This window comes from Stegostoma tigrinum, chromosome 3 (genome assembly GCF_030684315.1).
Source record: "Stegostoma tigrinum isolate sSteTig4 chromosome 3, sSteTig4.hap1, whole genome shotgun sequence".
NCBI classification, from domain to species: domain Eukaryota; kingdom Metazoa; phylum Chordata; class Chondrichthyes; order Orectolobiformes; family Stegostomatidae; genus Stegostoma; species Stegostoma tigrinum.
The window spans coordinates 77,176,918-77,227,753 of record NC_081356.1 but is presented as its reverse complement, the minus strand read 5'-3'; the positions used below and the strand labels follow the sequence as shown (position 1 = coordinate 77,227,753).

The 50,836-nt window shown below is 41.2% G+C and overlaps 1 protein-coding gene across 1 annotated transcript; it reads left to right on the top strand.

Moving 5' to 3' along the window:
* The first annotated feature begins 18,220 nt into the window (after positions 1–18,220).
* On the top strand, positions 18,221–44,429 carry LOC125449347 (cysteine dioxygenase type 1-like). Its single transcript, XM_048525074.2, has 5 exons — positions 18,221–18,451; positions 26,700–26,777; positions 27,499–27,653; positions 32,267–32,436; positions 43,770–44,429. Exons 1-5 carry the CDS (start codon positions 18,297–18,299, stop codon positions 43,797–43,799), a joined length of 588 nt encoding a protein of 195 aa, XP_048381031.1. The 5' UTR covers positions 18,221–18,296; the 3' UTR covers positions 43,800–44,429.
* Positions 44,430–50,836: the final 6,407 nt, after the last annotated feature.

Below are 50,836 nucleotides of genomic sequence, written 5' to 3'. Positions count from 1 at the left end.
TCCAGCAACTAATATCACCACTAAGTTTCATTTTCTGTCAATGGGTACAATATCTGATCTTGGCTCTGGGACATGTCACAGGGTAAAACATCTTCCTTGTGTGTTACATCCATTCCTGATATAACAATGAGCGACACAATCAGTTCTGTCCGATCTTTACATAGGAAACAGGGCTAGCCTGTTATTGCTTATCTTTGCATCTCCTTGTGAACAAGCCCTTGCCATCCATGAACATATTGTGAATGAACAAATCAACATTATAGCCTTGACAGAGACATGGCTGAGGTTCATGACATCTTTCTCCCCCCGGAAGGGTCCCTACCTGGCTATGTGTTTCATCAACCACCCCATTTCAATTGCCATAACAATGGTGCAGCTCCTATCTCTATCTAGCTATATGCACTCTTCTGGTAACATCTCATTTAAACATTTCACATTGTTACATTCTTTACACTTCTAATTTGAAATCTTTTTCTGTACAACTCACTTAATTATTAAACTAAGATTCTTACAAAGACTGTTTCCTACTTTTATCCCTCAACCTGCGCACTGAGTGATTTATCATTCTCAAGGATTTCAACTACCTTCTCAACTCTTCTCGGTTTCTGTCCTTAAAGTTCATTGCTTTCCTTTCTTCTCCATATCACTTTCTCTGTATAAACTCCCAAATATATGCATGGCTACTCCCTTGACCTTACCTTGCATTACGCCTTGTTATTCCCGTTGTAGCTATTGTAACAATTTGAGATTTATAAGATTCTTATACTTTGGGATAGTTGTCATTGTCATTGACAATCACTTACTAACAAGAATGAATTCTACCTTGGCATTTCCATGTCACTGGGCACTGTGGTCCCTTGTGTGGCTGGTAAGCCTGATCCTAGAGCTGCATCACTAACCACACATTTGGCAGATTTTCCTGGGAGGTGGAATTGAGTCTTGACCTCAAGGTTGTTGGCATCCTTTTCTCCATTTTTTCCATATTTCCTTATGCCAACAAGTATGCTCAAAGTATTGTGCCCCTTCACATGTGAGTTTCCTTTAAGTTGGTTTCTTCTGAATGATGAAGGTAAATGAATGGCTACATATGACCTGTGTGTCAGTCTGGCCGTCCAGTAAACCTGGGCGATTTGGTTGTTAGAGATCTAATGAGGGCTTCAATTGTTTTAGTAAGAAGATGATGAAAGGCATTAATGCTTGCAGAAAATAGTCACAGTCTCTGAATTTATCATGTGTAGGCATTAAGTGGGTAAAGTCTCAGAAGGGTATCGTTGGTAATAGGTTATAACAGTTATGCTCTAAGCTGTAAATTTGTTTCTATGATGAGAGAGCTAATTGGCGTTTATTAGCACTTAGCATTTAGATCCAAGAAAGGTGACAGCCTATTGGTATTGTCACTGGGTTAGTAGTCCAGAAACCCAGTCTATCCGCCTCGGCAACATAGGTTCCAATTCCACCATGGCAGATTGTTAAATTTGAATACAAACAAACTGATCACGTAACTGCTATCGATTGTTGTAGAGAACCATTTAGTTCAATCATGCCCTTTAGGGAAAGATACATCCCATCTTTACCCATGTGACTTCAGGCTCACAGCCAAATGGCTGTCTCCTAACTACCATCTGGGCATTTAGAGATAGGCAATAAATGTCGCCCTAGCCAGTGATGACAACATCCCATGAAGACATTTTTTCAAAAATAAACATGGTTTATGTGTTTCACATTATCACAGAAGAGAAGCAGAAGGAAGCTTTGTTGAGATCAAGTTATATATAGATTTCTCTGTAAAACAATGAGTATCATTGACAGCCAGCAGTGAGTAAAGGCTGTTTGACATTGTAGCTACCAGAGCTGAATGCAGGAAGGGGAGGCAATGGGGTGGTGGTAATATCTGGACTGTTAATCCAGAGACTCAGATAATGTTCTGGGAACCTGGGTTCGAATCCCGACAAGGCAGATGATGGAATTTGAATTCAATAAATATCAGGAATTGTGAGTCTAATGATGATTGCGAATCCATTGTGAATCATTAGGAAAAACCCATCTGGTTCACTAATGTCCTTTAGGGAAGGAAACTACGATCCTTTCCTAGACTGGCCTACATGTGACTCCAGACCCACAGCAATGTGGCTGACTCTTAACTGCCCTCTGGCAATTAGGGATGGGCAATAAATGCTGCCTGGTTAGCGACAGCTCATCCCGTGAATGAATGAAAAAGACTGGAGAGACATATCCTGCAGCCTTGCAGGGATTCTAGTAGATTTCTTCTGTCCGGAGCAGGACAAGACAAGTCATCAAAACAGGCTTTACTGCTGGTGATGGATTTAAGCAAATATTTGATAACTGAAGATGGTCATTCTTAGTTAGTACTTGGCAGGGATATGAGAACCCACTGAAGCTCAAAGGCATTCTGACTGTTTCCTAAAGGATTGCAAATCTGTGGGGACTGTGATGAGTGATAATTATAAAAAGGGAATGCTGTAATCTGTAGTTTAAAGTATAGGCTGCCTTCAACAAGAAATAGTACTTAGTCTTTTTTTGTCATTTGTTGCAGTAAAACTTTTAGAAATGAAATATGACTAATTCTGCCAGCTCTTAAATGGAAGGCAAAATCCAATCGTATCCTTGTAATATTTTCCACCAACATTCTCCTTCACTCCAAGCTTTTTTTTCCATGTCTGCCCTGGAAAATCCTTTGCCTCAAGTCATTTGCTATCATTCTTTCAAACATAGTCTCATCTTTGACCACATTTTTCATTACATTTCTGCAGCTGCCAATTCATGAAATCAGATCCTCTCCACCACTTTTGATGCCTTTGTCCTTGTTAGAATTTCTATCAATTGGCAATCCACTAGTTTCCCTTTCACCTACACTTTTTTAAGTGTAAGAGGACACAGATTTGAGCATTTATGGCAGACAGCTGGCTTAGTTATCTCTTGCCAGATTCTTTCTGGGAGCCTGAAAGCATTTGAATGACATGCTCATCACTGCTAAAGCTAAGCATTATTGAAAGTTCATGCTGAAGTGCAACGGTGCCTCCCAAGTTCCTTGGGATTCCAAAGAGCCATATCAGACTTGAAATGTCATGTCAAAGAGACAGCCTAGACCCTAACTTTTGTCTTATTTGAAGGCACATGTAAACTGCTGCATTCCAGACGTGACTTGATTGACCAAGCTACTTGGCTTTAAGCAAAACAGACTTTATTCTTCCACCTCAGTTAGCATACAAACCAAAACAAAAAGGCATAACTTTAAAATTACAAAATGCTTAAGGAAGTAATACATTATTTAACTACTACTTATCAACTGTTCCAATATAGCAATGTCCCATAAACACACCCTTGACAAAGGCAAATTCAGCCAAACAGATTTACCTCACTCTGTTATCTCCTTCAGTCCAGGGGTAGGAAGACTGACAGAATGAATCTAGTAACAGAGAGAGAGCTAAAGCTTTTTGCAGAAGCAGAGACCTCAATCAGGTCCTCCCCCCAACCTGCATCTTTCTAATGTAAATAATCCTAATCTGTTCAACCTGTCTTCATAGCTAGCACCCTCCATACCAGGCAACATCCTGGTGAATCTCCTCTGCACCTTCTCCAAAGCATCCACAGCCTGTTTATAATGTGGCGAGGATAACATCACCTGCCAACCCTTGTACTCAATACCCCGTCTGTTGAATGAAAGCATGCCATATGCCTTCTTGACCACTCTATCGACCTGTGTTGCCGCCTTCAGAGTATAATGGACCTGAACACCCAGATCTCTCTGTGCGTCAATTTTCCCCAGGGCTTTTCCATTCACCATATAGTTCGGTCTTGAATTGGATCTACCAACGTGCTGCTCCTAAGACGCTGCTTGGCCTGTTGTGTTCATCTAGCTGTACGCTTTGTTATCTCACCTCACATTTGCCTGGATTAAACTCCATCTGCCATTTCTCCGCCCAACTCTCCAATCTATCTATATTCTACTGCATTCTCCAATAGACCCTTTCACTATCTGCTACTCCAACCACTCCTATTGTCATCTGCAAACTTGCTAATCAGACGATCTACACCTTCCTCCAGATCATTTATGTATATTACAAACACAATGGTCCCAACACGGATCCCTATGGAACACCACTGGTCACAATTCTCCATTTCGAGGAACTCCCTTCCACTACAGCTGTCTGTCTCCTGTTGCCCAGCCAGTTCTCTATCCATCTAGCTAGTACACCCTGGACCTCATGTGATTTCACTTTCTCCTTGTGGGTCTGCTCCTGAGCGATCAAACATCTATCCTTAACCTCAACATCCGTCATGTCCCTATCCTCAGTGAATACCGACGCAAAGTACTCGTTAAGAATCTCACTCATTTTCTCTGACTCCTCACATAACTTCTCTCCTTTGTCCTTAAGTGGGTCAACCCTTTCTCTAATTACCCTCTTGCTCCTTACATTCAAATAAAAGGCTTTCAGATTTTCCTTAACCCTGTTTGCTAAAGATACTTCAGGACCCCTTTTAGCCCTCTTAATTTCTCATTTCAGATTGGTCCTACTTTCCAATAATCTTCCAAAGCTTCATCTATTTTCAGTCGCCAAGACCTTATGTACGCTTCCTTTTTCCTCTTTGCTAGTCTCACAATTTCACCTGTCATCCATGGTGCCCTAATCTTGCCCTTTTTATCCCACATTTTCACAGGGATATGTCTGTCCTGCACGCTAATCAACCTCTCTTTAAATGCCTCCCACATATCAAAAGTGGATTTACCCTCAAACAGCTGCTCTCAATCCACATTCCCCAGCTCCTGTCGAATTTTGCTATCATTGGCCTTCCCCCAATTTAGCACTATTCCTTTAGGACCACTCTCATCTTTGTCCATCAGTATTCTAAAACTTATGTAATTGTGATCACTATTCCCAAAGTAACCCCCTACGGTAACTTCAACCACCTGGCCAGGCTCATTCCCCAACACCAGGTTCAGTATGATCCCTTCCCGAATTGGACGATTTACATACTGCTCTAGAGACCCCTCCTGGATACTCCTTACCAATTCTGCTCCATCTAACCCCTTAATACTAAGTATTAAGGGGTTAAGCAGTATTAAGGGGTTAGATGGAGCACGGTGACTTAGTGGTGAGCACTGCAGCCTCACAGTGCCAGGACCTGGGTTCGATTCCAGCCTCGGGCAAATGTGTGGACTTTGCACATTTTCCCTGTGTCTGCGTAGGTTTCCTCCGGGTGCTCTGGTTTCCTCCCACAGTCCAAAGATGTGCAGGCTAGGTGGATCGGCCATGCTAAATTGCCGGTAGTGTTCAGGGGTGTGTGGGTTATGGGGGACGGGTCTGAGTGGGATGCTCCAAGGGGCAGTGTGGGCTTGTTGGGCTGAAGGGCCTATTTTCACAGTTTAGGGAATCTAATCTAATCTAATCTAATCTAATCTAATCTAAGTGAATCCCAGTCAATGTTGGGAAAATTGAAATCTCCCATCAACACCACCCTGTTGCTCCTACATTTTTCCATAATCTGTCTTGGGAGTGCCTGTAGTACAGCCTCATCATTGTTACTGCACCCTTCCTATTTCTGAGCCCTGCCCATATTGCCTCACTGTTCAAGTCATCCATGGTGCCCTCCTTCAGCGCAGCTGTGATACCCTCTTTGACCAGTAATGCAACTCCTCCACCCCTTTTACCTCCCTCTCTATCCCGCCTGAAGCATCTATATCCTGGGATGTTTAGTTATCAATCTTGCCTTTCCCTCAACCAAGTCTCAGTAATAGCAATAACATCATACTCCCAGGTACTAATTCAAGCCCTAAGTTCATTTGCCTTGCCTACTACGCTTCTCACATTAAAACAAATGAACCTCAGACCACCTGTCCCTTTGCATTCATCATCTGTCTCTACCTACTCTTCTCCTTAAGTCACACTGACTTCCTTATCTAGTTCCTTACAGATTTTAGTTACTACCTCCTTACTGTCCACTAACCTCCTCATTTGGTTCCCATCCCCCTGCCCCTTGCACATCTAAAACTAAGCTCATCTATAACTCTGCTGCATTTTCTCAACCTGTATGATTTCTTTTTTATCAATCACCTTTGCACTTATTGATTCATAGTCTAACAATGTCCCAATTTTAAAAATTTCATCTGGGTTTAAAACCCCTTCATGGCATTGCCGTCCCCTGTAGCGTAGTCTAGCCTTACAGCCCCTTAACATCAAATGCTCCTCCAATTCTAATCTCTTGCACATTCCCAATTTTATTTGCTCTGCAATTGGAGCCATACTTTTAGCTGCTTGGCTTCAAGGACTGGAAATTCCTCCTTAAATCTCTCAACCTCTATCTCTCTTCTTTGTTAAGAAATTCTTTAAAGGTTACTCAGCCTCCAGCCATTCCATCACTAGTTGAGGTATTGCCTTCTGTGGTACAATACCAACTTTGGTTTCAAACAAAGCAGTGATTATAATGATTCATACAACAGCTCCTAATGGCCACATGTGCCACAATCCAGAAACCTACCTCTTTTGGCATGCAGATAACTAAATCAGATGAATAATAGCTTTGATGAATTTCATTCCTTCAAAACTAAATTTGACCCTGTCAATAGTACAAGCTGACAGACAGAAAGTTGTGGGAACTAAATTGTAGATAATGCACAGCATCAACAACATCAGTATCAGGGACTGTATTTGTCAGTGCACAAATGAACCGGCATCATCAAATAACATCAATTGTACAATTTCCTGGTGCTCTAGATATGTTGCTCATGACAAACCAGGAGTTTACATTATCAGGCACCAACAACTAGTCAAGAATACTGGCTGTCCATTGTGCAGCAGCCAATTGTCTGATACGAAGGGAAATAAACAATATATGGGATGCTCTGTACAAGTGGAGGCACATAGATTCACCTACAAGAGAAAATTTCAGTAAATTTGTATCCATTGTCAAGGTCCCACGTGAGAGACTAATAAATAACTTAAAAGCACATGGGATCCAGGATAACGTGCTATGGTGGATCCTAAATTGACCTTGTGGCAGGTAAACCTTAGGTGCTGGCAGAAAGCTGTGACTGGATGCTGGTGTTCAGTGGCACACCACAGGGATCAGTGCTAGGTCCCTTATTGTTTGCGATATAAGAAAAAATGATACAGAATAAAATGTAGGGGGATGATAAGTCAGTTTGTGGATAACACAAAGATTGACCGGGTGATTGACAGTGAGGAAGAAGGTCTTAGACTACGGGAATGACTGAATAATTTTATATTGCCACGTATATCTAAGATACAGTGAAAAGTGTTTTGTCACCACAATCTGACACAATTTTGAGTTACAAAAAGAATAAAAAGAAATTACTTAAATGGAGTTCATCTTTTGTTCAAATTGGGTCTGAAGCATGGCTCAGGCGTAGATACAAAAGATTGGTCAGATGGGTAGATCTGATTAACCCTGATAAATGATACAGTTTGGAAGAAGTAACAAGGCAAGGGAGCACTCAGTGAATAGTAGCACACAAGGAAGCTCAGACGAACAGAGCAATCTTGGGGTTCTTGTCCACAGATTCCTGAAGGTGGCAGGATGGATTAATGAGGTGGTTAAGAAGGCGTATGGGATACTCACCTTTATTAGTTGAAGCATAGTTTAGAAGAGCAGAAAAAGGTATGCTGAAGCTCTGGAGAACTTTGGTGAGGCCACAACTGGAGTATGATGTGCAACATTGGCCTCCGCACTTTAGGAAGGACCTGATCATGTTGGAGTGACTGCAGATGAGATTCACCAGGAGGTTGGCTGGGATGGAGCAGTTTAGCCATGAAGAGGGGCTTGAATAAGCTTGGCTTGTTTTCTTTAGGGCAGAGAAGGCTGAAAGGGTGCCTGATAGAGATGTATAAGATTGTGAAGGGCATGGACTACTGGCTGTCCATTGTGGGTGGCTAGAGTGCAACTGTTCTCATTAGTTGAAGGGTCAATAACAAGGGAGCATAATTTTAAGGTGAAGGCAGGAGGTTTTGAGGGAAGTTGAGGAAATTATTTTTCACCCAGATGGTGTTGGGCCTTTAGAATGCACTGCTGGGAGGCTGGAAACATCCCTATCTTTAAGAGGTACTTGGATGGGCACTTGACGTGTCACAACATTCAAGGCTTTAAGCCACATGTTGGAAAGTGAGACTAGTGTAAATTTAAAATAGGTTTTTGTTGATGCAAACTCATTGGACAGATGGGCTTTTTCTGTGTTGTAAATTCTATGAACTAGTTCAACTTTCAGTAATGCTTTTGGGAATCTACTACCTGAGCCAATCTGGCTGTCAGTGCTTCCAGGCACTGTTGAAGATTCAACAGACATTAATAGGGTCAGGAGGTAAAGCCATCAATGGGCTGGAATTCTTCCCATTTGGTGACCCAACAAGACAGTGTTTTAAAGTATAGGATAGTCCTTGTCAAACACGCAGTGACAGCTTGTCAGCACTGTGCTAGGTGTGCTTTTGCTGCCCTGTAACTAAGCTGCCAGGATTTGCGGGTGACGTGTCCCTGACATGAGAATGTGATAAACAATAACTGGGTTTTTCAATAGCTTGGCTTGGATTCTCTTAAAGCTGTTAAGTCTTTTCAGGCAAGTCAAATATCCCAGACAATCAAAGGAAATCACTGTAAATGATTGTTAACATGTAAGACAATGTAACCACTTCTTCATAATTGCTTTTCAAAATCAATAAAAGTGTAACTTATAATATTATTTGTCTTTCAATGATCAGTTTTAAGGTTTTGCTAGATTACCATTTGGTTCCCAATAAGTTACCAGTTTAGATCCAGCGATAGGGTTAGAATTAGAGTTAGGATATGTCTGTATTCTGCTGATGGAAAAGATAAAACTTTCCTCGGTAGTACAAAGCTAAGTGTGAATGTACTATGAAGAAGGCACAAAGAGGCTGAAATAAGAGATAGATAGGTTAAGTGGTTGTGCAATGAAATGGCAGTTGAACTATAATGTGGGAAAGTGTCAAGTGATTCACTTCAGCAACAAAAGTAGACAAACTGTAAATTTTTTAAAAGGTGCGAAACTTCTAAGTGTTAATGATAAGGGAGGTTTTGATACACTCATACAAGGAACACAGTTAGAATCCAAAAGCAGAAAGCGATTAAGAAAGTTAATGATGGGCTGTCCTTTATTACAAGGGAATTGCAGGCCAAGAATATGGAAGTGTTGCTACAATTACACAAGGTTTTGGTGAAACCACGCCTTGAGGAGTGGTTACAAATTTGGTCTCTGTGCTTACACTACAGGTGATGTAACACAGGTTCAGGAGACGGGTTCTTATGGTAAGACTCTTGTTCGATGAATTAAGGCTCAGTAAATTGAGCCTATACCCTCTGGAGTTCGAAAGAAAGAAAGTTAATATCATTGAAAAATACAAGATTCTAAAGGCACTTTATAGGATAGATTTTAAGAAGTTGTTTCAGGCAAATGGAATTGAGGCAGATCATTCATGATCAAATTGAATTGCAGTGCAGGTTCAAACGGTCTTACGGTCAATGCATCTTTTAATTCTTTATAATTTATAGTTGCTGATCATCCTCCTCTACTAATTGTCCAATTACTCCTAAAGGTGCAGAACACCATTAAATGTGTAATGTTTCTCTGCAGAGCTTAAATATGGCTCAGAAAACATCATGAATCAAATAAGGGAAAAATTAAATGTTCACATTCGAGTGTTAATAAGGCTGAGATTCAATTTGAAAGCAACAAGATATTCAGTTAAATAAACACTTAGCAATTATGACTAAAGTTTGCATTTTCTACTATTTTGCATTTGGTAATGTTTTCTACATGGGCTTCACTTTCATAGGGAGTGCACAATGTTTGCACTAATTCTTACCATAGTATTCTTTAGTTTCATAACTTGTGAAAGATTGAAAGTGTTTAAACTTAAAATTGCTCCAAAATTTTAATGTTATTCTGTAAATAGAGGTGTATTTGCTCAAACTTGATAGATTAGGAACAATCATTCCAACTCTTCTCTCTGGTTGTCTCCTCAGGCTTAATGTTCAGAAATTTTACTTCTGACCCGACTCTCGAATGAACCCTGACCCTTTCCATCAAGGGACTATTATTATATGACTCCACCGCTGCTTCAGGCTATTTGTTGCTGAAATGCATATCTATACTTTTGTTAACTCCAGATGTGTGAGTTGTAATTCTTTCCTGGTTAATGTCCTATCTATTATCCTTCATAATTATGAACTTAATCAAAATTCAGCTTTATGTATCCCAACCCACACCACTTGTTGTCATCCATTTCTCCTGTCCTTGCTAAATACCTTCTGGCCCAGCAATGCTGTAATTTAATCATTTCCCATGCTATGTTCAACCTCCTCTATGACATCATTCCCCAATTTTCAATTCCCTTGAAGCCTGCTACCCTTTGAGATCTCTGCATTCATCCAACTTCCACAATCTTCCTTGTGCTACTCCAGCTGTTTTCCTCAGTGACAAACAAACCTGCAGCTATTCGGCCTTAAGGTCTGGAATCTCTACACTGATTTCTACAGCTAATTTAAGACATTTCTTAAAATCTAAATATTTGGTCAAGCTTTTGGCCATTTGCATTTTTTTTAAAATTCTGTTCATATTTTTGCCTTATGTGAAGCAACTTGAGAAGTTGCACTATATTAATAATCCTATATAAATGAAAAATATTGTTAGATAAAAGAAGGACTGCTTACAGGAACCAGCTAAACCTTTTGAATTGTAAATTTGCTAGCACAGAAAATGGTCATGGTGCTAATAGGGGAGATAAACAGTTGGTCACAGCTCTAAATGTCATTTGTCTTTATAAACCCTGATCATCCAAAAGGAATAGTCCTGCAATTCTTCCAATTTTAATAGTGCCACACTACTTCCTCACTGTCGTTCACAGTATTATCTCCAGTGTTAAACATCAGAGGTTGTAGGCTGGACAAAGCTCTAACATCACTGATTACTTGCTTCCCTTATTTATATATACACCCACTTCTTACCAGATTATCCCCTAATTAATTTTGACCATTACCAGTTCTGAGAAAGGGTCACCGAACCTGAAACATTAGCTCTGATTTCTCTCCACAGAGGCTGTCAGAACTGCTAAGCTTTTCCAGCAATTTCAGTTTTGGTTCTGATTTCCAATATCCGCAATTCTTTCAGGTTTTGATCATCACCTGTTTCTTAGTTCTATTTGACCCCAGGCATCCTTAGAGTACTAATGAAAATGCACTTCATACCCCACATCCTTTTAAAATTGAACACAATTTTTTAATCCTCAAATTCAAAACACAACTACCAAATTTTTGAAAAGAATAACCCTTAAGGTATGTTGGAAATCCCCGCTTCTGAAAGACTAAGTAGGCTGTATTTGATGCAAAACATTATGAGCTGTAGCTTATACCACCAAAATCAAATATCAATTATTTCATGATATGTTGAGATTACATTGATATCATTATTTCCTTGAAGTATAAATCACTTCTGGTCATAATATAAAAAGCTATAGTGAAGACAACTCTGCAAATCACTCTATACATACTTGATCTGAATCACGTATTTATTTTCTTTGACTGTTATATTTCAACAGAACATGGTCATCATCTATAATTTCTCTTTATTGGACATAGCTTTTTTCAATAAGTATGCAACAGATTTTTGCATAAGATTACAATGACACACCACAATATTACCATTCTGTTTCAAAGTGATTGAAGTTGGTTTTGGTTGGTAATGCAAAATGGACAATAGCACTTTGGAAGCCTATTCAATGTGGAATACTGACTGTTTCTGGTTTAGATTTAGGATCTGTAGCCATGTTGTCAATTTACAATCATCCATTTTGTTCTAATTTCAGGCTCTGTGATTAAATTTGTAATGAAACAACATGGTGCAGTGAGGCAATGCCTAATGGTTATGCACAAATGCTCAAAGTTGTTGCCAAGATAAATATTCAAATGATGTATTCTGGGCACGCTTTAATGCTTTTCATGAGTCTTCGGGCTGGCTATTTGTGTATGATCATTGTGGTGTGATTTAATGATGATAAAATCCAATGTTTTCTGCCAATTTTGAATTCTAATAGATGTCTGTTGTCTTAGTTTAATACCCCTGGAATCCTGTGTATTGGAAATATCTTAATAAAAGTTGAATAGTGACTCTTTTCACTCTAGATGTGGTTATTACGTCTACTAAAATCACATGACATTCTGAACTACTGAGATTGCATCTCTGGATGGAAAACTTTTCTAAAGATGAACACTAATTTTTTACTGGGAATAATGGAATACTTCTGGTGTGCTAAATAGTACTGTCTTGATTTTAACAGTTGTCAACTGACAGCTGAGACATATATTTTAGTGCTAGGGAACCCTATTTTAGAGGATAGCTAAAATGTTGGCTACACATTCACCAATGTGGATGCCAGTAGTATTCAATTCTAGAGCTCCATTTGGATGGCAAAATAAATATGTGGAATACAGCTGGGTGGAACAACAGACATCCTAGTTCCATTCTGATCTATCTAATCATATACAGACAATCACCATCAATGTCTTCTCTTCCCATTCTTCCAAAGTTAGGTTTGGTGTCCCGAAAGGATTTATCCTTGTCACCCTCGTACTTCTTCCTATTGCTGATTCTCAGCAACACCATCTGAAGACACCTCTTCTCTACTCAACAGCGTTCCTCTCAACATCAACTCTACCTCCAAATTATTAGATTGTCCAATATTTAGGACTGAACAAGCAGAAATTTCCTTCAACTGAATATTTAGAAGACTGAAGCCATTATCTCCAGAATCCACCATAAAATTTCAGGGAATACAAGTCATAGAGTCATAAGGTTAGCAATAGAAAGTACGAGGAGCAATCCACAATAAAAATGCTTAATTGGAGCTCAGCTAATTTCAGTGGAATGAGAAAAGATTATGTAACATAAATTGTGATCAAAGATTGGTAGGCAATCTGTGACACTGTAATGTGTTGTCTTTGAAGAGGTGAGTGGAGTTGATGTACATTCTCATAAGAAGGAAAGGTAGGATCATCAAAGCCAGAAAGCCTAGCTGACAAAAGACGTGAAAAGCATGATGAAGCAGAGAAAAGGCATATTGGGCTAATAACATTGATGAGAATAAGCTGAATGTAGAAAGTTCAGAGAGGAATTAAAAAAGTAAACAAGACCAACAAAGAGATAGTATGAGGAGAAACTGTCAACTAACAAGAAGATTTTCTATGAACATGTGAGTAGCAAAAGGACTGGAAGAGAAGGAATGGGCAGTATAGGCAGAAGTCATGGCTGAAGTATGGTATGAATGCATCGCATCTGTCTTTAGCTAGAACATAGATGCCAAGACTCTTGCAGTGCGGTCATAGTGTCCCTATCTCTGGGCCAGATGGTCCAGGTTCAAATACCAGCCTGCTTCAGAGATATGGAATAACATCTCTGAAAAAATTGATTAGACAATATCCAGAGGGAAGGTGCTATTCATGTCATAGTGAAAGAGGAAGTCACAAAGATAATATATGTTCTAGAAATCAATAAGGAGAGGATACTAGAATGACTGGCTTTATTTAAAGTTGATAAATTATAAGGAACATGTGTGAAGGCATCTAAGGATACAATGGAATGTAGGATGTTAATTGCAGAAACACTGCCCTAAATATTCCAATCCTCTTTCAATATAGAGTTGGCCAAGATACTGATGCAGCCTGAATTTCTTCTAGACCCCTGTGTTACCATGTAGTGCCCCTACCTCTGGGCCAGGAGGCCTGGATTCAAGTCCCACCTGTTCCATGGGTGTGCAATAATACATTTCAACAGGTTGGTTAGAAAATATCTAGACACAGGAGCAGTGCCAGAAGAGACTTCAAATACTAAAAAATGTTTGTCGTGATAAATATATCACAAAAGACCACTCAGTTTGCCCTCAGTTGTAGGTTTACAGAAACAATAGTCTTGCGACACAATTAAAAGTAACTTACAGAAGTGAGGATTAATTAATGAAAACCAGCATAGATTTGTTGAAGGTACATCATTTTTTAACTGACCTGATGTACTTTTTGATGTGGTAACACAGGTGGTTACTGAAGTTAGCGCAAGTGATGCTGTGTACATTGACTTCCAGAGGCATTTGAACAGTAGCATATAAGAGTATTGTCAGCAAATTTAAATCTTAGGGAATAAAATGGTCAGTGGCTGCATATATTCGAAGCTGGCTAAGAGACCAGAAGTTGTGGTGAGCAGTTGATTGTTGGGCTGGAGGAATTCATTGGAATTCTGGACTGGGAGAATTTGAGTGCCAAAGCATAGCAGTTACAGTGAACCTTCATAAAAAATTGACTCATCTTCAACAAAGGTATTGCCTCCAATTCTGGATATCATGTTTAGGAACAGTGTGAAAGCTTTGGAGAGAGTGCAGAAACAAACTATGAGAATGGTTCTGCAAATGAGTAAGTTCAACAATGTAGATCAATTGGAGAAGTTACTATTATTCTCCTTTGTTAGTAAGGGAGTAAGTAGAATAATGTCCATTTCAATAGCATATTGATTTTACAAAGTACTTAACTAGGAATTTGGTGACTGAGGGTTTTCTAAGGACAGAATTTTACACCCTGCTGGGAAAGGAGGAACTGAGGAAGGGGATTGGGTGACGCAAGGGTCATTCTTCTGTCAAAAAGGTTGTTTATTGACTACCTGCTTATGATGGCACTGAATCAGAGACAGGACATGTGTTAGGTCAGACTAATTGAGTCCCATAGGTGATTAATTATGGCCAGTTAAGGGCTGTTAGCACTGCCGTTGGCATTTTACCAGCCCATACCATGTGATAGAGTTCACTGAAATCCAAATCCCGGCAGGTCGTCCCTGTGGGTATTCTTTCCTTTGTGGACAGCTTGCACTGCATGCAGAGCCTAACCAGTAGAAAAGTGTCCCTATTTGGTACAGCCCAGCACCCCCAACCAATTCCATGCACCTCACAGGACTTGACTGTCTGGCCCAGCATGGGAATACCACATACCTTAAGGTACAGCTTCCTCTACAACCCTTTTTTGGGATTTCCTGCAAGTAGCTACTGTTCCTGATGTGCTGCTGAAACTGGATAGTTGTAGCTACAGCATGTTCTATCTCTATTTCAGATTTCCAGTACCCGCAGTATTCTGCTTTTTCAGGAACGTAGCTATAGTAGGCGGATAGATAATGAGCTGAATCTTCTGAATGATGTAGACCAAAGCAAGGATGTTAGGAAAATCATGTGAAATGGCTAGTGAGGAGTTTCTTGATGTTGAGGGCAAAGATTCCCATTTTCCAACCAAGTGTTGATCAGCAAGATGGGATTCTCACTATTGAGAGGTGACAGGCCTGATAGCATTTATTAACATATGTTAATATTTAATTGTTAAGGAAGGCAGTGGCACAGTGGTAATGTTGCTAAACTAGAAATCCAGAACCCCAGGTTAATGGTCTGGGGCCATGAGATCAAGTCCCACCATAGCAGAAGGGGAAATTTTTTATTGAAAGAAATATGAAATTAAAAAGGCTAGTTAAATAGCAACCACTGTGAATAATCATTACCGTAAAAAACATTTGTTACACTAATGTTTTGGGATTGAGATGACTGACCTCCAACAACAAGAACCGTATTCCTTCAATCCAGATATGATCCCATTGGAGAATTCTCCCTTGAGTCCCATTGACTGAAGTTTTGTAAGGGCCCTTTGATGTCACAGCCAGTTAAATACAGCCTTGATATCCAGGGCAATGATTCTCACTCCTGGAGTTCAGCTCTTTTATCAGTGTTTAGACCAAGGATGAGGCCAGGATTTAAGTGGATCTAGCAGAATCCAAACTAGGCATCAGCGAGCAAGCATTTGCTGAGGATCTGTCACTTTATTGCACTGCCAATGGCCACTTCCAACACATTTCTAATGATTGATCATTTAATGATTTGGCAGTAATTGCCAAGTTGGATTTGTCTTGCTTTTTGTGGACATATGGAGACAGTTTTCTATATTGTCAGCTAAAACTATTATTGTAGCTGCATTGAAATAGCTTGCAAGGGACATGACTAGCTATAGACTTGCGGGAATGTTGTCAGTGCCTATAATGTTTACCTTTGTCCAGTTTTTGAAATGGAGTGTGAATTCACTTGGCTGAAGTCAGACATCTGTGATGCTTGGGATCTCAGGAGGAGGCTGAAATGAATCATGCACTTGGCATTTTAGTTTAAAGGCAGATGCAAATACGTCAGCCTTGTCTTTTTTATTGATGTGCTGAGCATCCAACATTTTAACTGACCACCACCATTCATAACTGGATGTAGCAGGACAGTAGAGATTAGATCTGATCCAATGGGAAGGGATCACTTAGCCCTGTGTATTGTGTGCTACATGCCCTGTTTGGTATGGAGATTGTGATAATGGCATCCTTTACTGTGCTTGGTACTGCTCCTGGCATGCTCTCCTGCGCTCAATGAACCAGGCTTGAACCAATGGCTTGAAGTAATTGACAATTGGCTTGATGGTACGGGAATTCTGCACATGAGGTTGTAGATTGTGCTTGAATACAAATCTGCATTCATTGATGTCCCACCAGACCTCATGGATGCCCAGTTTTGATTTGCTAGGTCTGTTCAAAACATTTAGCATTGTGGTAATGCCACATAACACAATGGAGGTTATCTTCAGTATGAAGATGAGACCTCATTATGACAGGCAGATTGGTGAGAATGAGGATAATTAGGTGTTTTTTCCTTCTTGTTAGTCCTATCTGCTGCAGATGTTTAGAACTTTTCCAGCTCGGTAAGTGGTAGTGCCACCAAACCAATCTTGGTAATAGATACTGAAGTCCTTCATCATGACTACATTCTGTGCTCTTGCCATGCTCAGTGCTTCTTTCAATTGCTGTTCAACACAAAAACGAAACAATTCGTCAGCTTTGTAAGAGAATGGTAAAGGGTAACTAGCAGGAGATTTCCTTGCCCATTTCCATGTTTGACATGACGCCTGACACAGGACCCAGTGACAATACTGTGGACTCCCAGGTCTACTCCCTCGTGACTGTTTACCACTGCGCCACCACCTTCTGGTGGGTCTGTTTTGCTATTGAGAGAGAGAGATGGTTATCCACTCCTTTGTGTTCTGCTCTCTCTTTGGGCTCTAGCCCCACCTATCATTTACCCCCTGCACCCCACACCCATCTTCTGCATATAAACTGACAGTTTCCTAGCTACTATCCATTCTGAAGGTCACTTGACCCGAAAACGTTAGCTCTGATTTCTCTTCACAGATGCTGCCAGACCTGCTGAACTTTTCCAGCAATTTCTGTTTTTGCTTCTGGATTAATCGTGATCACTATGCCACCACTTCCTCTAATTTAATTGCACAGAGTGAAGTTCATAAATTGCATTGTTTATATTTCCTAAATTGTACTATTCAGCAAAATAAACAAAGTATCTGATCTTCATTCTGAGATAATTTGAAAATCTAGTGACTACAAAACTTATATTTGTTGCGTGGTGCTTGTGTAGAAATATCAAACAGTTGAATTTGACAATTGGTCAAAATATTATTGTAGGACCATGGAATGATACAATATTTGCAAATTGTGATTCCCATTTAATCGTTTCATGGGTAACTGGCATCATATTTTGTTTTCTATTGCTTCTGTGAAGGGACGTGGAATATTATGTTGATTAGAGAATCCCGTATAAGTTTGTGTTTCAATCTACCCAACACTGATGGCTACGTGTTCATCTGCCTTGGCTCCAAACGCTACAATTCGATTTTTTTTCCCTCATTCAAGTTGCTCTTTTGCCTATCTGACCGAGCTTTTGGTCATCTGCCCTAATATTTCCTGAAATGTCTCAATGTCAAATCTAGCAACACTTTCATGAATGTGCCATAGACCGTTACACTCTGTTAAGGATACTTTTGAAATTCAAATTGCTGCTCAAGTATGAGAGCCGCGTAACGCATATCCACATCATCTCGTAACACTGCGAACTCTAGCCATTCTCAGTCACATCTTTTATCGTAAAGGGGGTGATTGTTTACAGATTAGTTATTAACGTAACTAGGAGAGATGATGGTTTCATTATATATGGCAATGTGCCACCACATTGCTTAAAGATCTTACATGACTTCCACGCATTGATTTGAAAGATTGGGAAACATAAATTATTCAGCGAACGAAATTAGACCCGCCCCTTGAATGGTGGTTGGTCCTGCAGCAGTTGGATTGATAAATAGCAGGAAGCGGGTTGCTGGCTTGGACGGTCGCGGGGGGTATTCGTGCTCGTGTAGGAATGCCGAAAGTGGCGAATTTGCAGGATTTAATTCGAGCTTTGCATCAAATTTTTGAGAATGACAAGATTGATGTGGATGAGGTGTGGGACATGCTGGAATCCTACAAAAGTGACCGTTCCGAATGGTTGAAATACGCGAAGTTTGACAAGTACAGGTGAGTGTGAGCTAGCTGCATTGTACTCGGTGAAGGGGCTGGTAAGATCGCTCACGATATGGGTTGGAAATGGTAACTAGTCAGCCCCATTGTATGAGTTGGTTAAAGAACAGCCGTGTGGGTAGGCCTGTGGCTAAACAGTGACCACGGCACCTTTGTTTGGGAACCTTCCTTTGTCTATGTAAACTTTGGGGGGGGGGGGGTCCGCACACTTTTTTTCCTCAGAACGGTAAAAGAATAGCATTGATTTTGTTTTGCGTGGGTTTAGGAAATCGACTCTTATTCCGAGGGGCTAGTTTGTAACTCGTGCCCCTGCACTTTTTTTTAATTCTTCTGCATTTTGTTTGATTACGACACTGTTTCTTCGCTTTGCCATGGTGGCTTACTGTCGATGGGTACGACAATTTTGTTAAATGCTGCAATTCTTTTTGTTGCCCCATCCCACATCCATTCTTGCATTTATTTGTGCAACGTGTTGCAAAATTGCAATCTCCTTGACTCCTGCAGTACAAACTCTATAAAAGTTATCACAAAAAGGAATTTTCCATTAGGCTACTAATACAACCTAGGAACAGTACAAACCTAATTTGCTACCTCCTAACAAAAAGACTAAAGTAAATGAACACTACACTGCTAGCAAAAATAAAGTTGCTGGGAAAGCTCCGCAGGTCTGGCAACATTGGTGGAGGAGAAAACAGTTAACGTTTCGGGTTGGTGACCCTTCCTCAGAACTACGCTGCCAAGTTGTACAGTATTTTCAATCTGCCTGTTATAATGAAAGCTGAGATTCGAACCGTTCATTCGTTTCTTGGTAAGCGTTTGTAACACTCTTTTTAATTCACTGTCATATGTGACTGAAGAGGAGTTTATTTAAAGTCTTGCCTTGTGACCTTTTTGACCTGTAATGTGTTTGGCTAGAAGGACAAGTGTCGCAAAAGAACATCTGGAAGTGCCTGAAGTAACTGTTGTAAGTGTTATGGAATGTTGTTTTGTTTCTTGTGCGCGATTGATCCCTTCTGGAGAGAACGGGTACTTTTGGTGTACTATGCCTGGGGGAGAAAATGTACAAAGTTACTAGTTTTTTCTTTTATAGTTATTTGTACTGATTTCTTGTGTAGTTTTTATTGCCCCAACATTTCCCCTCTTCGCAACTTATTGTGATTACAAATTCTGGCATGACTGCATCTGAAAGAAAAGTATGAATACACAGTAGGTTCCTCCAAATGGAAAAATTCCAGCTGCATTTGGAATCAATGAAACACTGCACTGTAGATGCAGTACAAGCAGAAAAGGTTACTTCCACTCTTTGCGCTTTGCAGAACACCTCCGCTCAGTTCGCAACAAACAACTGCACCTCCCAGTCGCAAACCATTTCCACTCCCCCTCCCATTCTCTTGATGACATGTCCATCATGGGCCTCCTGCACTGCCACAATGATGCCACCCGAAGGTTGCAGGAACAGCAACTCATATTCCGCCTGGGAACCCTGCAGCCATATGGTATCAATGTGGACTTCACCAGTTTCAAAATCTCCCCTTCCCCCACTGCATCCCTAAACCAGCCCAGTTCATCCCCTCCCCCCACTGCACCACACAACCAGCCCAGCTCTTCCCCCCCACCCACTGCATCCCAAAACCAGTCCAACCTGTCTCTGCCTCCCTAACCGGTTCTTCCTCTCACCCATCCCTTCCTCCCACCCCCAGCCGCACCCCCAGCTACCTACTAACCTCATCCCACCTCCTTGACCTGTCCGTCTTCCCTGGACTGACCTATCCCCTCCCTACCTCCCCACCTACACCCTCTCCACCTATCTTCTTTGCTCTCCATCTTCGGTCCGCCTCCCCCTCTCTCCCTATTTATTCCAGTTCCCTCCCCCCATCCCCCTCTCTGATGAAGGGTCTAGGCCCGAAACGTCAGCTTTTGTGCTCCTGAGATGCTGCTTGGCCTGCTGTGTTCATCCAGCCTCACATTTTATCATCTTGGAATCTCCAGCATCTGCAGTTCCCATTATCTCTGATACTTCCACTCTGAGTTTGCTTTGCACTGCTGTGTTACTAAAATGATGCAAATCTGTGCAGGGGGGTGAGCCTTGACTCTAGAATCTCAATGCAGCTTTTGGCATAATTTCTTGCAAAGTGAAGACTGTGTCAGAGTTGTGTTCCAAACTAAAATGTGATCTGTTAAGTAGCAGTGAACGCATTGAATTTCAACACTGCCAAGTTGAGATTCACCAAACTTGGTCTGGAGATCTAATGCTGTGGAAAGTTTTTTGGTTGGCTTTTTTTTTGGCCATTGCTTTTAGTGGCAGAAAATTGACTGTATTCATGAATAATCACACCTCACCATTCAAAATAAAAAAAACTTAAGTTTTGCTGATCATTGGATAATGTGACTGGGTAAAAGATGGGCCAAAAGTAGAAAATTTTTAAATTTCTGGTGGCTGGCATCAATGTTTTTGAGGCTTAATGTTGAGCTTGCCAAATAAGGGAGTCACTTTCTTCCCAGTAACTCTGTCATAGCTGTGTATATATCTTTTAGGTTTTTGAATAAACAGGTTCATCAGTTGTCTGGATTTCTGATTAGTGCTGCAGAGTGAGGCCAACAGCACTAGTTACACTTCCACACTGGGTGAGGTTACAATGAGGGATTCTCCTTCTCGATCTCTCCTCACCTGGGGTATGTTGACCCTCTTGTTTAAACCATCATCTGTCATAGTTGTCTAACGACAGAACAACCCTATAGTCTGGTAGGACTATGGTGACTTTACCTTTTCACCACCTTTGTTTGGTCATGAGGTCAAACAAATAAAATGTAAGTGGACTGTGCGTGAACCAGCTTCTAATTTAAGTTGAATTGGAGATAATGGGAACTGTTGATGCTGGAGAATCCAAGTTAACAGTGTGGAGCTGGATGAACCCTAAGGGTCTAGGCCTGAAACGTCAGCTTTTGTGCTCCTAAGATGTTGCTCAGCCTGCTGTGTTCATCCAGCTCCACACTTTGTTACCTACAATTTACATTGATCTGTGTCTCGAGCACAAATCCAAATGGATCCAATTTAAAGATCTGTAATCCTGAGGAATTTAGGGGGAGGTGGTGTCAAAGCATGCTGGCATTAAAAACTTTACAGGCATTTTTTTCAGATGTTGCGCCATTTTTCTTAAAGTTGTTCTGGGTTAGCTGAAGCCTTGCCAGCTACTTTGTCTAGGTAAGATTTTTCCCACAAAGCAGAAACTCTACAGCCTCATCTGTCTGTTTGAAGTCATGAGGTGATGGCAGGTGTAACTGACAGTGTCACTTACCACAACAAGCCCATTAACCTGTTCAGCTCCTCCAGTGGCATGGCACTTGTGGTAATTAGATCCTTTTTTGAAATGAGGACAAAAGAATGGGATTTTGGAAAGGACTAATTAGTGGCAAGGAGCTCTGGGAAATTCCCTTCAAAAGGGGGAACTCGACACTAGCTGGAGTCTGAGCCAGCACCAGGGAAGATGATTGTATTTGTTCAATCATTTATTCTAGAGCATCATGGCAAGAGCCAGGAATTGTATTGCATTCCTATCACTGAATCTGTTGTGTAAATATCCTGAGGGAGTCACTGTAGACCAACATAACTGAACAATTCAGCAGCAACTAACTGTCCATTTGGCTTCTCAAAGCTTGTATGGTAGACTGGCTGGCAACAGTCAGCTTTTTCAAGTTGGAAGTCTCAAATCTAACTGTATAAATGTTTCATTCATAATATAAGTTAGAGGTGGGGATAAGCCACTCAGTCTTTGAGTCTGCTCTTCCATTTAATAATATGGCTGATCTGGTTTGTACTGAACACATTCCTGCTTGCGCACGACAACACTTCAAACTTGTTTAGCAAATGGTGCAGCAGGCTTGTTGGGCTGTTTGGCCCACTCCTATCCTTTCTGAAGGCCCCTGATCCTGTGTTGCCTGGCCTGCTATGCTACTCCAGCTCCATACTGTCTCTGACTCCAAAATCATCAGTTCTTGCTATGTCCTAATCTAAGGTTGTTGCTGTAGCCCTACCAGACAATAGGGCTACATTGTCCAATGACTGGCTTAAACTGCAGACTTCCATATTTTAGGTGATCTGAGGTTGGTTGGTTATTTGTGTTTACTTGGACCAGTGTATGAATTGAACCTGTGCTGTTGGTATCACTTTTATTTGGATTATAGTCCAGCAAACTGAGCTAATGGACTACCCTGCCAATCTGTATGACCATATTAAGAAAACACTTCTGCAGTGACTTCAACTTCATGTCTCTTTTAGTGATGTTATACTTTAAAATGAGTGTGTTTCTCAATGCTCCGGCATAAGCTATTTGACTTTTGTGTGGGACCCAGTATACTTTGTTTGTCACGTTAATTACATTTTTATAGTAACTAAAACTCAAACCATCACCTTGCAGAAACTGACAAGAATAGTATTTTTGGGCATAATGAGATGGGAAAACCATTTAAAAATAAAAATCTCATATGAATAAGGAGCAGTGAATTGTTACATCTCTAGTAAAATAACAGAATCATCAAGGTGTACATGTATCTAATGAAACAAGATTTGATGTTCAGTGAGAAAATGGCCCATTAATACACTCCTTCTCCATATGCTGCCAGACTTGCAGAGTTTCTCCAGAACTTGGTTTTTAGTGATCTGAGGATCCCTGCATGATTAATGTGTGATTATTGTGATGCAGACAGGAAGCCAACTTTGTGCTTTGTGAGCCACTCTGATGCATCACAGACCTATATCAACCCTATGCCAACTGCTATCTCAAACCAAAGACCCCTTGTCTCCTATGGACAGGACCAACCTGATATACAAGATCCCATGCAAAGACTGTGACCAAACATTACAGTGGACAGACAGGAAGGAAACTGACTGCAAGAATACATGAACACCAACTCGCGACAAGAAGACATGACCAGCACTCACTCGTTGCTATTCACACAGATAAGTAGAACCATTAGTTCTATTGGGACAACATGCAGATCTGAGGTCAAGCCAAACAGAAGCATGGGGAATTTCTAGAGGCTTGGTTTGCCACGGAGAAGGCCAGTAATAAACACATAGAATTGGACCTTGTGTATATACACCACTGTGAAGAAGAACCAGCAATAAGGTAACCAATTCCAATGGACCCCAGAGTTGAGATACCAGGCAGGAAAACATAATAACGCTTCATCAGAGGCTGCACTGATGATCTTACCTAATAGGGTAATGAAACCTCTACAAACTAACAAACTAGCTCAGTGAGCAAACCAATCACAGCATTCACAACAAATCTACTCAGAACATTAGCAGTGTTAATTCTCCTCATAATGAGGTCCAGTAACTTTTTTCCTGCAAAAAGTGCAGCAATTCTTTTCAGTGTTCTCGCTTTTTTTCTTTTAGCCACAATCAAACTGAAAATAAAAATGCAGGACTGTCACTTATTCTTGGCATTGAGTGACTGATGCATATCTACCCTCTAGCAAGCCCAGGGATATGTTGCAGCACAATTTCAAAAAGTTCCATTATGGAACTGGTGAGCTCCCAAGCTTTCATTGACTGAACTGTAGGCATTTTGTGCAGGCATTTAACAGAGCAGTTCTCTCTATCCGCAGAGGCCAGGAGATGCATGAAACCAAGCAGGTGACCAGTATCAAGAAGTTAATTAAAGATGATCAGTTGGTTGGCTAAAGTGAACGCACCTTCAGCTCTGCCACCAGCTCTTAGTCACTTGATCATCTCTGACCTCCCAGTTAATTATGATTCATTCAATAGCATCACTTTGCCCTGTTGTGCATTGCTGCAAGCTTGACATCTATACAACTCAATTTGTACAATTGTTGGTTATCTGATACAGCAAATAGATTCATCAAACATTAAACTCTCTCTCATTGCTTCAGTCTCCCTAATGGGGCAAATTCCTCCAAAGGCAAGGAAACTAACAGTGATTGTCTATTCTAACATCTGGAGATGCAGGCCTGGCTATTACTGGGATGCATATTATTAATGTTGTGACTAAGCTGAAACAGTATTGAAGATGACCAAATCATGGAACATAGACCATATCCTTCAACTTTACCCTTCCCTCAACTTTTTTAGGTTGGCCAGAAGCTGGTCTCACAGACAATAGCTATGAACATAAGTTGCCCAAACCCAGCTGGTTTGACCTGGTTTAAGTCTGAGGGATGACATCAAGGGAAATCCTTAGTTGGTGAAAGAACAATGAAATAACCTACAGGTGTTCTTGGAGTGAGCCTATAGTGGAAAGACCTTCCTCGGCTGAGGAACCAACAAGGACAAGACAACAGTTTGGGAACATGAGAGGAAAAGATAAAATGAAGGATTTCTGTGTGCTAGCAGCAAAAACTCCTGGAGAGCACCCTTTGAAGTGTGGGACCAACACTTGTATCAGTGTGGCAAAGACCCCAAGACTTGGAAGAAACACTTGGCCAGTGTGAGGTTCTGTTCTTGGGTATTTAGCTTTGCTTTGTGACTTCTGGGAATGTCAAGCTGAGTGGGTTGTTTGAATTGCATGCCTGAACTCCTACACTCAATGTACTTACCAGTAAAGGCAAGTGTACCAAACACCACAAACTATTCTGTCTACCTGGGTGTCCACTTTCAAGGAACTATGAAACTGCACTCCAAGAACTAGTTGTTCAACAACACCTCTCCAAAACTTTGCCATTAACTGTACACGTCCTGCCCTGATTTGCCTGCATCTGGAGAGTAGCAGTTCAAGTCTAGCATACCTCATTTGGTACTAATGGAGAAAATGCTGGCTCTTGTGTTGGAGAGGAGTTGCTGGAACTTCAAGTACCCCAGAGCAAAAGGCAATGATAATAGCAGCAAGGGAGAAAATGGATCTGCCCCAAGTGAAGTCTGCAAGACCCAGCTGGGGGTGTTGGAACAGGCTGTTTTGGAAGTCATTTGTCACCACCTTTTTCGAAAAGTGGACTTGCAGCTGAAAGATCCTGACATGTCCTACCTATCCTGCTGAAACAGCTCACTTCCTATAGCAATAGTCTGGGCCACTGTTTATAAAACCTGAGTGCTGATTTACTAAACATCCTAGCTCACTAATAGGACTTGGCGACAAAGCTACCATAAGCAGTAGCCCTCTGATTTATTATTCTTTATCCCATTGGCAATGAATACTTTGCTTGGTGTGCTGTGTGCATGAAAGAAAAGACTGTACAATCTAAAGATAATCCCCATCTGCTTTTGAGTTGGACTTCTGGGAGAATGGCATAACCATGCAAGGTAGAGTATTTTAGGCTTTTTTTTTGAAAAACATGTACTATCCAAATAGTGAAATTGTTAGATGCCAAAATGAGTGCTGCCAATTAAGGTGTAGAGCTGGATGAACACAGCAGGCCAAGCAGCATCAGAGGATCAGGAAGGCTGACGTTTCGGGCCTAGACTGCTCAGGGTGTGTGGTTGTTTTTTGTTTGTTTGAAGAAGGGTTTAGGCCCAAAACGTCAACCTTCCTGCTCCTCACAGCATCTGCAGTTCTCTTCTGACAAAAACAGGAGATTTTTGGAAAAGTTCAACATGTTTGGCAGCATCTGAAGAGAAATCTGAATTAATGTTTTGAGTCTGGCGACCCTTACTCAGAACGCCTGGGAAAGTTGTTGAGATGGGGACAACATTTTTTTCTTAAAAGCACTGAATGTCATAAATTGAAGACTGAGCCTAATGCAGGAAAGCAGGACTACTGGGTAGTGGGGTGTGTTTTTTTGTGGCACAGATTCCACTGGGCCAAAGGCTGCTGTAATAGTGATTTCTATAATCACAATGGGTGAATGCTCTTTCAACTAAATTTCAATTCTGTTCATTTTAGAATTAGTCAAACATTGATGTTGTTGAATGTCTGTCAGCTTTTGATGGCGGGGGATAAAATCAAACTTGTATCAGGCTTGGCTGCTTTTTGTTTTTGAAATTTTCCCTCAATGTGCTTTTTTCAGTTGATGGAATATTTCAAATATCAACATCATAAGCGTATGGAGGATGGGATAGTGTAGGGGGAGGGGCTTAAATTAGTTCACAGGTCGGCACCACATTGCAGGCTGAAGGGCCTGTTCTGCGAACTCTGTCATTTTCCAGGTTAATGTCCAACTCAGTATAGTTGAGCACAACATTGAAAATCATCTTGTTTGCATTTGTGCTTCTGGTTTATAAACCATCTTTCATGTCTTGGATCTTTTGATTCTTAACATTAACTTCAATATAATTGGTCCTTCTTTACAGATACACGAGGAATCTAGTTGATGAAGGAAATGGCAAGTTTAATCTGATGATACTATGCTGGGGTGAAGGCCATGGGAGGTAAGTTTGTTTTGTACTTCAATAAATATTAAATTAATTTAATGTTATTCTACACCTAATAGGTTTACTTCTGTGGTCTTTGTTATGGCTGGATTGTCATAGGTAGCCTATAGATGGCTGGTTAGTTTTTTACACTCCCAATTCTCTTATAGTGAACAATGTTATTGAATGTCAGCTTTTTGATTTATAAATCCAGCTTGTAATGCATTATTTCTAAAATTACTTTGATTTTAAGCCTATGTCTTTGTTTTCCCCAAATGTTTGTCTTTGTGGCTGTAACCTGTGTAAGCAATTGTGGGCTGACCTTCTCTGGTAAAGCTACAAAAAATGTGACTAATCTTGTTTTTTCTTTTCTGCTTTGCTTTTCTTTTCCCTTTCTCTTCAATGGAAAGTTCCTGGCCTCCAATGTACCTCCTAATGCCATAACTGGTGGGAATGGTTTTGAAGCAACATCATACTACTGCATCTAACTCTTTCAGTCCACTGCTTTTTGATTCCTGTTCACTCTCTCTCTATTATTAATAATTGCAATGGCTAAAATGTGAGAATTTTGAAAACTGATGATCCTAATAGAATCCAACTCCTTTAAAGGAGGGGGAAGTTAACCTTGCAGTTAACTTGAGTTCACATTTCATCTTTTGTCAAGGATCTATTTTATTCAGATTTGTTGAATCACTAGTTTGAAGATACTGGAGTCTGTCTTTAATTTTCCACATTATAGCAGTATCCATGATCATGCTGATTCCCACTGCTTCTTAAAGCTGCTTCAGGGACAGTTGAAGGAAACACTGTTTCACTGGCCTGATGGTGAACGAAAAGAACTAAACAAGAAGTTTGAGACCATTCTACAAGAAAATCAGTGTACCTACATTAATGGTAAGGCTTTCACATTTCATTCTCAAGTATATAGTTCTAGCTGAGATTACATTTTGTTTTCATCTTTGTAGGTTTTGCCTTCGTGGGATGAGGATGTTGCTGGCTGGGCCAGAATGTATTGCCCAGAGGGCAGTTAAGAATCAACCACTTTGCTTTGCTTTTAGTCTGGTGTCACATGTATGTCAGACCAGGTAAAGATGGCAATTCTCCTCCCTAAATAAATCAGTGAATCAGATGGGTTTTTTCTAACAAACAATGGATTTACAGTCATCATTAGACTCCTAGTTCCAGGTATTTTATTTTCTTTAAGTTGAATTCAGATTCCATGTTCTGGGACAGAATCTGGGCCCAGGATCTCCCAGAACATTACCTGGGTCTCTGGATTAACAAATTGTTTGTTTTTAAACTAGTGGGTAGAAAATATTATGCTAGTGAAAAACAAAACTATTTTAAAAAATGTGCTGACCAATGCTAGTGAGGTTGGATTTTCATGTTGAACCTCCAGTGAAATGACACTTAAGAGATTAGAAATTTGTCCACTTTATGTTGTTATTTGAACTTGCTACTCTTTCCTATGATCACCACATTGATTCCTCACCTCAAGGAAGGCAGTGTTCATTTTTATGAAGGTACCAGTACCATGATTATGGTACCAAGATTGTGGTACCAAGATTGGCTGACTCCAATGTGAGCCACATGACTCAACAGCTCCTTCAATACCTATTTATCACTTCTTTGCCACTTGCCCCATAATCAAGATCTACAGCCCTCAGACTTTGTAACTGCAATGGAGGAGGGGCTATTATTGTATCTCCACCTCTGGACCAAGAGACCCAGGTTCAACTCCTGCATGGCTCAGAGGGGTGTAACATGTTGTATGATCAGTTAGAACATGTACTTGGAATGGACATCTTAAAGTGTATCTATTTTTACAAGAGATGAAAAGACACAGCATGAGCAGAAATAAGCCCTTCAGCCCATTGACTTTGCTCCACCATTGAATGAGACCACAGCTGATCTGAATACTCTACTTCACACCCCTGCCTCTACCCATAACCCTGATTCCTGTGCCAATATAAATCTGTCTGTCTTAAATACAAATAATGATTCCCAGCCGCAACAGCGTTCAGCAGAAATTCAATAAATTTGCTATCCTGAAATTCTCGCTGTCTTTTAACTGTGTAAACAATGTTTTTATTTGAGACTGTGCTGTCTAGTGCTAGTCTCCCCTACCAGGGGGAACTCCCTTCCCATACTTACCCTGTTAAGTCCAGTAAGAATTTTGTACACTTTAATATGTTCACCTCTCCATCTTCTAACTGCCAACAAATATAAGCCAAACCTACTCAAACGCTCAGTACACCTTTTAAATCTATAAGAACTATGATATTAATGACTTTTTAGAAAGTCCTGATTTTGTTTCTGTCCATTTCCTCCCCCCCTCCCTCCCCCCCCGCCCTGCCAAAAGTCACCTTGCTTGTGAAAGCAAGCCTTTTTATCCAATGACCAGTCAAAGGCAGGTCTTTAAACCCTCCATAAAACTGCCAATCAAACTGAACAGAGCTTGTTACTAGGATAAATTGTTTTGTATTGTTTGAAATCTTGACAAACCATTCATAATGACCTTAATTGTCAAAACAAATCTCTTGGAAATACAAATGATGACTGTGGAACAAGTTTCTTCCTGAACTGAAAATTGCAGACTCATTTGGTTCCTGACTTAAAGGTGTGGACATAGTCTCTTCAGATCATGACTGTTCCAAAACTCTTGAGCACATACTACACTTTTTTGCCAATCGGCATGTACTCTAATGTGTCACTTTAAATTTGAAGAACATGGCTGTGTAATCTCTACTGAAAAACCTCTCTCACTTAATGCTGTTATCTTGTAATATTTGAAGCTACCAAACTCTTCTGACTGGAGGCTCCCCAGAAAGTTCCTGCCATCAGGCCTCCCCTGGGTTTCATGCACTGTCAAACAGAATGAGCTTTTAAAGAGCTTTCACTCTTACCTGACCAACAAAAGGTAGAGGTCAAAACAAATTTTCTTTAGGGCTTTAAAAGCATCCAAGGCCTTTCCTGACTGTGGGATGCTTGTTTAAGCCAATTCCAAATGAAGAAATTCAAAATCATGGTCAACAGAATTTTTGTTCTTTAACCAAACCTAGTCCTTTTTCAGGACCTGCATCTGACCAAGGTTTCTGTTAGAACACTTGTACCCACCATTTTAGTGCCATGAAGGGGGAATTCTGCCTACATTTCTATCTTGTGCAATATTTTTATATTAACTAGCTTGGAATTACAGGGGGTTGGGGGGTACATAGGATAAAGTCTGAATTTCTGTTAAATATACTATAGAATAAGCTAACTTTCAATTAAACTTCAAGAACTGAGGAAAGCATTATGTAAATACCAGCCTGACTTTGCCATGCTGCACAGAATTATTCTAAAATAACTGCAAAGCCTGACATCCTGTCACCTCTCTTGTTATCGTGCACAGTACATGGGCTTTGACCAACCAGTTCAGCCAATCCCTAGAATGAGAAGAGTCTGAATCTCTCTTTTTACCTGTCAGTCAGGGCTCCCTAGTTTACCCAGGTTAACAACTCCACCCAAGGATCTGTTAATGAGATACAGCTGGACCTCATTCCAATCACTCCATGTCCTTCTAGACAATCTCTCCTAGTTGACACTATCTCCATCCATGGAGATCTTCTGCCCCTTCAAAAGGGGCAGCTACTCCAGAGGTGGCATCCTAATAGCATTTAGTCAGGAAGTCACCCTGAGTCCGGCATTTTGATTTGAGACCTTTATGATATCGGTCATGGATGGATGGTCAAGAAAATTTTCCTGCTGATCAATGTGCTGTTCCCACCCCCTCAGTTGGAGAATTTGTGCTCCAATTTAAACACCAATTGGAAGAAGCATTTGAGAATGGCATGGCCATAAAATGCACTCTGGGTGAGAAATTCATGTCCGTGTCCAAAATAAAAGCTACTGATCTACTGTTTCCTGAGCTGGCCAAGTCCTAAAAGACAGATGTGGAATTGGTCTGCAGCAAGTTGTGATAGAACTAATTGGGGGCGAAAAGATGTTAGTTCATCTTGTCCTCTCCAGTTTGTCAAAAGTGCACCTGTCTGATTTGAGGCGGTTTCTGTATTCAAATGATTAATCCAACTGAAACTTTTTAAATGAAACTTGAAATAAGGGAAATGTGCTTTTTTAAGCCTGGGATACAAAAGGTACTTGAAGCCAAAGTAATAAAATGTGAGGCTGGATGAACACAGCAGGCCAAGCAGCATCTCAGGAGCACAAAAGCTGACGTTTCGGGCCCAGACCCTTCATCAGAGAGGGGGATGGGGGGAGGGAACTGGAATAAATAGGGAGAGAGGGGGAGGCGGACCGAAGATGGAGAGTAAAGAAGATAGGTGGAGAGGGTGTAGGTGGGGAGGTAGGGAGGGGATAGGTCAGTCCAGGGAAGACGGACAGGTCAAGGAGGTGGGATGAGGTTAGTAGGTAGCTGGGGGTGCGGCTTGGGGTGGGAGGAAGGGATGGGTGAGAGGAAGAACCGGTTAGGGAGGCAGAGACAGGTTGGACTGGTTTTGGGATGCAGTGGGTGGGGGGGAAGAGCTGGGCTGGTTGTGTGGTGCAGTGGGGGGAGGGGATGAACTGGACTGGTTTAGGGATGCAGTGGGGGAAGGGGAGATTCCCTAAACCAGCCCAGTTCATCCCCTCCCCCCACTGCACCACACAACCAGCCCAGCTCTTCCCCCCCACCCACTGCATCCCAAAACCAGTCCAACCTGTCTCTGCCTCCCTAACCGGTTCTTCCTCTCACCCATCCCTTCCTCCCACCCCAAGCCGCACCCCCAGCTACCTACTAACCTCATCCCACCTCCTTGACCTGTCCGTCTTCCCTGGACTGACCTATCCCCTCCCTACCTCCCCACCTACACCCTCTCCACCTATCTTCTTTACTCTCCATCTTCGGTCCGCCTCCCCCTCTCTCCCTATTTATTCCAGTTCCCTCCCCCCATCCCCCTCTCTGATGAAGGGTCTGGGCCCGAAACGTCAGCTTTTGTGCTCCTGAGATGCTGCTTGGCCTGCTGTGTTCATCCAGCCTCACATTTTATTATCTTGGAATCTCCAGCATCTGCAGTTCCCATTATCTTTGAAGCCAAAGTACTTTTTTTGACTCCTCAGGGCTGAAAACCAGATATTGACTTTTGTGGAAAGCAAATTTGATGTGACAGACCCTATTAGTAAGAATTTCAAAATTGTTTTCTATCTCCAATTTGTTTAATTGTGGGTTCTTGATTATCCGTCCTTTTTAAGCTTTATTTGTGGCATGGCAGGGAATAAAACCCAGTCACCTGTTGGTTGCTACTCAGTTTTAAAAATTAATTCATGGCTGCTTTTAAAGGAGAAATATTTAAATGAAAGTGTACTTGCATTAGCATAGAATTAACCTCCAGTTAATTCTTAATGTAAATTACAACTGAAATTCTAGTATCATTGGCCTGAAATGGTAGTTTCTTCCACATGCAACCAAACCGGAGTGTCTCTCAATATTTTCAACTTTTAATCTAAACTGTTCACTATTTCATGTTTAGATTCACTTGGGGTGCACAGAGTTGAAAATGTGAGTCACACAGAGATGGCAGTCAGCCTTCACTTGTACAGTCCACCCTTTGACTCCTGCAACTGCTTCGATCAAAGAACTGGGCACAAAAAGAAAGTGAGCGTTACTTTTACCAGCAAACATGGGAAGATCGTTCCTCCTGTAAGTATCATGTGGCTTGGAATGTCAGGGGGTGTGTTGAAGAAATGTCTAGTAATAAATAAAATTTGTGGAAATTTCTCAATTTGTGATGCCTATTGGTTTTTCATCCTTCAAGGGGCTAGCACTGTAACCTGTTGAAAAGTTGGTGCATCACTTTAAGTTTTATGGTGTAACTTTGCCATTTATGCCCTGACAGGAAATTTTACCCATATTGCTGTGACTTTTGGAATTGATGCTACCATGTGCAAATTTGTGTACTAATGATTTTTGTTAACTAAACTGTAACTCTCATTCTGATAAATGGTGAGTTCTGATTTGTTTTCTTGGGCTCAGAATTGTTCATGCTGATATAAACTGGGTAGCTATTCATTCCTCAGACATTAGTAAAACTGCCAAATGAATTGGATCAGTGATAATGGGAACTGCAGATGCTGGAGAATCCAAGATAACAAAGTGTAGAGCTGGATGAACACAGCAAGCCATGCAGCATCTCAGGAGCACAAAAGCTTTTGTGCTCCTGAGATGCTGCTTGGCCTGCTGTGTTCATCCAGCTCCACACTTTATCTATGCCAAATGAATTGGTGCAGTTCTTGCCTCATGATAAAGCAAGAAATGCTCCAAGTGTGGTTTCCCTAGAACCTGTTATGTGACTTGGACCTTGTTCCAATTTAAAATAGTGAGACCATTCTTGGAAACCAAGACCACCTAAACAAACAGTACTCTACCTATTCAGGTATCTGTCAAGATGCATCTTAAACATTGTTATTGTATTTTATTCTACCTCATCTGGCAGTGCATTCCAGGCACTTATCACCCTTCTTTTAAATACAAACTTCCCCCTCTCATCACCTTAACTCTTAAACCTTTGCTTTCTAGTAATTGACATTTCTGCCCTAGGGAAAGACTCATTCATTCTTTCTGTGCCTGTCAGCTTCCAATATTCAAGTGAAAACAGTTTGGTTTTTTGTCCAATCTCTCCTAGCTAATGCACTCAAAACATTTGGGCATCCAGGCAACATCTTGTAAACATCTTCTGTACCCTCTCCAAAGCCTCCATAGTCTTGTGTGACAACCAGAACCATACACCATATTCTAAAATGTGCCCGAACTAAAGTTCTATATACCTGCAGCATGATTGTCAATTTTTATACTCCATATTCTGAAGTCCATGAAACCTTGACTACCTTACCACTTGTCAGTCACACAGCACAGAAATGGACCTTTCAATCCAAGCAGTCAGTGCTGAATATAATCCCAAATGAAGCACTCATGCTTGTGCACTTCCATCCCATTAACCATGTCTATACCCCTCATGATTTCATACGCCTAATATATGGCTGCCTCTCAAATTTATAGACTCAAATGAAAAAAGGCACACTCACCTTCTTTAACTTGAACTGTCCATACCTGCCAACATCCTGGTAAATCTCTTCTGAACCCTGTCCAGCTTAATATCCTTCCTATAACTGGGTAGCCAGAACTGGACATGGTGCCTGGAAAATGGCAACGATACTGTGGACCAGTGTGTCTCAATGTCTGAAGACAGAACCCTTAGTAGCACTTATTGTAGTGCCCTCTTCAGATTCTTACAAAAAGTCAACTCCATTGTCTAGATTAAATTCTATTTGCCATTTCTCTGCTCAAGTCTTTAGTGTATCTATATTCTGCTGTAGCCTCGAGCAATCCTTCCTATCCTCAACTCGGTGCTAGTCACTAGTTACAGACACCACTGGTGACAGGTCTCCAGTCAGAAAAACACTCCCATGACTGTCTTCTATGACCAAACCAGTTCTAGATCCATCTTGTCAGCTGATCTCAGCTCCCATGTGACTTTCACCTTCACCATCAGCCTGCTATAAGAGGCTTTATCGAAGGCCTGGCTAAAGTCCATGTAGTCCACCATATTGCCCTCAATCACTTGCATCACTTGCATCACTTGGCTCAATTGATTGAATTTGGAGTATGACCATCCCCACCCTAAGTCATGCTTGTTGCTAATAAGTCCGTTTTGCCAAATGTGAAATCCTGTTCCTAAGAATATTCTATTACCCTCCCACTGTCATAAGGCTCACCAGCCCGCAACTTATCTAGTTAAGTATAATTTGATATTCACTACATTTGCAGTAGTTTCATCCTGTTTCAATGTAGAAAAGGATGTCTCATCAAATTCACAATAGCAGGACTTTGGGGACCAACCCTTTAAATAGACCCCCCCCGTGTATGGTCAAGGCTGTAATAGGATCAGTAAATCATGTTAACTCTCCACCCTCATGACATGATTTTGTTCAATGTCTATTTTGACCCTTGTCACTAATTCCGATTTAATATGGGCACTTTCACAATCATTCCAACCAAGTCAGGTTGATAAATGCTTAGGTTCTGTATCCCAAAGGCAGTATGATACTATTGTACATTCTTCCATTTATTCCAAAATGTTCTGGTCTGGCTACTTGGATCGTGTTATAGAGGATGTGTGCACTGATTTTTAAACTGGAGAATCCTTTCAAATACCATAGAATCAAATGGTATGGGGGCTAATAAATAGCAGTCTGATTTTTTTGTCCTGTATTGTGAATAGCTGTCATTATATGGAGCTAACTGCCACATCTGTGTTCCAGCAGAATGTTAAAGGGAGCACCGTTTAAATACTGGGATGTAGAACAGATTTACCAGACCAAATGGCCACACCTGACAATCAATACCACTGGTGTTTATTTGCCTCATGAATCCACTTCCCTGTCATCTCTGGCAGCCACAATTGTTGCCCACACAAATGGGGGAGATCAATAAAATTATGCTAATTGTGTACATAAGTCACATCAATAATGCTCAAGGTAAAATTTCCTACCTGTTTGTTACAGGTATTATGTTGAAGAATTGGTTTGATCAGAAATTTTCATCTGGCAAATGTGAATAAATTCACCCAACTATCACTGTCCTGAATTCTGCTCTGAACAGCTTTAATTTCATGGAACATACAAACAGTATAATTATTTGAACTTCCTTTTGTAGAGACATGTGAAATTGTTCCGTTGCATTACATTAGATGACAATATTTATAGTTAGCTTTCTGTCCCAAGCATTTATGGCTTAATAGCATCCCCAGTCAGGCTACCCACTTTTTTGCATCTTGTTTTGCAAAGTCTCCACATCCGTGACATTTAATGCTCCAATGTTTTTCCTAGCCCTCCTAATATTGTACCAAGCCTCAGTTTTAGTCTGGTCTTCTGTTATCATGTAAGTTTGCTTTTTGTATCCTGGGGGTTTTGACTCTGTATTCTTGTATTAGGAGCTATAGCTATTTTGAATGTTGAGTTGAGATGTTGGGCTGTCCTAAGTGTCAGTTTTATCGACTGATCGTATGGCCACCATCAATATTCTAATCACTATTTGAGATGCACTGGAACAGCCATACCATTTGATATGACTTTAATTACCCTTTTCCAATGTATTTGTATTGTTTTTACCCAGTGCAATAACCAGGTTCTGTTCATTATCTGTGTGGTTGTATAGTACTTCTTTAGTAGCCACTTTCTGTTGTCATGCAGTTTGCAATTGTGCTGCATGTCCTTTAGATACAGTGAACATACCCTATCCCCATGTTACCCCTAACGCACATAACTATACATGTAGTGGTATAGTGTCCAATGATCCATCAATGTCTTGGTTGACTAAGTTGCTCTGCACCCTGTTGGTCTCATTCTGTCCACACCATGTCTGTGTGCACCAACCACGTAAATCTGCTGCCTATGTCAACTGAGTCATCCACAGCTGCATCCATCTGTAATAAATTTGCATGGTCTGAAGAAATCCTATCCTATCCGTGTACAATCTTGAAGTCTCTCTCTCTCTTTTTCTTTCTTTTTTCTTTCTTTTTAACTTCCACCTGTCTATATACTCGCTGGTACTTCCTACCCCATTATCAATACATAGTAAGTATCACCTTGTCCATGGACAAATATCACACCAGGCTTAGGTGGGTGGTGTACCCACGCTTCCCTTTGTTCAAAGGTCATTAGGTGTTGTAGAGTTGGGAGATGTAACTGGCCACAACCTTTAGAACATTCTGCTCATGGGTGATCCTCCTTTCACTGGTTGATTTCTATTCAGATTATACCATGTTTGTGACAGCCCTGTAATGTAACTATAAAAACAAGTAGCTGGAAAAGCTCAGCAGGTCTGGCAACATCTGAAGGAAAAAATCAGCTAACATTTTGGGGTCCAGTGACCCTTCCTCAGCCCTGTACTAGATGATTAGGGGGGGGGTCAATAACTTAACACGCTTAATAATCTAGCCATTCCTTTGACAAGGCTAGCTGCTTGAGGTTACATACAGTGCAGCCCACTTTCATGCCTGTTGGCCTTTGAAATGTAAACCATTGCCCGATGGTTCACCATGGTAGGTGATCAACTGCTGCAGGCCTTAAGTTGTGAGATAACAAGGTGTAGAGCAGGATGAACACAGCAGGCCAAGCAGCATCAGAGGAACAGGAAAGCTGATGTTTCAGGCCTAGACTCCCCTACTCCCCGGAAAGCAGACAGGGGAGGGGATGGAAAATGTCTTGGGTGGTGGGGTCGGATTGTAAATGGCGGAAGTGTCGGAGGATAATGCGTTGTATCCGGAGGTTGGTAGGATGGTGTGTGAGAACGAGGGGGATCCTCTTGGGGCGGTTGTGGCGGGGGCGGGGGTGTGAGGGATGTGTCGCGGGAGATTGCTTTCCGGAGAGACCACTCTCTCCGTGACTCCCTTGTTCGCTCCACACTGCCCTCCAACCCCACCACACCCGGCACCTTCCCCTGCAACCGCAGGAAATGCTACACTTGTCCCCACACCTCCTCCCTCACCCCCATCCCAGGCCCCAAGATGACATTCCACATTAAGCAGAGGTTCACCTGCACATCTGCCAATGTGGTATACTGCATCCACTGTACCCGGTGCGGCTTCCTCTATATTGGGGAAACCAAGCGGAGGCTTGGGGACCGCTTTGCAGAACACCTCCGCTCAGTTCGCAACAAACAACTGCACCTCCCAGTCGCAAACCATTTCCACTCCCCCTCCCATTCTCTTGATGACATGTCCATCATGGGCCTCCTGCACTGCCACAATGATGCCACCCGAAGGTTGCAGGAACAGCAACTCCTATTCCGCCTGGGAACCCTGCAGCCATATGGTATCAATGTGGACTTCACCAGTTTCAAAATCTCCCCTTCCCCTACTGCATCCCTAAACCAGCCCAGTTCATCCCCTCCCCCCACTGCACCACACAACCAGCCCAGCTCTTCCCCCCCCCCCCCCCCCCCACCCACTGCATCCCAAAACCAGTCCAACCTGTCTCTGCCTCCCTAACCGGTTCTTCCTCTCACCCATCCCTTCCTCCCACCCCAAGCCGCACCCCCAGCTACCTACTAACCTCATCCCACCTCCTTGACCTGTCTGTCTCCCCTGGACTGACCTATCCCCTCCCTACCTCCCCACCTACACTCTCTCCACCTATCTTCTTTACTCTCCATCTTCGGTCCGCCTCCCCCTCTCTCCCTATTTATTCCAGTTCCCTCTCCCCATCCCCCTCTCTGATGAAGGGTCTAGGCCCGAAACGTCAGCTTTTGTGCTCCTGAGATGCTGCTTGGCCTGCTGTGTTCATCCAGCCTCACATTTTATTATCTTGGAATCTCCAGCATCTGCAGTTCCCATTATCTCTGTTACTCTTGACTTGGTTTGGTTGTCAGAAAAGCTAACACTTAGCCCAGAGTACGTGTCCAGTGTGGTTAACAGATACTGATTATTGTGTGGTGATAATGGGCCAACATAGCTTCCTCAAGTTTGGCAGATTGACTGATTCTTCTACTCACCCCCACCCCCATTCGATGTGTGCCATTAGCTTTTTGGCAGTAATAAGTGTTTTTACCTCTGATATAATTCACACTTTACCTGCTGATCAGGTGAAAGAAATCGTTGGCAAGTGCAAACCTCTATCTCTTGGCTACTGTGCTGTGTTACCCTAAATGTTCTGATTTTTTTAATGAGCCTGTTTTCTAGAATGATTCTCTTCAGATACACCTTCAATTGTTTGGCCTGCAGCATTGTGATCAGATTGGAAACCATCCTTCATATGGGCCTCAACATGGCGCACTAATTTTCATGTGCTGTGCCTTCGTCCATGTTTTTTCCTATAGTCCTGTTCTGCACAGGGGCTTTTTAGCAATCTTGCAGTCATGTGACTGCCACATTGGCATCCATGCAGCCATTCCATTGGCCACCACCCATGAATCATTATAAATGTGCAGGCACTGACTCTTCCAGCACTAGGGCCACAACTGCTTGGATTTTTTCTCCCCATCTCCTTCACAATGGATAATTTTGTGTGGAGGAACTAAACACAGCTGCCCACCACTGCCCTCAGCCATTCTTCCAGGTGGCTGATCCATAAGTGAACCAAACATAGCAAGTATCTTTTGGTCAATTGTTTGAAATGGGAGTTTGTTCACTTGCTGGGTATTAAGCTAGTTGTTCATACTTTGGTAATCATTCCTTTTCCTTGGCCTGATCAGCTAGCTACCATTTACATTTTGCAGTGGAACTTGGTGCTCTACCAACTTTTAGTCACAACATCAGAAAACACTCACTCACATTAGGATTAGTAATTAAAGTCTGAAGAGCACTTTCTGCTTGTCTGTCTGCCCTTCAATCTCTACCGAGGCCTAGCAGCTGTCCAGAAGTTGCTTTTCAAATGGCATATAACATGTAGCTGTCAGTCAGTTTTCTGGACCAGAAGCCCAAAAGTTGCTTTCCCCTTTGTCTCTGCCGTAACCTCCACATGACTACTACTGATCCTTGTAATTCAAAAGGTAAGCTCGGGGAAGTGCTAATGCATGACTTTTAGCGGCAATAAATGCTTTCTGTTGTTCATTGCCCTATTCAAACTGAGCTTTCATGTAATGGCATGTAGAGGTCTTGGTAACATGATCAAATGAGGAATATTTCTGCACCAAGGAATTCGTGCACTCTCCCCACTAATTTTTATGCTGGTCCCTGTATCATCTATGGGTTCACTTCCCAGCCTCTGTCTCTCTCCAATATATTGCACCAGTGTGGCTACAGCTTCCACCACCATTATTTCAGTCACCTGTGAATCAAGATGTCAATATCATGTGGTCACATGACTGTCTGGTGGCAGTGGACACATATCCAAGTCCCTTGCTGCTAGCTTCTTCAGCTTGGGCTGTGTGGATATCCATGTGGTAGCTGTCGAAGTATACTGGCAACCTCCCTATGTTTAAAAACAAACCCAGCTTGTGATTCCAGTGATGTCTGTATTGAGAGACATTTACTATGTCAATAATGGCATACCAGGTATCTGGCCCAAGTGACCTACATTCTATAGCAGTGATCACGTAAGGCATGGCCACTGTCAGTAGAGGAGAATACTTAAGTTGGTAGTAATCGACTGTCATTTGCCAACTTTCAAATAGGCTTCTTTACAGGCCATACAGGGCTATTGTAAGCAAAGCTGCAGCGAGCATGACATACGCAGCATACAAGCCCTGTAAAGTATTCACAATTACTTTTTGTGCCCTCTTGGAATACAACACTATTTCATTGAAACCGCCTTTGTGGGCAGATGAATAATGAGGGGTTTACATTTTGTCTTGCCAGCTGTAATTGTCATAGCTCGTATACCAAGAGAATTTTCCCAGTGGGGTTTTCAAGGTGTACCTCAAAACGTACTTGATATTGATATCCAACATACCAAAAAAATCCAGGACTATTCATGGGGGTCCATTCCCTACGGCTATTCTAACACTTGTTTGAATTGCTGGTGTTACCACCTCACCAAATCCATTAAGTTATTTTGAGTGATAATGGGAACTGCCGATGCTGTAGAATCCAAGATAACACTGGAGCTGGATGAACACAGCAGGCCAAGCAGCATCTTAGGAGCACAAAAGCTGACGTTTCAGGCCTAGACCCTTCAGAGAGGGGAATGGGGAGATGAAACTGGAATAAATAGGGAGAGAGGGGGAGGCGGATTGAAGATGAAGTTATTTTGAGCCCTGGATGTGGATGTACAATAGTAACTTCTGCCCCAGCATCTGGTACAACGAGATATCACATTACACTTGAAGAAAGGCAATATTCTGTGATAGGGACGTGAGGCCTTGAGTCTCCACCTTGTCCCATCAAGTGCCCTTACAAACTCCCCTGGAGGCCCAGCCCCACTCCACTCCAATCAATTGGCTGAGTGGCTCACCACAACTGCCTGGCATGTGGCATGTGGTGCTCCCAACCCTGCCCTGCCATCAGAGGGTAGCACACTGTCCAGTGTACATGGCATTGGCACATACAGATGAATACAATAGATGAAGTATTCCTGCTGGTCATGCTGCAAAGATTTATCTTCTGCTTCACCAACCCACCCCATTTCAACCTTTTGTTTGTCACTTGCTTGGCCCACTTTGCATCAACCAGCTCCTCATTCTGGTAGTGAAAGCTTCCTGGTCTGGATCCTGAAATTAAGGAGAATAAATACTTACGTAGCCAAATTTCTCAAACATTTTATACCTTTCAGTATGCCATCTCACTTCAACACCACCTTCCAAATCTAAAAGGGAAGGGTACTTTGTTTCCTACTGTTAGTATCCATGTGTTCCATAATGATCCGGTTTGCCTTATGTTTCTTAAAAACACTTCATGTGGATCAACACTTGATGCTCTAAGATTCCCTCACTCTGGCACTGACCATGATATCAGTGGTGCCCTGATCCCATGACTGATGGCCAAGGGTTTCCCCAACTTCTGCTTGAAGCACAGCCCCAAACCCTGTAAGTCTGACAAAGTAATCTCTCTCTATTCTTGAATTTTTGTGTTTTGTCCTTTTTGTTTTGCCTTATTCATTATTAGAGGTCATGATATTAGCCCCTTTCCTGAGGATGGCTTTGGAGGTGGACCATTCCCTGCCCTGTATGTCCATTCAGACTCTGAATCAGATGAGTACCAAATGGGACCCTGACCATTGACATAGGGACCATTTGTGAGGCTAATGTGTGCTGTTTAGGTCAACTTTGCACTGCACCATCTTGCTCTCTTCCTTCTGCTGGCTAATGACTGTATATACTATTTGGTACTGTTTCTCCTGTGCTGACTTAACTACCCCTCTTGGGCTGATGTTACATTGTTCTATTAATGTAGCCTCCAGTGCCTGGCATGCTAATTCTTTTACATGCAGAAAGCAAGACTGTGTTAACAGTATCCATATCACTTGCGGTACACTGCCCTTCTGGAGAAGTCTGTTTTCTGCAAACACTTGTATGGCCACCTATATGATGAACACTTCTTTCCTTTTTTCCTTTTCCAGTTATAACTTACACAACCCCCGCGCCCCACAAAATTCTTGTGGGGGTCCTAATTGTGTTTTTTTTTTAAAAAAAGTTCTAGACCTGAATCTAGAGTCCGCTATGTTCCATCCTAGAATAGAGGGTCTCCAGAGCAGCAGAGATAGTGGGAACAGCTGACATTAGAGAATCAGATAACAATGCGTAGAGCTGGATGAACACAGCGGGCCAGGCAGCAGCACAGGAGCAGGAAGGCTGATGTTTTGGGCCTAGACCCTTCAGAAAATTTTCTGAAGGGTCTAGCCCCAAAATGTCAGCTTTCCTGTTCCTCTGCTGCTTGGCCTGCTGTGTTCATCCAGCTTTATGTGCAGCGCAGCAGGTTGCCTTTCCCTTAAACATTTTTCCCAAATCCCATCCTTATCACCAAGAGTGTCTTGCTACTGTGTAGCTAAGTGGTTCTTAAGATTTGGTTAAATGTAATTAAGAGCAGACTTGACAACAAATCATGTAAATATGACCAATTTTTATTAAACAATAAAAATGGGAAAGGAGGGGAACTATATGCCTAGTGCTCTTCAGCCCACTGGGGGCTCCTCAATCAAAGGTTGGTCTGGAGGCTCAAGTGCAATCCTGGCATAGTTCATGATCCTGGTCTGAGGTGAAGTCTGACAACTCAAAGGTAAACTTTTACAGTATAAACTAACAGCAAGTACAGGAAAAACAAACTTTTGTGCTGCCTTTTGGTACAAACAGGAATATTCACTGGACTCATTAAAGGTCATGCAGCTGTCAAATGTCGTCAATTTTTTTAGCCCATCCTGTTCACATAGTAATTTGATTCTGACCTTTTTTCTAGCTGCTTTGTTTTTAATATTTAAATTTTTAAAAATTTTCCCAAGTAGGCAATCTGTGCCTCAGTAGTATTCTGAAAATTTGAGCCCAAATTGGAAACCCATGCCCCTGACTCCCCTCCCCCCACTGCATCCCAAAACCAGCCCAGCCTGTCTCCGCTTCCCTAACCTGTTCTTCCTCTCACCCATCCCATCCTCCCACCTCAAGCCACACCTCCATTTCCTACCTACCACCTCATCTTGCCTTCTTGACCTGTCCATCTTCCCTGGACTGACCTGACCTATCCCCTCCCTACCTCCCCACCTATAACTCTCCTCTCTACCTATCTTCTTTTTCCATCTTTGGTCGGCCTCCCCCTCTCTCCCTATTTATTCCAGTTCCCCCTCCCCATCCCCCTCTCTGATGGGTCTAGGCCCGAAACGTCAGCTTTTGTGCTCCTGAGATGCTGCTTGGCCTGCTGTGTTCATCCAGCTCCACACTTTGTTACCCCCTGACTTTATTCCAACTTTCACTGGCCCAAGTAAAATTCCCCGTTCTTGAACTTACTTTGGGAGGAAATTGATTGATTGCCTCTCAGTATGTTAACTAATGTATTTCTCCACTATTTTCCATGATCACTGTTCAGTTTATAGCTTTGCAGTAAAATTTGGAAACTGCCTGTGTTTAAGTTGAACTTTTTTATTAAAAAACTTAAATGAATAGTTGACCACTGAGTTTCCTGGAAATTAGGTGAAAATCTATGCTGTTTTATACTCGTTTTGATTTTGTTAACTTAAAATTTTAAACAAATCCAAAACCAGAGTTGGCCAAGGCATTTGTGACACTCCCTCCATCCAGAAGTGCTGAGATGGATGACTTCTTCCTGCCTGGCCTATCCCAAAGCTGCTCTCCATAAATTAGTCTTCAGCCAATTAGATTTGTCACATTAAATGGCAGAAGGCACTGGATATATTTTGTTCTTGGTCACAAAGCATGAAAATAATCAAAACATGTATCATGGATTTTCCTCCATTTTCAGCCAATAGTTTAGGATAAATTTGGATTTCAAAAACAAAACCAATTATTGGTTTTAGCAATAAATTGTAAATCACTAACAATTTGCAATTGACAGTGGGTTTCCATAGTCTTTTTCTTGCTTCTATGATTTGCAGACAGAGACTCTTACTCAAGAAAACAACTGATCAGTTTGTTAGACCAGCAGGCCTGCTCAGTGGATTTCATGAAAATGCACATGTACTGCAACATTACGTGTGAACCTGTCGGTGACTTTTTTTGCTTCTACACTTATAAACAAGAGGAAGAAAATTATTATAGCCTTTTCTGTGCTGCAATGTTGAATAGTTGATCTTTACACTATTCTGATTTAAGCAAACTCTGTTTTTTACAAAGTCTTTTGTAATCACTTTTGGCTTGGGATAGTAGAAAATGTTAACCAAACTGTCTTTAGCAATCATCTTGCATGCTTGTAACAACAATGTTTGCCAATGCATCATGAAGTTAATTTTTCTATTTTTTAATACTAATGGAATTTCCTGACAGTCAGAACACCTTCTAAAATAAAATGACAGTTTTTGTTCTTTCTGTTGGCATTTGGAGAATGTTGGCTAACACTCTGTAATGTGGTAGAATTATGCAATAGCATCCTGCAAGGAAACTGCTGTAAATGTATTGATTTAATTTCAGATCTGTTGGCTCGAAGCTTTCATCATTTCACGTAATATTGTCTGAAGTAACTTGTGTATATTTTGAAAAAGCACACATTTTATTGTTTCAATTGTTTAATAAATAAGCTTTTGAAATTCTTGAATAAAGTCTTTATTCCTTTTTGTGGAAGGTAGCAATCATTTATGATCGAATTACAGCACTGCTAGTTAATTCTACCATAAATCATGGCACACTGGACAAGGCTGCTCCCAGAATACAACCTGGCTTGGCTTGGTTTTTTCTGGCTGGCCAACATTGTCAGACATTTGGAGAGGCTGCAGATTTTCTTAACAGCAGGACAAAAGAATTCTTTCATGCACTGAGAATTCAGAATATTTCAACAGGTTTTTTTTTCAATCTGGTGTCTGATATTTCTCCAGCCTTTGTTCTCTGCAACAGACATTGCTAGAACTTTCTTTTTTGGGGGTTATGTTTCCTTGTCATTCACAGAAGATGGTTTGAATCACTTCCAAATCTGTCAGTGAACTAGTCACAAATCTGAGTCTATTTTTCTTTTCTCCATTTCTAATAACTGGAGATTTCTAACTGTACTGGCCAAAGTTCCACAGGCTAAACCTTCTGCTGAAGTAACTGGTCATTATCTGTCCGTTTCCTGGGAGGGGAAATAACCTGGTTGTAAACTGAATCCTGGTGCTTTCTGAAGTTAAATTTGTTCAATTCTGGATTCTTCTAACCTTGCTTGCTCCTATCTAAATTTCCATTTAATCCCACTGGATTCAACATTAACTTGTTTGTGACATATGATGACTTTTTAAGTGAAGCCTTTTTGGAATAAAGGAGGGGTTTGGGGGGGAGGGGGAAAGCCATTCACATAGTTAATTAAATGCTTTCATCTGTTTTGAACTTCAAAAACCAAAAATGCTTGTACATAAAGAAAATCATCTTCATAGAGTGTAGTCCTGCATCTGCATTAAATAAATCCTGCAAAGTGAAAACCGCCTCAGACATTCCTCTTGTGCTTCAATAAATGTTTCTAGCTAACCACTGTAAACAGGTTTTGAAGTAGATTTATTTATTTCAAGGGACCAGAAGAATGAGAAATCAGGGGCTAGGTTATGTAATCTCCAGGGCTTGAGCAAAATGTGCTGTTGCAGAGGTATGTAATCAGAAGTATAATTTCCGCGGCGGCGGGTGGGGGGGTGGGTTGTATAAGCAGCCAGTGGAGAAAGTACCAGAGATAATGGGAACTGCAGATGCTGGAGAATCCAAGATAACAAAGTGTGAAGCTGGATGAACACAGCTAGCCAAGCAGCATCTTAGGGGTGCAAAAGCTGATGTATGGGCCTAGACCCTTCTACCAGGAGTAAAACGTCCCGAAAGCCCGCTGTGATTTCTGACCATGTGGACAGCTACATGGGTTGGCAACAGGTTCCTTGGTTTCTGAGGGGAATTGCCTCCTGAAAGTTGCTGGAGCATGAAGATCCTGCTGTAGATCATTAACCTGTTTTTTTTTTTGACGGTGGCCATGTTTATAATGAATTGTTAGTGAACATTATTTTGAAAAATTGTAACATGCCTGAACAAGTTTTGACAGCAGAAGCAAATGAATAATCTGAGGCCAATATTTTATTACTAGTGCTACCACTGCCTCCAGCAGCACAGGCCACTGACAGTCCTGCAGTGCCATTTATATCCTGGGTTGTCTAGAAATGTGACAAGGTCCTTTTTCAGGGACCAAGGAGGTGGAGGCAATCATAACGCCATGGAAGTGTGCAGCAATGGGTAAGCAACGAAAAATGTTTTAAGATAATTAGCTAAATAGCCAGAGTGAGTGAATACATTTTGTGATCTGAAAAGGTGGTGTAAGTGAAGTCAGTAGCCAAAGAGAATTGATTAGTCCTTCAAAGGGCGGGGGGGGAGAACAGCAATATGGGGTAAATCTCAGCAAAAAAAAGGAATGAGGAGCTAAAAAAGGTAATGAAATGTTGACTCAACAAGATCCTTAGCAGATGATCATTCTTCCCCTTCCTACACTGGGTGCCAATTCTTTGATGCCTGCTTAAGGTACTGACTATCTATGTGAATTTGAAACAGGCCATTTGCTTTTATGAGAGGACATCTTTTTTGCTCATCACTGAGAATAAAGTCCTTTTAGCTTGGGTGTTCAGGTGGCCTTTAAATGTGGTGTCAGAACATTTAGCTCTGAGAGGTGTGGGAGAGGGCAACCAAATCCACCTGTCAGTCACCTGTTTCACCATTTAACTTCTTGTAAAACTCACATTGCATCCAAAATGAGCAGAGAAATTGTTGATTATGTGATTAAATTCTTCACAGACTATGGCAGAAGGAACAGCATCTAAAATGCTGCACGCCATACCCAAAATGCAAGGTGCAAAATCCTGACCCCATCCAGAATGGAAACATCCCTGAAGGCTTTAAAGTAGGTACAAAAAAAACCTAGAAATATTACAAAGATGTTTAGAAGAAAAAGACATGGCAAGGTGAAATTTCAGGACACTTTTGCCCTAGAGATTGATAGAAGTCAATTGTCAGGAAAGAACAGGAGTGTCTAATAACTGTTCTTCAGTTGTGACCCTCACACCACAATCTAGCCTTCTAGAACCAGAACCTGAAGGGGTACACTGTGAGCCAGTTTGCATCACCTTGTGTATTCCTAAAAGGGGAAAACACCAAACAAGTCTTTCACCTAAGACTGCTTTCTTTCACCTTATATCCTATCCACAGAGTGGGATATAACTGACAGAATATGGATTCTACCGAGATGGTAATCAGCCTCTGTTTATCTACAAACATTGGAGAGTATAATGCAGTTTTTGGATTTCATCTCTTCCTTCGAAGTATCTCTGTCTGACATTCCTGAGATACTGCAAGTGCAACATGCCTTCATCTTTCGCAGGACTAAGTACAATACACACAGGAACTTTCAAGACAGTCACTAAATTACTTCTTCAGAATTTACACTCCTATCCAAATTTGGCTGATGTGTCCTTCTTTAAAAAAAAGTTTGTTACAAACCTACCTTATTCAAAAGTCCAAAATGTTGTGAGAAATCAAAGCTGTTATCCTGAAGTAAAGCTCCTGTTGGTGTCAATGTTCTCTTGTCAAGAATAAGATTTGACAAATTGTATAAAGAAGAATCAGAAATTGTTCGATATGACTGAACTGAAACTTCCTTTATATTGGAGAAATTTGCTGATGCTATCTGTGGAAGGCTACCAGACGTGTGAATATGAATATGAACTTATCCATTAAAAAAGTGATGGAATTAGTGGGCACAGCTACTGCAAATAGGAGAGAAAGAGAGAGATTAGCAGTAGGCCCTCAAAAATCCATATCATGCATATTTGTCATACCTGTGTTGCTTACATGGAAATTTTAGTTGAGTGGAATGGGAAATGTAGACATTGCCTTTTTCTTCTTTGCAGAAATATCAGGTTGTAAGTTATGCAGGACATGTATCAAAGTGTGGAATCGATCAACAGCTTGATACCAGTACAGTTCACAGATTGGAGATCAGAGAAGGCTATTGTAAAGAAAAACATTAGAAACCATGACTATCAAATCACATTCAATATATCATCACTGACTTTCATGTTAGTTTTCTGGTGTTGGAGGTATTGGCCAATATTATCATGTGATCTTACAACTTTAGTTTTGTTTCATCTGTGTGCACTCTTTTGAAGAATGATATAATGAAGGATATACATCCACAAAATCAGAACTTGCCGACAGGAAATTAGAGATGGACAGAAACACTGACCATGTTAACAACACCCAGATCCCATGATAAATTCAAAATTTCTCATTTCTATTCCCTTGTCTCAAATCACCTATTATATATTCCCACCACTTCCTGCTTTTGTTTCAGATTATTAGATTTTAGGTTTTTTTCTAATTTATGCAGCTGTGTTAACAATATTAATCAGGGTCAGTCCATACCTGGCCAACTGTGATAATACTATGGCTTTAAGAGATGTATTTTGTCCTTTTAGTTTTGTGGAGAAATGTTGAGATAGAGGTAGGGAGCAGTCTGCTCAAAAGCCAATAATGTATACAGTTTGTGAGGCCTTGGGGATTTTTTAAGAAACATTGAAACGACGAAGCAGACTAAATAGTCAAGCTCCCACAGAACCAGGATTTTTTGTTTAGTTTTAGCCTTCTGTAGCAGTTGCTGTGGTCTTGAAACTGGATGTGGAAGCCCTTTTCCTCTTGCTGTTACAGCTAAAAGTTGGAGTTCCCTTTCTGCTGTTGGAATTGCACATGAGACAATCCTTTTTACTGAATTTACTTTTTCCAAGGGTGTGATTATGGGATTGTACTATATTGGAATAGTTAATTAGTAATAGTTAATATATATTATTTTGTTAAGCATTTTTGAGAGAGTAACAATTAAGCCAATTTTTAAATTTTTATTTTGTCTGCATTTCAATTATAGTGTATGAATGAAGAGTGTTCTGTTTCAAGCCTGGTAGTTTGACCAATCGAATTGCATCTGGAACACAATGCCCTACACTTACCTTTAAAATCAGAAAAAGTTAGGATGTGGATTATCTTCTTAATATATTTTGAGGGGTTTGGTCTGGTCCATAACACCAACTAGACATTTCCTCTGCCATAAGGTCAGAAACAGGATGTTCATTGAAGATGGCACAATGTTCAGCGCCATTCGTGACCCCTTAGATACTGAAGCAACTCAAGTCCAAATGGAATAAGTCCTGGATGAAACTAGGTTTGGTCTGACAAGTGGGAAGTAAAATTGTGGATACACAAATGCCAAGAGATAATCTTACCTTCATCCTTAAAGTTCCAAGAAGTCAATTACCTAGAATGAATATACTATGGCTCCAATAAACATTACTGAATAAGAAGTTAGAATGACTGCCTGAGCTCTAGGATGCTTCAGCAAACTTCCATTTGTTGTACCATTGAACATGGAATTAATAGCTTCTGTTGATAATTATTCAGAACTCTGAAATTCATCAGTCATCTGTAATCATTTAATGCTGCCTTTTGAAACATTGTGTCAATGTTATGACAGGTCCCTTACAGGGGTGCACATCCTTGTTTATGTTCCCCTTCCTATATTTAAATACAACCAATGAATAGAAAAGAATGAGAAATTTTTATAAATAATTGAACCTCAACCACCTTTTTACTGGAACAGTGTTGTAAATGGTATTTGTAGTAGGCCACTAGGCCTATGTGTATTCATATACGAGATACAAATGTGATGGAGATAACTGGCACAGTCAGTGGGAGCAATAAGAGAGAGCATGAAAAGCAGGAAGTCCTGAACAAATTCAGGAATGCAGACAACAAAGTGTGGAGCTGGATGAACACAGCAGGCCAAACAGCATCTCAGGAGCACGTCAGCTTTTCTGATCCTGAGATGCTGCTTGGCCTGCTGTGTTCATCCAGCTCCACACTTTGTTATTTTGGATTCTCCAGCATCTGCAATTCCCATTATCAGGAATGCAGACAGATGTGTTTCCTCATGTTTTAATAACTAACAAACACATTCATTTCTTAAGACAAGAAAGCCTGTTTAAATGGGTCTTTTTAAATGTAGATGTATTGGAACTGGCCAAGGAAGAGGCTCCTTCTGTCAAATTTGTCATGTTGTGAAAATGTCAGAAAATCCCTATCACTCGTATTTACTATACCTGCGTCTTTTATGTGGAGAGTTCTGGGTGAGTGTAGAGGGAAATGTAAACAGTCTGCCTTTTTTTTTATCCTTCACAGAAACATTAGGTTGTAAATTATGCTGGATTTGTACCAAAGTGGGTGACTGGTCAACAGCTTGGTACCAGTATAATTCACAGCATGGATGTCGGGAAGGCTATTTGTGCGAAAGAATATTAGAAACTACTGCAATCATTCATATTCAACGTATTGTACCTGGCCAACATAACCTTCCCTTCATTCTAAGATCTCGAAGTGGGATGTTCACTGATAACTGCACAACACTCAGCACCAGTCACACCTCCTCAGATATTCAAGGAATTCATGCCCAAATGCAGTAAGACTTGGACAATATTCAGGTTTGAGCCGTCAACTGGTGAGTAACATTCATAATCACATCAATTCCAGGTAATGGACATCTCCAATAAGAGACAATCTCACCATTGGCCCCTGAGCTTCAATGTTATGTCGCTGAATGCCCCATTATCAACACATGATCAACATAAAATGGACTGGTCAAATTAGTACTGTGGCTATAACAGTCAGCCAGAGGCTAGGAATATTGCAGAGAGGGCCTCACCTCTGACTCCCCAGTGCCTGTTCACCATCTAAAAGGCTCAAATCAGGAGTCCAATGGAATACTCCCCACTATTCTGAATGAGTGCAGCTCCAGAGACATTCAGGAAGGTAGACACTATTCAGAACAAAGCAGCCCATTTGGTTGGCACCATGCCAAACAAGTATTCAGCCCTCACTACCAATGCTCAATAGCAGCAGTGTATACTACCTACAAGATGTAGTGCAGAAATTCATCAAGGTTCCTCAAACAGCATTTTCCAAATTGAAACTA

Excerpts from the sequence above, each read along its gene's own strand:
- LOC125449347 (XM_048525074.2), top strand. The coding sequence starts at position 18,297 with ATGCCGAAAGTGGCGAATTTGCAGGATTTAATTCGAGCTTTGCATCAA. Across the intron at positions 26,778-27,498 it reads TGGGGTGAAGGCCATGGGAG|CAGTATCCATGATCATGCTG; the intron begins GTAAGTTTGTTT and ends TCCACATTATAG. Across the intron at positions 32,437-43,769 it reads ATGGGAAGATCGTTCCTCCT|ACAGAGACTCTTACTCAAGA; the intron begins GTAAGTATCATG and ends TATGATTTGCAG.